Source organism: Heloderma suspectum, chromosome 3 (assembly GCF_057233095.1).
Source record: "Heloderma suspectum isolate Gila_16-S chromosome 3, 16-S_ref, whole genome shotgun sequence".
Classification (NCBI taxonomy): Eukaryota; Metazoa; Chordata; class Lepidosauria; order Squamata; family Helodermatidae; genus Heloderma; species Heloderma suspectum.
The window spans coordinates 322,558,820-322,630,758 of NC_139460.1; the positions used below are offsets into that span (position 1 = coordinate 322,558,820).

General features: G+C 46.6%; 1 protein-coding gene across 1 annotated transcript; it reads left to right on the plus strand.

Annotated features, from left to right (window-relative positions):
- Nucleotides 1-12,680: 12,680 nt before the first annotated feature.
- Nucleotides 12,681-50,332, plus strand: LOC146351726 (cytochrome P450 2J4-like). Its single transcript, XM_084847691.1, has 9 exons — nt 12,681-12,884; nt 18,919-19,081; nt 26,333-26,482; nt 26,716-26,876; nt 30,248-30,424; nt 32,797-32,938; nt 39,606-39,793; nt 46,085-46,226; nt 50,127-50,332. Exons 1-9 carry the CDS (start codon nt 12,714-12,716, stop codon nt 50,330-50,332), a joined length of 1,500 nt encoding a protein of 499 aa, XP_084703817.1. The 5' UTR covers nt 12,681-12,713.
- Nucleotides 50,333-71,939: the final 21,607 nt, after the last annotated feature.

The window sequence follows — 71,939 nt, forward strand, 5'->3', positions numbered from 1 at the left end:
AGCCTATCACGGCTGAGTAAAAAAAACAAAAAAACCCCGTGCGTACGCAAATGGCGGCGCTCATGGGCGCTGCTATTTGCGTTCATTATTTTGGCACGTGTAGTCTATGTAAACATTTACATAGACTACGGCGAAAATAAGGGGAACGCAAATAGCGCGTTATTTTGTTTTTTGTTTTACTCAGCCATGATAGGCTACGTAAACATTTACGTAGCCTATCATGGTATTTTTTTAAAATCTAGCCATGATAGGCTACGTAAATCTTTACGTAGCCTATCACTTTTTTTGTTTTTTGTTTTTTTTTACTGGAAATGGCGGCGGCGGCAGCCGGTTGGAAGACCGGCCGCCACAGCCGCCGCTGCCAAACCGCTGCCGAACCGCCGCCGGAGCCACCGCCGCCAGGAGGATTCACCCAAGGTAAGTCCTGTCCCGGGGGGGCGGGGAGGGCAGAACGTTTCGCCACCGATTTCAGGGGGCCGAATGCACTGGCATTCGGCCTCCCCGAGATTCGTGGTGAAATTCTCTGACATCCCTATCAGTTGCTGGGGCGCACGCAGTCAGGATGATGAAGGCACTGAGGATGGGAGCGGGGCGGGCAGGAGCAGATTTGACAGGTGCGAGGCAAGAATCGCCTGCCACTTGCAACTTCTGCCTCCGCTCAAGTCTTGCTGAGGAAGGACTTTCCTCCATTCCCAGGTATCTGCCATGTAAATGCTTGAGCACATTTCTCAGTTGGAGGGAGAAGAGGGTAAAATGCCTCCCTGCAACGAAGGGAGACACATCTGATCCCCCAGCCCACCATGCTCAGAAGCGACGTCCTCTGTTGATTCAGAGCACCCCATTAAGTTCAATGGGGCTTACTCCCAAGTAAGTGTGCTGGGGGTTGCAGACTTACGGCATAATCTTAGATTTTATGTCTACTCAGAAGTCAGTCAGAGGTTTCCTGGGGGCTGCAAGAAAAGAGTACAGCAGAAGTTAAGCTACAAAAACAAGCACCACCACCACCACCTAGGGATGGACGAAAGGGACTTACCTTGTCCCCCAGCTTGCTTCGCGGTGGGGGGGAGGCGCTTCGGTTCTCCCCCCGAAATTCAGGTAAGGGGGGGAGGCGCCCCGCGTCGCCCAGCCGAAATTCAGGCCGGGGAGGAGCGCCCCGTCTCCCCAGCCGCGAAAAAATAAGTACAGTAAAAAAAAACAAAAAACACCCATGATAGGCTACATGACAATTTACGTAGCCTATCACGGCTAGATTTCCAAAGTCAGCCATGATAGGCTACGTAAATCATCATGTAGCCTATCACGGGTGACTTTGAAGGAAAAAAAAAAAGCACGTATGCAAATGGCAGCGCCCATGGGGCACCACCATTTGCGTTCCTTATTTTGGCACGTCCAGTCTATGTAAAGATTTACGTAGACTACGGCGAAAATAAGGGCAACGCAAACAGCGTAGCGTCTACGCTATTTGCGTTCCCCTTATTTTCGCCGTAGTCTACGTAAATGTTTACATAGACTAGACGTGCCAAAATAAGAAACGCAAATGGCAGCGCCCATGGGAGCTGCCATTTGCGTACGTGTGGTTTTTGTTTTTGTTTTTCACTCAGCCGTGATAGGCTACGTAAACATTTACGTAGCCTATCACGGTTTTTTGTTGTTGTTTTTTTTTACTGGAAATGGTGGTGGTGGCAGCCGGTCGGAAGACCGGCCGCTGCAGCCGCCACCGCCGAACCGCCACTGAACTGCCGCCCGAGCCGCCACCACCAGGAGGATTCGCCCAAGGTAAGTCCCGTCCCAGGGCGGGCGGGAGGGGCAGACCATTTTGCCACCAATTTCAGGGGCCCGAATGCGCTGGCATTCGGCCTCCCCGAGATTCGTGGAGAAATTCTCTGACATCCCTAGTCACAAGAAGGCTTGAGAACATGGTCCATCACCCAATTCCTTTGGATTAGTTTAGAATTATGCCTAACATAGAATTTACCTTTTTCACAGCAGCCACGCACTGAGTCATCCAGCTGTCCACATCAACCACAAGTCAAAACTAGATAGAAATAAATAACATACTTACATGCACACCACGTACCCTGTGGAAAAACAGGAAAAGAGAGACTTCTGGTTCGGAGCCATGATGTCCTGGCAGCGTTCTGTAGAGGCTCCGCGGGATGCTATCTCAAACAGCTTTTAAAAGGTTGAAAAACCTTTTCATCTTCCCCTAGAATTAAAAGGGGAAGCAAGAGCAGCATCTGGATGAAATCTTGGAAGAGCAGCTTATTTTGCAAAGCAGCAGAAGGGTTGAACTCCAAGGTAGTCTGCAGAGCTTAGACACCGGTCAAAGTTGTTTTGAAACTCCTATCTTATTAGGAGAACACAGGGCTGATGAGTTCCAAATGTTGTTATTAGTGTTTACAGTTTAAGGAATACCAACAATATTTGAGGACCTGCAAGATCTGTTTGAAGAGAAAGATGGCAACGTCAAGGAGGAAAAAAGGAGCAGGATCTCTGCTGACCCCCCCTATACCTCCCGTGACAAAGGCTAAGAGAAGCAATGAAATACAGGGGAGTTGCTTGCTGTGATAAAAACTTTGTCTTCACAAATTCCTGAACAGGCTAAGAGGCTGGATACAATTCAAAATTCCATCACCGCCCTGCAAGAGGCTGTGGATTTAGTTAACACTTCTTGGCAAAAGATGGAGGCGAAGGTTAACGAGCTGCAAGATCAGGTGGCAGCGCAGGAGATTGCGTCACGAGCTTTTTACAACAATTTGTCTGTCAGAATCTCCCAACTTGAGGCTTTCACCCGCAGGGCAAATGTACATATTATTGGTATCAAAGATCCACCTACTGATGTAACTTTGTCTACTTTTGTAGATAAGCTTCTGCATGAGATACTCCCTGTGTCATCTGATTATTTACTTGATATTGAGCAGGCATTCCATGTGCCAAATGCCAAAGGGACTGATTATACAATTATAGTCCAATTTGCAAGAATCTCCACAAAAAATTGTATCCTGCGTTTGGCAAGAGGGGTGGAAATCTTTTTTTGGGATCAAAACAAGATAGAGTTATGTTATTTCCGGATTACACCAAAGACATTGCTGATAAAAGAAGACAATTTACCAAGGTGAGGAACCTGGCAAAACAAATGAACTTACAATATCATTTAAAATATCCTGCTACATTTCGCATTTTTTCTGAAGGTCAGATGAAGAAGTTTCTAAATCACGAAATGGTGGAGGAGTGGCTAATTGGAAAAACACGCAAAGCTTCTGTTCCAGCCCCATGAACTGGAATTTATAAACATGTTTTGTCAACTGGCTATGTTTAGTCTGTAAGATCCAGGCTAGGCCAGAGATAATTGGTCATATATATAGGGATGTCAGATAAATCTTCCACGGACCACAATGAGGCCAGATTCTATTGAATCTGCCCCCCTGCCCCCAAAGACTGTGGAGGATCGGATCACCTACCTCCGCCTCCCTCGCGAAGTCCTCTGAAGCCCGAGCGATATGGCCACCATTGCCGTATCGCTGGCTGTACTGACGAACTGCAGACGCAAATGGCGTCCAGCGTAGTGGATGCCATTTCGTCCCTGCTCTTTGACGTGATAGGCTATGTAAATCTTTACGTAGCCTTTCACGCAAAGGAGCAGGGACTCAAATACGCCATTTGCATCCCTGTTCCTTCGCACGATAGGCTATGTAAAGATTTACATAGCCTATCACGTCAAAGATCAGGGACGAAATGGCGTCAGCTACATCGGACACCATTTGCGTCCACAGTTCATCAGTCCAGCCAGAGATACGGCAATGGCGGCCATATCGCTGGGGCTTTGGAGCCGGCCAGCAGCTCCACAGAATCGCTGTGGAGCAGAGCTGGCCAGTGAGGATTCCAGGGGGGAGGAACGGATCGCCCCCCGATGGCGGACCCCCGCAGATGGTGAGGTAACGGATTCGTATATCCCTACATACTGTATATATCCATCTTTTTTCTCTCATTTTTTTCTTTTAAATCCTTTCTCTTTAAAATGGATATGATATACTGTACTTACATCTACTGTCTGAGGGTGTATAGAAATGTGCACACTCATTTATATATTTGGAAAGGATACTATCTAAAATATAGATAGTACAAAATACATTAGTGATCGTTGTGTTTTTTTCCCTTCTTTTTTATCCTTTATAATTCTTTTCTTTTTAATTATTAGTATTAATATTATCAATATTATGATACTACAATTAGTAATATTTTTGGCTTGTTGATTTTAAGCTCTATTATTATATAACAGCATAACATTTATTAGTGATTTGTTATTATTATTACTTATCCTTTTTAATTTCCTTCCTTTTTTATAGGGATGGCAGAGAATTCCGCCACGGATTCCAGTGAGGCCGGATTCTTTAGAATCTGGCCCCCCGGAATCTGTGGCGAAACGGCCTCCTGCCCACCCGCCCCCCATGGAATCCCCCCGGGACGGCACTTACCTGGGGTGGATGCGGCGGCTTTGGCAGCGGCGGTTCTGGTGGTGGCGGCTGGTCTCCTGGCCTGCCGCGGCCGGGCTGCTTCCGCCGCCATTGCTGTCCTTGCAGCCGTAATAGGCTATGTAAGAATTTACGTAGCCTATCATGGCTAACCCCCCCCCCCAAACCAGCATACACAAATGGCAGCAGCTACAGCGGCCGCCATTTGCGTTCCCTATTTTTTGCCGTTCTAGCCTACGTAAATATTTATGTAGGCTATTACGATGAAAAAAAGGGGAAATTGGAGCAAATTATGGGGCAATCCAAAAGGCAAGGCAACAAAGCAGGCAAATGGTCATGCACAAAACTTCCAGTCCAGTGTGGGATCAGGCAAAGGCAGGAGTGGTCCAGATACAAGCAAAGGTCAAAGACCAGTTTAGCAGTAAGTTACCATACACAGTCCAGTCAAACTTGGAGTCAAACAGGAGTCCAAGGGCCAGTAGCACAGAAGGTCACTCACAAGGCAAGGTCTCCTTTTTTAGGACCTCCCATCCCTCTTGAACTCCTCTTCCTGTTACGTTTTCTTGCCATGGAATCCTACTTATGGATTCCTATGCATCATTGCTTTGAGTTTATTAAAATCCCCTAATTAAACAGGGAGAGCAAACAGGGGTTTGGCAAGGGAGTTGCAGTGGAAGAAGAGACAAAGGCAAAGCAGTGGCTGAGCTGGAGTAAGCCCAGGGACTTTCCATTTTGAGTCGCCATGTGCTCACCATGTGTTCCTGAAAGCTCCAACTGAATTGAAGGGGTGTGGCTTGAGGATTCCCAGCAGCTGTGTTAGTGGGGAGTTTCAGTCTCTTTCCTGTCCTCTAGCTGAGCAGAGCAGAGGAAGCTGCTCCAGCTGGTCTAGGGGCTATACAAGCAAGCAAGCTCCCAGAGAGCATGCAAACAGGGAGAGCAAACAGGAGTTTGGCAGGGGAGGTCAAGGGGGAGGTCCCTAACAATTTCTTTGAATTTCTTTTTCTTGTAAAACACACTTCCATACCACTGGGACTCTGTTGTTAACCTCCAGTGAATAGAGGACAAAGCACAGGCCATCCCAGTACAATCAGAAAGCTAGAAACATAAAGGGAATAGAGACTGTGTAAGGAAAAACCTCTTCAGTGGTGGTGACCTGCAAGGTCTGTACTATCTTTGTTTTCTTGCCTGAGATCAATACGGCCTACATGTGCAACAAGTGCAAGTTGATCACGCTGTTGGAAGAAAACGTAAGAGGACTGGGGTGGCGAGTGGTGACCCTCCAGGGAATAAGAGAAGATGAAGAGTTCTTAGACAGAACAGTGGAACTACAGCAGCGAAGCCAAGTACAGAAGCTAGAAGAGCAACAGCAAGTTGAAGCAGAAGAGGAAAATGCTGAGACGAGGAAAAATGAAGTACAGAATACCGCTTGAAAAAGGGTGACAGTTAGGAGCAGAAGAACTAGAAGCCACTCTTCACCAGTAGACGCAATGGAACTATGGAACCATTTCCAGGTACTTGAGGATGAGACTGGAGGACAGCCTGCAGAGGAAGAATTACAGGGGAAACTGCATGAGAATGAGCAAGAGGCTGAAGGTCAGTCAAGCAGAGGCGATGAAACCCAGGCCTAGAACATCAAGAAGAGAAGAGGAGTAGTAGTGGGAGACTCCTTGCTGCGTGGGATCGAAACCCAAGTATGTCACAAAGACCCATGGACTCGCCAGGTATGCTGTCTCCCAGGAGAATGAATTAGAGACATGACTAAAGGGTTGCCTATCCTCATAAAGCCCACTGATAGGTATTCCTTGATCAGGGGACAGGAAACAAAGCCCTATGAGGTAGGGATGGCAGAGAATTCCGCCACGGATCACGGTGAGGCCGAATGCCAGTGCATTCGGCCCCCGAAATCTGTAGCGGAATGGCCTGCCACCCCCCCGCCACCCCGCGGATCCCCCCTGGAACGAGACTTACCTGGGGCAGATTTTCCGGGCAGCAGCAGCTCCAGCAGCGGCTCCGGAGGCGGCGGCGGCGGCTCCAGCAGCTGGTCTTCTGACCATTTCCAGTCTTGGTAAATAAAATATATAAAAAACGCGTGATAGGCTACGTAAATCTTTACGTAGCCTATCATGGCTGGGTGGGTTTAAAAAACAAACAAACCAGTGTACGCAAATGGTGGCGGCTACAGCCGCCACCAGTTGCGTTCCTTCTTTTTGGCCGTCTTAGTCTAAATAAATGTTTACGTAGACTATGACAGCGAAAATAAAGGGGAACGCAAATAACGTAGCGGGCGCTATTTGCAATCCTCTTTTGATTCGCCGTTTTAGCCTATGTAAATATTTACGTAGGCTAAAACGGTGAATCAAAAAGGGACGCAAATAGCGCCCGATACGCTATTTGCGTTCCCCTTTATTTTTGCCGTCATAGTCTACGTAAACATTTACGTAGATTAAGACGGCCAAAAAGAAGGAACGCAAATGGCGGCAGCCGTAGCCGCCATTTGCGTACGTGTTGTTGTTGTTTTTTTACCGAGAGCCCTCCGCGGCTGGAAATCCGGCTGCGGACGGCTCTGGCCTGGCTGGGCCTGGCCGGCTGCTCCGCAGAGCTGCCGCGGAGCACAGCCGGCCATTCGAGGATTCTGGGGGGAGAAACAGAGTGCCTCCCCCCCGGCGAGGATTCCAGGGGGAGGGACGGAATGCCTCCCTCCCCACCATAAACATAATCCACGAACAGGTAAGTCACTTTTGTACATCCCTACTATGAGGAGAGACTGAAAGAACTAGGCATGTTTAGCCTTGTGTTTTAATGTTGTAAAGCTGCCTTGCGTCCCCGTATTGGGGAAAAGGCGGGAGAAGAAGAAGAAGAAGAAGAGGAAGACTGAGGGGAGATAGAATAGTGCTCTTCAAGTACTTGAAATGTTGTCCCAGAGAGGAAGGCCAGGATCTCTTCTGGATCATCCCAGAGTGCAGGACACGGAATAATGGGCTCAAGTTACAGGAAGCCAGATTCCGGCTGAACATCAGGAAAAATGTCTGGACTGATAGAACAGTACGATAATGGAACCAATTACCTAGGGAGGTGGTGAGCTGTCCCACACTGGAGGCATTCAAGACGAGGCTGGACAGCCACCTGTCAGGGATGCTCGACTTGGATCCCTGCATTGAGCAGGGGGTTGGACTCGGTGGTCTTGTAGGCCCCTTCCAACCCTACTGTTCTATGATTCTGTGATACCCCTATCTGCAGCAGCGCCTGGGAACCTAGAGTACCTGGGTCGTTGCTGCCTATACTATGGGAGCTCATGGAGTGGTCCGGCTCTGTGGCACCCCTGTGTGTTGGGTGGGAGGGGAACTGTTCCTGGGGAGGTGTCCCCACTGGGGTTGGTGCATTAGCTCCCTTGGCTCTGAGTGGCATGCCGACATCGCCACCACAACGCCCCTTGATAGCCAGGCGCTGGCAGTGTTGTCAGGGAGGCGAAGGTGTCTGGCTGTTGTTTGTGCACTGTTGTGTGCTTTTGGAATTAATTTCAATTAATAATTTCCCCCTCCTGTTCTGGGCCAGGTGAGTGTAAATTTATTTATTTATTTAATTTCTATACCGCCCAATAGCCGAAGCTCTCTGGGCGGTTCACAAAAAATAAAACAAAACAGCACACAATAAAACAATTTAAAATATATAGAACATTAAAACCACAATATAACAATACAACCACATTAAAACCTAGCAGCAGTGCAGGAGTTTAAAATACAGATTTAAAACAGCAAAGCTAAAAGTTTAGAAAGCTAAAGTGCTAAAATGCCTGGGAAAATAAAAAGGTCTTCACCTGGCGCCGAAAGTAATACAATGTAGGTGCCAGGCGAACCTCACTAGGGAGCTCATTCCAGAGCCGGGGTGCAACAGCAGAAAAGCCCTCCTCCTAGTAGCCACCCGCCTCACTTCCTTTGGCAGGGGCTCATGGAGAAGGGCCACTGATGATGATCTTAAGGTCCGGGCAGGCACATATGGGAGGAGGCGATCCTTCAGGTAACCTGGCCCCAAGCCATTAAGGGCTTTCAATGTTAATACCAGCACTTTGAATTGGGCCCGGAAATGGACTGGCAGCCAGTGCAGCTGAAAAAGTACTGGCATAATATGAGCTCGCAGGCCAGTCCCTGTTAACAATCTTGCTGCCCTATTTTGGACCAGCTGAAGTTTCTGGACCGTTTTCAAAGGCAGCCCAACGTATAACTAGGGATGTACGAAAGTCACTTACCTTCTCACGAAATTGATTCAAGGTGGGGAGGAGGCACTCCATCCCTCCCCCTGAAATTCTGGCCGGGGAGGGAGGCGCTCCGTCCCTCCCCCCCGAATCCTGGCCGGCCGGGTGAGCAAATGGCGGCGGCCGTAGCTGCCTCCGTTTGCGTCCCTGCAGTCAGCTGTGATAGGCTATGTAAATGTTTACGTAGCCTATCACAGCTGATTTAAAAGAGGAAAAAAACGTGCGTATGCAAATGGCGGCGCCCATGGGCACCGCCATTTGCGTTCCTTATTTTGACACGTCTTAGTCTATGTAAACATTTACGTAGACTACGGCGAAAATAAGGGGAGCGCAAATAGCGTAGCGTCTATGCTATTTGCGTTCCCCTTATTTTCGCTGTCTTATCTACGTAAATGTTTACGTAGACTAAGACGTGTCAAAATAAGGAACGCAAATGGTGGCGCCTATGGGCGCCGCCATTTGCTTACACGCGTTTTGTTTTTTTTCCCTTTAAATCGGCCGTGATAGGCTACGTAAATCTTTACGTAGCCTATCACGTTTTTTTTTTCCTGGAAATGACGGTGGTGGCAGCTGGTCAGAAGACTGGCCGCTGCCGCCGCCGCCACCAGGAGGATTCGCCCAAGGTAAGTCTCGTCCCGGGGGGGGCGGGGGGGGCATTCGGCCTCCCTGAGATTTGTGGCGAAATTCTCTGACATCCCTACATATAACGCATTGCTGTAATCCCGACAAGAAGTTATCAGAGCATGGATAACTGTAGCTAGGCTATCTCTGTCCAGATAAGGGCGTAGTTGGTATTCCAGCCTAAGCTGTTAAAAAGTGCTCCGTGCCACTGAGCACACCTGTGCCTCAAGTGACAGTTCTGGATCCAAAGGCACCCCCAAACTACGAACGTGATCCTTTAGGGGGAGTGCAACCCCCTCCAGAATAGGTTGAATATCACCAAGCCGGGCAGACGAACCACCCACCAACAGTACCTCCATCTTGTCTGGATTGAGTCTCAGTTTATTGGCCCTCATCCAGTCCATTACCGTGCCCAGGCACTGATTCAGAACAGCCACTGCCTCACCTGGTTTTGATGAGAAAGAGAGGCAGAGCTGGGTGTCATCCGCATATTGATGGCACCTCAGCCCACACCTCCGGATAACCTCCCCCGGCGGTTTCATGTAGATGTTAAACAGCATGGGGGATAAAATAGAGCCTTGTGGAACACCATGGCACAATTGCCATGGCACAGAGCAATAATCCCCCAGCACCACCTTCTGGAATCGGCCCTCCAAGTAGGAGCGGAACCACTGCAGTGCAGTGCCTCCAACTCCCAACCCAGACAACCTATCCAGAAGGATACCATGGTTGACGGTATCGAAAGCCACTGAGAGGTCCAGGAGAATCAACAGGGTCGTACTCCCCCTGTCCCTCTCCCAGCAGAGGTCATCCCACAGGGTGACCAAGGCAGTTTCCATTCCAAAACCAGGCCTGAAGCCCGATTGAAATGGATCTAGATAATCCATTTCATTCAACAGTGCCTGGAGCTGTCCTTCAACTACCTGCTCAAGCACCTTGCCCAGGAAGGGGATGTTGGCTACTGGCCTATAATTGTTAACATCCTCTGGGTCCAGGTTAGGCTTTTTCAGGAGTGGTCAAATTACCACCTCTTTTAAAGTGGCAGGCACCACTCCCTCTCTCAAGGAGGAATTTACAGCCTCCTGGACCCAGCCAGACATCCCCTCTTTGTTTGATTTAATAAGCCATTAAGGGCAAAGGTCAAGCACACAAGTGGTCAATCGGACTTGGCCAAGCACCTTGTCCGCATCCTCAGGCCTCAGTAACTGAAACTCATCCAATAAAACTGGACCAGACGGTGCTTTGAACGCCTCTACCAATGGAACTGCATTAATCATGGTGTCCAATTCATGATGAATCTGAGTGACTTTATCTTCAAAGTGCCTTGCAAACTTATCACAGCGTGCCACCGAGGGTTCCACTGTCTCTCTCCCTGGCCCAGAATGTAACAGGCCGCGAACCACTCGGAAAATCTCCACTGGACGACACTGAGAAGATGAAATGCTTGTGGAAAAGCCACTTTCACCGCCACAGAGTAGGCTTGATAGTGGGCTCTTACCTGTGTTCGGTCAGACTCAGCACGAGTTTTCCTCCACCTGCATTCTAGCCATCTCCCCTCATTGCCCTCAGCTCAGATGTATACCAAGGAGCTGGCCAGGCTCTGCTCAGAGGGAGAGGGCGCTTGGGTGCGATCGTGTCAACCGCCCGAGTCATCTCTGCATTCCACAGAGCAACCTGGGCTTCGACAGGAGCACCAGCCATACCAGCAGGAAAATCCCCCAGAGCCCTCTGAAATCCATCGGAATCCATTAATCTCCGGGGGCGGACCATTTTAATAGGTTCCCCCACCCTTGCATAGGGGGAAGGCTGCCAGGAGTCTAAACCTCAGCAGGAAGTGATCTGACCATGACAAAGGGACAGATGTTAATTCCTCCACTTTCAGATCACCATCCTCCTGCCCAGTCGAGAAAACTAGATCAAGCGTGTGTCCTTTTATATGTGTTGGGCCGATGACATGTTGGGACAGCCCCATGGTTGTCATGGCGGCCATGAAGTCCTGAGCCGCCCCAGATACAGCGGCCTCAGCATGGAAGTTGAGATCCCCCAGGACCATTATCCTAGGGGTCCTCAACACCAAATCCGAGACCACCTCCATCAGCTCAGGCAGGGAGTCTGATGGGCAGCGGGGTGGGCGGTACACTAACAGAATCCCTAGTCTGTCCCGGGTACCCAACACAAGGAACAAACACTCAAGATCTGCACTTGAATGAGCAGGAAGCCTGGAGAGGGAGAATGAATTCCTATAGACCATGGCAACCCCCCCTACCCGACCCTCAAGCCGGTGTTGGTGCTGCACCGAGTACCCAGGAGGGCACAACTGGGAGAGAGTGACCCCTCCCAGTTCCCTCACCCAGGTCTCAGTAATACATACCTGGTCAGCCCCCCCCCCATCCAAAATCAAATAATGGATGAGGGAGATTTTATTTTGGGCCGACCTGGCATTCAGCAGCAGCACCGCTAGACTGCCAGGAACATCAGGTTGGGGGAAGAACCAGAAGAGGGGACAGCTGTAAGGTGTCTAGCCCCTCTTCTCCTCAGCTGGCCTGTTAATCCCCCAACGCCATACCTCCCCCTGCCCGTGACCACAGTTATAGTGGCACCTCCCCGACCCCCTGAGTTGCTCAATAGTCCTCCCAGGAAATGGGAGGAACTATTGATATATTTAACATTTGAATTGATATATCCTAACATTTAAATATTAAAATGTTAGGATATAAAATGCACAACAGTTTAAAATAATATAAAAGATAAAAGAGAACAGCAGCTAAGAAGGAGCAGATAAAGTCCACGTTTGCCCCTTTCCCCTTGTCTTTAAAGCTGCTGCCCCCTGCTGCTGCTATTTGCTGCTGGTATCTGTGGCTGCTGATGTCTCTGGAGAGGCAGGTGGGTGGGTCTTCAGGTGCTGTTCTGTGCGACGCCAAGTGCGACGCTAAGTGCCTCTGGCAGCCCCGCCTTAAGTACCTGTTTGGTGGGGGCAGAAGCAGGCTCAGGATCCACCTGGTACAGCTGGCTGGTCCTCCTTCCCACAGTCTCCTTCCCCATAAAATTTGGCGCTTCCTCCCCTCCCCTCGAGTAATTTGTATGTAGAATTACGTGGCCAAGCAATCTTCCTTTTTTACTGACACATATCCAGTGTAACTATATAATGAGACATGGTAACATTCATGCAAGCAGAGACACGTTCCTAAGTGTATGTAGCGCAAGCAATCCTGTTTTTTACATCTTGAATGTGGAGCATATAAAAGGCAGCTAGTGAACAAACAGAGGCAAGTTGCTGTGTCTCTGAGGAAGGCAAAAACCCACTGGAGAATCAGTAAAGCCACTCAGATGACCTAGAAATATACAAAGACGGAGAAAGAAAGGGCAGGAGAATGACGGGGATCTGGCAATTGTCATTTGTTCTGCTGGTGGGTCTCCTGATTCTTCAGTTCTTGAGGCAGCGCTGGTCACGCCGACACTTTCCTCCTGGGCCTCTTTCACTCCCGCTCATTGGAAGCGTGTGGCAGAGTGGGATGGGGTTTTATGAAGATACTTTCGCCAAGGTACATCTTTCTAAATAAGTAATCAGCTGAGTAAGACGCCTATTGAAGAGGACTGTGAATTGTTTTCTTTCTGTGGTAACGGTGGGTGAAAGTGTGCAAACGGCAGCAGGTAGGTGCTCCGTTTCACGCGCCTTTCGCGAGGTGGGGGGCCGGGGGCTTCGTTCCGCCACGGATTTCGGGGGGCCGAATGCACTAGCATTCGGCCTCACTGAGACCCGTGGCGGAATTCGCTGACATCCCTAGTGAATTGACCCACCATGGCTGGTCATTACATATGAACTGGGTCACTAGCTCTCACTTCCCCAGGCCTAGCCTGTAAAAACAGGAAGCACCACAGGACACATGAAGGCCACTTGCTAAATAAATAGGACTATTATCTTTGTCTGAGAAGGAAACAAGAAAGAATCTCTTTAAATAAGTAAGTGACAGCAATGGCCAGGAATGCTTTTTCCAGTTGCAACTGAAACCCCTCCTAGGGGCAATCTACATTACAACTTTAAACTGGTTTCAAACCTGTTTTTAGCTATTACGGCTACCAAATACAGGAATTCTGGGAATTGTAGCTTTAGGAAGAGGTGCCGCTTGGGCAGGGGACAGGGATCTCTGGCAAAGAATTCTCAGTACCCTCATGAAACTGCAGGATCCCTTTAGATAAACCAGTTTGAAACCAGTTTAAAGTTGTAATGTGGATTGCCCCCTAGAAAGCCAAGATCACATTATGTTACACATGCCTTTGCCATCTCATGGAAATTGAAAATCATTCGAAAGCATTAGGCAATGCTGCGGCTTCTCTTTTCATGGGTGTGAACTGACCTACTTACATTCCAGTTTAGTGTGGGGGACTTGAACCTTTTGTTCTCTTCACTGCCCCATTCAATGTGTTGTTTTCAGCACTTCCATTCTCTTCACTGCCAGGGACTTATATGTCTTAGGTAGTGCAACTTCTCTCTGTATCAGCTCACCTGCCTGTTGAGATCACCTTCAAGAGCCCTATCTCATGTCTGCATAGGAAGCCAGATCACTGAAACAAGCAACAGGGCTTTTCCAGTGCTGGCCCCGGGTTTGGGGAATGACCTCCTGTAGGGGATGTAATGGTGTCTCTTGCTTCTAGCCATTAGAGAGTTATGCAAAGCCCTGCTGTTCAATAGGGTGCTGACTTTAGTAGATTGGCGGCTTCCTGGAAGAGTTTTGAGTAGTATCGTTCTTTTTGACTTTATAGAAATCGATTTTGTGTTAAATTACTTTTTTCAAGTCAGTTCATTGGAAGCTGCCCTGAGCTTTGTGAAGGCAGAGGAGAAGTGTCATTGGCAGATGTCAATCAGTATCTCAGATAGTGGTGGATGTTACTCTGATCCATGAATGGGAATTACCTGTGAGAGCCAGGATGGTGCAGTGGTTAGAGCATAGGACTAGGTCTGGGGACACCCAGGTTCAAATCCCCACTTGGCCATGAAGCTCCCTGGGTGACTTTGATCCAGTCACTGACTCTCAGCTTAACCTACCTCACAGGGCTATTGTGAGGATAATATCTGGGGAGGAGTATGACCACTGCCTTGAGCTCCGTGGAGGACAGGCAGGGTATAAATGAAATACATAGATAGATACATACCTGGCTCACGGATTACTGGTCCTTGCGTTGGCTGCAGGACGACACCTTGCTCCACCTAATCAGTGTCCCCACTTTACAGCCCCCTTATTTCTCCCACAGAGGCCCAGCTGGAACCTGCTGACCCCAGTGCATGGGGCAGGTGCTGGAGGATAGTTTAGCTGCCTCTCCATTTGCAGTCCCATTATCTTCTCCCACTGAGGTCACTGGGAAGACACTCACCCCCAGTCTGATCCCCACAGACGTCCAAGGTGATGGCAACCCTGTGTCCTCCAAACGAGGACCTGTGTACCCTCAGTCTGTACTGTCACTTGACCCATTACTAGATTATTATTCCAACTCCCCCTGCCCCCGGCATCTCCTCTGTTTTTTCAAAATACCTAGGAATGAATTTATCTGGTTTAGTGTGCAGTCCTGTGGGGCTGGCCGTAAGCCTCTGAACCCAGAGGCTTACGGCCACCCGTTGCAGAGCAGGAGGAGAGGCAGAGGTGACCTAGGCTGCTGTGCTTCCCCTGCTCTACATTTTAGCCAGAGGCGTCAGGAAGGGGGAGGGAGGGGGACGGGGAAGGCTCATATCCCCACTGCCCCGGTCTCCTCCCCTCCCTGCCCACAGGAATGCCCCTTTACTTTCCCTAAAGGGTCACTTTTGCAACCTCAGGGAGGCAGCTGGCGGGGGCAGGGGGGAGCTCAGACTCCTGGGTCCTAGTTGGAGCACTGTCTCCTTCCTCGGATCCAGGAATCCAAACTATCACGTGGTGCCCCAGACGTTGTCTAGAGGCCATAGGACTGCTCTCTTAGGGCACAATCCTATTCAGATAGGCGGCCGCCTCCAAACTCGGAGGCTACCGCCTATCCAATGCAGGGCAGGAGAAGCACGGAGGGGATCATTCCCTCCACACTTCTCCTGCCTGCATTTTCGGCTAGACAGCTGATTGCAGCTGTCTAGCCGCGGGAGGGCTGAGCAGGGGAGGAGGCTGCTGTACAACATATTGGATGTGTCGTACCGGCATTTCCTTCCTCCCCACTCCAGAACGCCATCTGGGAATGCCTCTTTTCAGCCACTCCGCGCTCCTCTTGCGAGTGCGGAGGATGGGGCTGTTCCGCGCTGCCTCTGAGGCAACGCGGAAGTGGGGGGAGTTCATTTCTCCAGGAACCAACCTTGGAGTGCGGGCTCCGAGGTCGGTTTCCGGAAAACCAGATATCCTATGGCCGTCTAGTCGCTGTCTAGCGGCAATACGATTGCTCCTTTAATAACTTTTGTCCAATGCTGTTTTTCTTATCTGAAACATTATTCTGATCCTTCCTTCAGGAACCATTTCTTTATTTTCTGAAAAGTAAAATATACCCTTGTATTTATGAATGCTCTTCAGAGTTTTAATCAAATCAAATATGTCTATATTCCATTCACCTGGTTGTTTTCTGACTGAAATTTCATTTCTGCCTCCATTAACTTCTTCGAGCTCTCTGAAGATAAGAGTGGCATTGTATCTTCACTATCATTGTTAACACCCTGCATGGACGGAGATGTTGGAGCTCCAGAGAAATGTTATGATATTTTAGGGAAGGGTCCTAGGCTTCCTGGAAGGGTAGCTCGGGGACCATAGGATATGATGCCCCCTCCCCTCTCAGCGGGCAGAGAGAGATCAGTCTATGGGCAGAGGCCTTTCCAGTGCAGCAGCAGAAAGTTCTACCATTGTTGCTGCTCTGATGCCACCGGGGCCAGGGGCGGAATGTTCCGGGGGCATGTTGGTGGAAGCCATGCCTGTGCCAGGAAGGTGGACAGCCAGGAACCCAGGCAGCCAGTCTGGATGGCTCTAAAAAGGGATTGGAGAAAATACTACCCATGCCTACTGGTCATGGTAGCTTTATGTTACATCCTGTATCAGAGGCGGTGTTCTTCTGAATATCAGTTGCTGGGGGATATGAGCAGGAGGGTGCTGTTGGACTCATATCCTGCTTGTGGGCTTCCCATCAGAATCTGGTTGGACCAGACAGCCCTTTGATCTGATCCAGCAGGGCTTGTGCCCTGGAGCCGTAGTAGTTAATATCCCACCTGCTGGTGTCAGTGGGAGAGATATGAGGGAAAAGCTTCCATGGAGTGGAAATTTATTCTCGGTCTCTCTCTCAATCTCTCTCTCTCAGTGTGTCAAAACAGAGATGGCAAAACTTAAACGTGATTCTCAATAACTTCCAGCAAGGTTGCCTAATATTCTAAGTCAGCTTACATCAGCTGTAAATCCATGTAAGATGTTGTCAACATTTACACAAGTTGCTGCATGAATTTCATATTTATTACAGTGATTACCGAGCTGTCTAGCAGATGACTCCAAAGTCTCTTGGTTTCTATTCACTCTGACTGTAGCTCTTATCAGTCAAAGCATCTCCCACGTGCCTCACAACGCGCTGGTTCATAGACACAATTCAGGCCTGCCTGCGCCAACAGTTTTTGGCGCTAGGCCCTCTGCTCCCGGGCATGTAAGGGCGTATGACGGGGCACCTTCGTCAGCTGGCTTGATCAAGTCTGCCATTGAAATTGTTTATTGAAAATGTTTTTAGCTTTTTAAATTTTGTACATTAAATATTGTAGAGTATATTTTATTATTGTTGTTGTTCAGTCGCTAAGTCGTGTCCAACTCTTCGAGACCCCATGGACCATAGCACGCCAGGCCTTCCTGTCCTCCGCTCTCTCCTGGAGCGTGCTCAAGTCCATATTCATTGCATCGGTGATGCTATCTAGCCATCTCATCCTCTGCCGTCCCCTTCTCCTTTTGCCTTCAGTCTTTCTCAGCATCAGGGTCTTTTCCAGAGAGTTTTCTCTTCGCATTAGGTGGCCAAAATATTTGAGCTTCAGCTTCAGTATCTGTCCTTCCAATGAGCACTCAGGGTTGATTTCCTTTAGGATGGACTGATTTGCCCTCCTTGCAGTCCAGGGGACTCGTAAGAGTCTTCTCCAGCACCACAGTTCGAAAGCATCGATTCTTCAGCACTCAGCCTTCCTTATAGTCCAGCTCTCACAGCCATACGTTGCTACTGGGAAAATATTTTATTATAATGTTGTATTATTTAATATTGCATAATGCTGTAGTTGTATTTTTTTAAATGGCCCAGAGAGCCTCAGCTACTGGGAAGTGTAGAAATGAGATAATAATAGTAATAATAGTAATACCAATAATAAGTGTCTTGAATAAAAGAAGCAGTACAGGTTTTTCTGCACCCCCCCCCCCGCTCAACTAATGCATGGTGCACTATTGCCCAGGTCCAAGATACCATCATGGGCGTTGCCAGGTGAGTACCTCCAGGCCCATGCACCTGTTTTCATGCATCTGTTTTCGAAGCTCTGGGGCTGGGTTGTGTCCTGGGATGGGAAAGAATTTTGTTTTGTTCAGGTTTTGATAAGAACGTAACAATTTCACACTTTCTCAATCAATATGTGAATTTGAATGCAGTTATTCCATCTCAACAATAAGGAAGACATCCTGGTCCATGAATGACAACCAGTTATTTATTATTTATTATTTATTATTTATTATTAAATTTATTAATTGCCCATCTGGCTGGTCACCCAGCCACTCTGGGCGATGTACAACATACAATAAAACAGTTTAAAACAATAAAATTCTACAATAAAAACATTTTCTAAAATACCCTAACCCACCCCAAATGCCTGCCTGAACAACCATGTTTTTGATGCACAACGGAAGCTCATTAAAGAGGGGGCATGACGGAGTTCCCTAGGGAGGGAGTTCCACAGAGTGGGGGCCACCACAGAAAAGGCCCTCTCCCTCGTCCCCACCAGTCTAGCTGTCCTGGCTGATGGGACAGAGAGGAGGCCATCCGAGGCTGATCTTGTTAAGCGGCCTGTCTGGTGCTGCTGGAGGCGCTCCTTAAGATAGGCTGGGCCGGAACCATATAGGGTTTTAAAGGTCAAAACCAACACCTTGAATTTGGCCCGGAAAACAACTGGTAACCAGTGCAACTCCTTCAGCACTGGAGTTACCTGATTCAGGCGATTGGGTGCAGCACAACGCGTTGCTACCATCCCAGCACTGTCCCACTTTGCCTGCATTTAGTTGTGTTGTGCTGCGCTGGGTGCAGGGGGACGCTTTTGCTTCTGTTTTTTGGTTTGGTTTTGCTTTGCTTTGAAATTTTACTTTTATTCTCATGTCTTTTAGTATCCTTCTGAGCTGCCTTGAAAGGACAGTGTACCCTGAACGGCATGCTAAAAATCTAAATAAATAAATAAATAAATAAATAAAGGGCAGGGACTTGAGATGGAAAGGAAAAGCAGGAGGGAGACTGAGAAGGGAGGGGAACTACACATGGCCAGGTGCTGCAGAGCTGAGGAAGGCCAAAGTTCATATATTAACTTGAAATAGTACACTTAGTTTGAAGTAAAGATTCTTTTCTCTCCTTTGATCCCAATGACAGCTGGCTCGGCAATACGGAAGCATTTACACTATATGGGTAGGACAATATCCTATAGTAATTCTGTCTGGATACCAAACAGTAAAAGAAGGTCTGATCAACCATTCAGAAGAATTATCTGGGCGACCAGTGACGAATTTCTTTAAAATGGCATTTAAAAGAAAGGGTAAGTTTTTGTGAATAGTGAGGGGGTTTACTGTGTGTTTTTTCTGCAAGGGTATAATGCAGGAATGTCAAGCGAAAGGGAATAAAGAAAATCTCTGGTTTATCAGTCATCTGGACGTTTCTCCAACAGATGCATTTCTCCAGCTCTGCATTTGTCAAGGTTTTCTTTAGGCATTGAGAAAACGTCACAAAACGAGCTGTGCTGGGTCAGACCAACGGCACGTATGGTCCAGCATTCTGTTCCCACGGTGGGCAGCCAGGTGCCTTTGGGAAGCCCTCAAGCAGGACAGGAATGCAAGGGCACCCGCCTGCTCATGCTTCCACGCAACTGATATTGAGACACACCCCACCTCGGATACTGGGCTAGCCCTATCCTCCATGAATTTGTCTAATCCCTCTTGAAAGCCACCCATGTTGGTGGCTATCATTACGTCTTGTGGGAGCAAATTCCGTAGCTTTTTAACCATGTGCGGTGTGAAGACATACTTCCCTTTATCAGTCCTGAATCTGCTACCATATGGCTATTTTGGATGACTCCAGATTCTAGTACTATGAGAGAGGGAGAAGAACGTCTCCCTGTCCATTTCCTCTACGGCATGCATAACCTTATTCACTTCTAACATGTCCCCCTTTTACTCACCATTTTTCTAAGCTAAAAACCAGACGTGTAACCTTTGTCCATAGGGCACTTGCTCCAACCCCTTGATCATTTTGTTAGTCCTTTTCTGCACCATTTCCAACACTGCAGTATCCTTTTTGAGGTTTGGGGACAGTATTCCAAGTGTGGTCACATCATAGATTTGTATAAGGGCATTCAAAATATTTTTATTGAGTTTTAAATTACACACTTACAATATAATCAATGAGCATATAGAAAATATTACAACTTTTTCAACCAGCAAAACACAGACATTATATAAGAAATCCAATTAGAGTTAATAGAAATCACAGGAGGTTCAGTATATTAATAACCTTATATTTATCCACAGATAAATATAAGGGGGTTTAGGATTTAGTTGTTATTATCTAAATGTATCTTTCCATATCTGTCCATGACATGGTGGTTTTCTCTGAGAACTTTGTTAATGAAATCAATAAATTTATACTGAATTGTATGGAAGGTATCAAATTATTTTCATTGCCCTTATGCCCTTATCTCTTTAGTTAACTTTCCAGCTAACACAATGTTCCCCAAACAGTTATACCACAGACTGTTGACAGATTTGTAGATAGACTAGGAAAAATTCCCCCAAAGAGCAAATTAGGAGGCATTTTTGGTGAAAAGTTGGTAAACACAACCCTTTTTTCTACCTAATTTCATTTACTATGCCTATTAGTCCCAATACTTTCCTTCTAAATAGTTTGAGAGCAGTAGCCCACTCAGCTTTGAACTCCCTCTCAAGCTCCTGCATTGTCTCGGTTTTTTGGTTAAGAGGTCTGAATTTTTTTCACCATATTTTTTGCCATTTTTTTGTTGATTAGGCACCATTCTGGGGTCAGAGTCTTCATCCAATGAGGAGGTCTTTGAATTTCTGTTTCTTGTGTCCCACTTTACCTCCACTTTGTTGTTGTGTTGAGGGACTCTGTCAGATTTCAGTCAGTGTTGTCAATGTAAGATGCTTTTGATATTGGTAGACTTGAAAGTATCTGCGATGGGGATCAGAGGTTCTGATTATACCACCATTTTTTGCAGTGACAGTGTAGGACAAATAGTTTATGGATAATAAACCTTATTAAACAGACCTCTTGTTATCTTGACAGACTTCTATTTCATGTCTATAACTTAGTCAATACAGATTGGTTTTTCTGATGCTGAGAAAGTCATTGTACACTCAGAACAGTTATTTTATAAATAAATGCACATGGACTATATTTTAAACATTTATTAACATCAAGCAAGTGTATTTAAGACAATTATAGAAAGAAACAGATACCATGATTTTTGTTGACAAAGGTTACAACAGGAAAAGAAAACAAGACAAAGTACAGAGCATATATTACTAATACAGATTTCTGCTAGCAGAGATTACTCCCTGCTGGGAGAAACCCCAAGCAGTATCTTCCCTTTACTTTTATAGTTTTACTCTTGAACATGATATGTGGTGTGATTGCTTATTTTACTATGATTAGCTACTGTACTATTTTAATCACGGTTCTTCATATTTATTCATATTTCATGAAGTTTTTTTTTATTTTTACAGTTCTATACAAATTTCTGTATTTGTCCATTGTGGTTTTGACCTGTCTGGGACATGAGCCTTATTGAGCAAAAATGTTTCTTGTAATGTTCTCTTTTCCCCAGGTCAAGCTTCCTGTCAGTTAGAGGTCAAAAGCGAACTTTGGTTCAGACAGCCATTTTATCTATGCTTCTTTAATATGCCTGAAATGGCCATTGCTTTAAAATTGCCTCCAACAGCAACCCCCACCCCTGTATAAGGGCATTCTGCTATTGTCTTGTTTTCTATTTCTTTCTTAATAATCTGGAACTTTGACTTACAACCCCAGAATACATGAAAGGCGACATGATGTTTTTCTGATAATGTATGGGTTTGGGGGAGGTACTGAAAGGAGGGCGTCTTGCTGGCTTGAAAGGAAGAAGTGACCTTCCATGCATAAAGAGCTGGGTGGCGGAAAGCATGTACATGGATCTGGGAAGGAGTCTAAAGGAGGCAAGAACTGGTGGGTTATGGGGAATATAAGAGAGAACCATCCAGCACTCTCTGCACTCAAGGTCAGTAACCTTAGTTCTAAGATCCTCCATCTCCATTTGGCAATACTGCATACAAGGCTTACAACATGCCAAATTAGCTGCAGTCAGCCCTTTCTGAAACTCCTATATTTGCATCTAAGTTTCTAGCACCCTCTAAAAGTTTACTAAGTTCCCAGATGTAAAACAGTTTGGCTTAAAGACCGAGGAAGAAAGAATTATAGCTACCTCTCCCAAGCAGAAGAGATGAGCTCATGTAGTCTTAGACGGATGTCCCAGGATCCACCTGAGGTATGGGATCCAGTAGAATCCATATAGGAAGTTTGAATAAAATGTTTAAAAATAAAGCAGTGAATTCTAAGGCTCAGCGGGAACTAAAACAACAGGAAAGGAAACACAGGAAGTTCAAGAAAGGAAATTTAGAAAATCTAGATTTATTCATAGTTGTTCATAATCTAAAGGCCTAGTCTGGGGAAATGCTAGCTCTGTGTAATAGTTACACAAACTAGTTCTGATAAGGAAGGAATAAAATCCCCCCAAATAGTAACAAAGAGGTATACTTTGGGCATAGAGCTAAAGGAAGTATTTGTCTTTTCCATACTGGTTATTTTTTTTTGTAGCTTGGCCAAAGCCTGGTCACTACTAGGGATGTTGGAGAATTCCACCACGGACTCCAGTGAGGCCGGATTCTTTAGAATCCGCCCCCCCGGAGTCCATGGCAGAACGGACTACCCCCTGCCACCCCCTGAAATCCCCCCCAGAACGGACCTACTTGGCTCTGGCGGCAGCTCCGGCAGCTCCGGCGGCTCCGGGTTGTTTTCTGGCCGCTGCCAGGCTGCGGCCGCAAATGGCAGCTGCTATGCCGGCCGCCATTTGCATCCCCGCCAAGCCGTGATAGGCTACGTAGATACTTACGTAGCCTATTACAGCAAAGAGCAGGGGTGCAAATGGTGTACCTGCCACCATTTGCGTCCCTGCCTTTTGCTGTGATAGGCTACGTAGATACTTACGTAACCTATCATGGCTTGGCAGGGATGCAAACGGCAGCCGACATAGCGGCCACCATTTGCAACCGCAGCGCGGCAGCAGCCAGAAGTCCGGCTGTGGCGGGCCCTAGATGGCAGCTCTGCGGCCTTGCCGCAGAGCAGAGCCAGCTGGGGAGGATTCCGGGGGGGAGGGACAGATCGCCTCCCTTGCACCGCAGACTGCTGGCTGGAATGGGGTAAGTGTTTCGCACACACCTAGTCACTACAGCAATCACTTATCTGTCCTTGTCCTCATTTCAGACCGTGGAGAAGCCCAGAACCCCGCTCCTCAGATGCCCCATTTGCATCCCATGCAGGGGTGCAGAATGAGTAAGGAAACATACCTATTATCCTGTAGTGAGCTGGCAGCCCCAGTGTGCTCAGAGCTTCCTGTCGGCCGTCATCACCCCCAGCTCCCCCAAGGTCGAGTCCGTCACCTCCAGAATATCATCCATCCATCTTGCCCCTGATCGGTCCCTCTTCCTTTGGCCTTCCACTTTCCCTAGCATCAGCATCTTCTCCAGGCTATCCTGTCTTCTCATTATGTGGCCAAAGTACTTCAGTCTTGCCTTTAAGATCATTCCCTCAAGTGAGCAGTCTGGCTTGATTTCCTGGAGTATGGACTGGTTTGATCTTCTTGCAGTCCAAGGCACTCTCAGAATTTTCCTCCAGCACCACAGTTCAAAAGCATCCATCTTCCTTTGCTCAGCCTTCCTTATGGTCCAGCTCTCGCAGCCATAGGTTACTACAGGGAATACCACTGCTTTAACTATGCGGACCTTTGTTGTCAGTGTGATGTCTCTGCTCTTCACTATTTTATCAAGATTTGTCATTGCTGTCCTCCCAAGAAGTAAACGCCTTCTGATTTCCTGGCTGCAGTCAGCGTCTACAGTAATCTTTGCGCCTGGAAAGACAAAGTCTGTCACTGCCTCCACGTTTTCTCCCTCTATTTGCCAGTTATCAATCAAGCTGGTTGCCATAATCTTGGTTTTTTTGAGGTTTAACTGCAACCCAGCTTTTGCACTTTCTTCTTTCACCTTCGTCATAAGGTTCCTCAGTTCCTCCTCACTTTCAGCCATCAAAGTGCTATCATCTGCATACCTGAGATTGTTAATGCCCTCTCATAGATTGATAAACTGATCAAAGAACAGAAAGCAGAGAGTAGGAATAAATGGAAAATTATTCCTCCGGAGGGTTGTAAACAGTGACGTCCCACAGGGATCTGTATTGGGACCAATACTTCTCAATTTATTCAAAAATGTTCTGGAATTAGGAGTGGTGAGGTGGCCGCATTTACTGATGACACCAAATTGTTTAGGGTGGTTAACTTAAAACAAGAAGGGACTGTGAAGCATTCCAAAAGGATCTCTCCAAACTGGGAGAATGGGCATCAAAATGGGAAATGTGGTTCAAAGTAAGCAGGTGTAAAGTGATCCAGATGGAAGCAAAAAATCTCAACTTCACATATATGCTGTTGGGATCTGAGCTAGCAGTGACTGACCAAGAAAGAGATCTTGGGGTTGTGGTGGACAGCGCAATGAAAATGTTGCCCCAGTGTGTGGCTGCTGTGAAAAAAGGCAAATTCCATATTAGGCATAATTAGGAAAGGAAATGAAAATAAAATAGCCAGTATCATCCTGCCCTTCTACAAATCTATTGGGCGACCACACCTGGAATACTGTATACAGTCCTGGTAACTGCATCTTTTAAAAGGCTATTGTAGAGTTGGAAAAGGTGTAGAAAAGGGCCACTAAAAGGATCAAGGGGCTGGAGTTACAATATCTGGGACTGCTTAGCTTAGAAAAAGGGTCAGGGGAGACATGATGAGGTGGACAACATTATGCATGGTGTGGAGAAAGTGGATAGGGAGACATTCTCCCCCCCCCCCATAATACTAGAACCTGGGGTCATCCCATGAAGCTGATTGATGGGAGATTTAGGACAGAGAAAAGGAAGGGCTTCTTCACGCAGAGCATAGTTAAACTATGGAATTCGCTACCACAGGATGTAGTGATGGCCACCAATTTGGATTCCTTTAAAAGGGGATTAGACAAATTCAAAGAGGATGAGACCATCAATCTCTACTAAGACTGATGGCTACATATTACCTCTAGTATCAGAGGCAAGATGCCTGTGTATCCCAGTTGCTGGGAACGTGTCCAGGAGGGCGCTATTCCACTCACGTCCTGCTTGGGGCTTCCCACAGGACTGGCTGGCCCTTGTGTGAGCAGAATGCTGGACTGGATGGACCCTTGGTCTGATCCAGCATGGCTCTGACGTTCTTAAGAGAATTGGTTTTAATGGGTGGTCCAGCAGTGCTGGGGAACACTGCTTTCAGGCCAAAGACAGAGCAAAGGCTTGACCGAGGCATGTTCTCTGAATGGGAGTCACGCTTTTGCTTCTGACTGAAGAGGAGTGAGTTGCTTTCTGTTCTCCTGCACGATAACTGAGAATAGCTCCACACTATATCATTCATGTAGGAAACAGCAGTGTAAATAATCTAATGTGTGTACATCACACATAAGGTGTGCCGTCATGTCTTCAGAATGACAGTGTGCATCTGACTGGGAAACAGCACCGTCAGGGTTCTGAGACAGGTATATTCTGGTGTTTAATGATCTGGGAATACTTGTGTATTTGTGATGCCTGCACATTTAGGTCACCAGACAGCTTCTAGACGGCCATGGGATTTTTTGTTTTCTGGAAACTGACGTCGGATCCAGTGCTCTGAGGTCCGTTCCCAGAAAACCAGCTCCCCGCCCCCTCCCCTGCCGGCTTGTGGGCGTGGTTTGTCCCTGGCTCCGTGCTCGGAAGAGCAGTGTGGAGCAGCCAAAAAGGGGGCATCCCTGGGGGCGGGGAGGGGGCAGTGGAAGCGCAGTTGTGACCCTTCTTGTGCACTGTCTGGCCTCCCCCCCCCCCATTGCTCTGAGGCACCCTAGCTAGACAGCTGAAATCAGCCACCTAGCCACAAACGCAGGGCAGATGTAGCACAGAGGAGAGGATCCCTTCCACGCTCCACCCACCCTGCATTAGGTAGCCTGTAGCCTCTGAGTTCGGAAGCAGCCAACTATCCCCCTAGGATTATGCCCTTAGTCGTCGTTGCAGGAATTGCTAGTGTAACATGATACCAGTTTCCCCACAGCGCTCATAATCCGTAGTGCTATCTGGCGAGGCACTTTTGTGTCACACTGTACGTTGCAGCATGGTGGAGGGGAAATGTGTTGCATGAAACTGCCCCAAATGTTTCAGTGCTAAAAGGTGAAAGTGAATGAGAGCCTCGTAGACAGTTTCTAAGAAATACAGTGCTTGGCAGTTTCAGAGAAATAACACCATACTAGTAGCCAGTCTTCCAAAAGCCTTCCAGTAGTTAGGGTTTGGGGGTGCGGGGGAAAAGGGCAGCTCTTGGACGCACAGGCAAGAATGGCTCCAGATTTGGCATTTTCTATGCTGGAAACCTAAACAGTTGTTAACTTTGTTTTCTTTTTTCTTTTGCTTTCTCGCTGATTCCTTACGGCCTCAGGTCTTGTACTTTCAAACGGTCACACCTGGAAACAGCAGAGACGGTTTGGTGTCGTTACTATGCGAAAGCTGGGACTGGGGAAGGAAGGCATGGAGCGCCAAATCGCAGAGGAAGCCCATCAGCTTGTGGAGACTTTTGCACGTGCAAAGGGTATGTCAGATTAGGAGATGATGCAGGCATGTATCCCATTGTGCAAAAATGTTTATGTACATTTTGAAATAGAATTTCCTGCATTTTTAGTTTGACTTGAATTCTAATCTAAAAATAGATTGTGGTCCATCCCAACATTTCCCCCCCCCCAACTCCAGCATGAAATCCCACTCTTGGTATTCACGGGCGAAGCAGAATAGTACTAATATGGCTGTGAATCACTTCATTTGCAGGAGAGCCACTTGATCCTCTGTTGCCCATCATGAATGCAGTCTCCAGGGTGATATGTGTGTTGTCTTTTGGATACCGATTTTCTCTTGAAGACGAAACGTTCCAGAAAATCATAGAAGCCGTTGACTGTACTCTAAAATATGGAAGCACTTTCATTCACGCTGTGAGTTGTCTATTCTTTCCTACAGGGTCAAATAGTGGCCCTAGCCTGAAATCAGCATTCACAGAACCATTACGGTAGTTAGAATGCTGGATGTAGTCAAGGGAGTTGTTGTTCAGTCGTTCAGTCGTGTCCGACTCTTCGTGACCCCATGAACCATAGCACGCCAGGCCTTCCTGTCCTGCGCTGTCTCCCAGAGCGTGCTCAAGTCCATATTCATTGCATCGGTGATGCTATCTAGCTGTCTCATCCTCTGCCGTCCCCTTCTCCTTTTGCCTTCAGTCTTTCCCAGCATCAGGGTCTTTTCCAGAGAGTTTTCTCTTCGCATTAGGTGGCCAAAATATTTGAGCTTCAGCTTCAGTATCTGTCCTTCCAAGGAGCAGTCAGGGTTGATTTCCTTTAGGATTGACTGATTGGACCTCCTTGCAGTCCAGGGGACTCGTAAGAGTCTTCTCCAGCACCACAGTTCGAAAGCATCAATTCTTCGGCGCTCAGCCTTCCTTATAGTCCCGCTCTCACAGCCATACATTACTACTGGGAAAACCATAGCTTTGATTAGATGGACCTTTGTCGGCAAGGTGATGTCTCTGCTTCCTACTATGCTGTCTAGGTTTGCCATAGCTTTCCTCCCAAGGAGCAAGCATCTTTTAATTTCATGGCTACAGTCACTGTCTGCGGTGATCTTGGAGCCCGAGAAAATAAAATCTGTCACTGCTTCCATTTCTTCCCCTTCCATATGCCAGGAAGTGATGGGGCCAGATGCCATGATCTTAGTTTTTTTAATGTTGAGTTTCAAACCAGCTTTTGCACTCTCCACTTTCACCCTCAACAAGAGGCTCTTTAGATCCTCTTCGTTTTCTGCCATTAGGGTGGTATTGTCTGCATATCGGAGGTTGTTGATAATTCTCCCGGCAATCTTAATTCCGACCTGTGATTCATCCAACCCGGCGTTTCTCATGATGTACTCTGCATATAAATTAAATAAGCAGGGTGACAATATGCAGCCTTGTCGTACTCCTTTCCCAATCCTTGCTCCTCTCTGTCCACGAAACAAAGGAGGGGAAGACAGACCATTTTCCATCCCCCAAACTCTAAAGCAGGGCTGAGGGACCTGTGGCCCACTAGATCTTGTGGGACTCTATCAGCTGCAGCCAGCATGGTCACCGGCCAGAGCTACTGAGACTTGTAGACCAACTGTTGGATAACAGGAACAACTCCACAAGCTTACTTACCCTCACACTCAGCTTTACGGGGTGCTTGTAGTTGACCAGTGCTAGATAGCCTCCTTTGGCGATGTGTATAAAAGCACTAACGTACGTTGATGTGAACTTCTTCTAGATTGGCCCTGGCCTACGTTTATTCCCTCCAACAATAAATGTGGTGTTACCATGCTTTCTTTGTATATAGTAACTCTGCTGTAAGTCACACCAGGCTCTCCAACTATCTGGATGGCCACATGTCCACGCGCCCTGCTCTGAAGGCTGCCCTTGCACAAAACCCCCTGAACTAAAATTTGGCAGGCTTCATTGTCTCAGAATAGGCAGTACTGCTTCCAAATGTCATCCAATTTTGCTAAAAGATAACAAAGTTACAGGCAATTTACTAGAGCTGTGCACCACTTCTGTTCCGGTTCCAGGTACGAATTCCGAACCGAAGCGATGTGATTCAGACCGAATTGGACTGGATCTGAATTTGATCCGGATCGGTCCAAAGCGGTTTGAAGCGGGTCAGATCGATCCGAATTGCTTTGGCCTGATCCAGATGATTCTGAAGGACAGACAGCCTGTCTGGGAAATGTAACAATTTGTTTAAGATTAGGGAGGGGGAGAGGAGGAATTTGGAGGGGGGAACTGAGCCTTGGCAAGCGACATCTGTAGCTGCCAATAGGGCTGAACTTGTAACCCAGCAGTCTCCAATCACAGCGGTGGAGGCGGGGTTGTAGTATATAACAGGAGATTCTGCTTTTGTTTCCCAGAGAGAGAAAGAGTTGGTAGGAGGAGGAGAGTTCTTTATTATTGGATTGTTGTAGTGCAGCGGTTCCCGGTACCTACCCAGCCCTTCTCAATCAATTTCTTAGCCTTCTCTTCCCCTTAAATCCTTCTTCTAAATTATTTCTATCTACCTACCTAATCTACACACACACACACACACACACACATTTCCCCCCAAATTTCTCTCTTGTTAAGCTCCAGTTTGTTTCCTTGCTTGCCCCCCTTCGCAATTGCTCTTCCTTCCCTTCCCATTTTTCAACTCTTCATCTATATTCTTATAAAAAAAACAAAAAACTTGAATCTTCTGTTGGGTTGAGGTAGCTAGTGTTGGCATTATCCCCCCACTTGTGTAGGTAGCTTTTCCTTTCTGTATCTGCTTTCCTTCTGGCGGTGTGTGCGTGTGTGTGTGCGCACGCACACTGTGTGAGTGCAGCATGCACATTATTGTGCACAAGCAAACAGTGTGTGGCCAAAGCAGTACATACACAGCCCAGTATATGCTTTGGGGCAAAGCACGACATACCATCCTGGACCATCTTCTAATGCAGTCCCATGTAGCATCAGTCACAGCAACCTAACATGGATTAGATGTCTAAGGCATGAATGACGGAGCCTAGGTCTGGCTGCTCTAGAAAAGGACTGCAACAGGCAAACCAATGGAGTACAGAAGAACTACTCCTGGTCACAGCTGCCACCTGGCATCTGAACCCAGGAGCACCCAGAGCTGTGTAGCCGCAGCCTCAAGAACAGTCCAGACCATTGTATCAAAGTGCTAACAAGATCACATTATGCCAGTCCTTTTCCAGCTGCACTGGCTGCCAGTCCATGTCCGGTCCTGATTCAAAATGCTGGCATTAACATTCAAAGCCCTAAATGGCTTGGGGCCAGGTTACCCGAAGGATTGCCTCCCGCTATATCTACCTGCTCAGACCCTAAGATCATCCTCAGGGGTCCTTCTCCGGGAGCCCCTGCCAAAGGAAGTGTGGCGGGCGGCTACCAGGGAGAAGGCCTTTTCTGCCGTGGCCCCCCGGCTGTGAAATGAGCTCCTTAGAGCGGTTCGCCTGGGACCTACATTGTACTCCTTTCAGCGCCAGGTGAAAACCTTTTATTTCCCCATCATTTTAGCATTCTAGTCTTTTGGCTCTGCTGTTTTGAATCTGAATTTTAAATGTCTGCATTGCTGCTAGGATTTATTCTGGTTGTACTTTTACACTGTAGCTTTAAGCTTTCATGTTGTTTTATGCTGTACCCTGTGGTTTTAATTTTTGTGAACTGCCCAGAGAGTATAGAATGAAATAAATAATCCAAAGGAGTGGGCTGATGGGCTGTGTTATCAGGCTTACGCACGACAGTGACAGGATGTTGCTTTCACCTTCCCCGTAGCTTGGTGAACTGCTCCCATGGTTGATTATGCGTCTCCCCGGGCCTCAGCAGAAGGCCTTGTCCTCTGCACAACTGGTGCTTTCGTTTGCCAGGAAGGAGATAGAGAAGCATAAGGAATATCAGACGCTACGTGAGCCGCAGGATTTCATTGATTTCTATCTACTTCAAATAGAGAAAGTGAGTATTTAGTGCTACCTCAGGACACTTACCTGAGCAGAGGGCTGGGGGAGATGTGGTCTTCCAGATGTTATTGGACTGCAACTCCCATCAGCTTTAGCTTGCATAGCCAATAGTGAGGGATGATAGGAGTTGCAGTCCAACAAGATGTGGAAGGCCACAAACATGGCCCCATCCCTGCTTCAAACAGTCTTGCTGCACCATTCAGACAACAGACTTCTCCCTTCTTATGTTCCCCCCCCTCCACTCCCCAGCTTCATGGTGCCACTTGAAGAAGTTTGCTTCATCCAGCTGCAGGGCAGGGCCGGTCATAAAGCTTAGCAGCAAAAAATTAAGAGGAAGATTCAAAAGGGAAATAGATTCTCCTCTAAGGAGGAAAACCTCCCCAAAGCACCAAGAAGAAAAGTTGCAGTGGAAAGAGAAGAAGAAAATCTAAATGAAATTCCCTGTCTCTGTTGTGTATTTTCTTTGTTTAAAGCAAAGATACAGCAAACTCTTCTGCTTCTGGTAACAACCCAGAAATGTCACCATGTCCTGATTGGCTGTTGCTCACTATCTGAATCTAGGATTTTCACTCCAGTGATAACTGGCTCTATATTGATTGATTTCTGAATCAAAAGCCTTGGGAACTTCTGTATTCTTTCCTTTCCAATTGCAGCCGGCTCTCCCCTGCATGTCCTTATCAGAAAACAGCAGTCATACATATTTTCACCCTGATACGAAGTGAAGACACATCCCTTATCGGCCACCTTACATCTGTCTTAAGGCTCCTCTGGTTCAAGCGGAATATTTGTTCTACCTATGCTGCCATCAGTGTGCTAGAGAGGGGAGGGGAAGCAGGAGCAAATGGGGAAGGAAAATAGGATTGTTCCAGTGACGGGGGCTTGGGTTTAATTTCAGCAGGGAATGGGTATTGGGGATTTGAGGCAAAAGGTGGGATTTGGAGGCGCGGGATTCCAGGGATATGGGGCAGTAAGGGAGAAATGGCAGTCTTGTGTGAGACAGGCAACTCTTAGATCGTGAAGGACAGTGGAGGTGGAAAAGGGAAGCTGACTCGCAAGGCTCTTCTTTGGGGCTCTGGCACCCGGAGGTGAGTGCAAATTTCTAGGGAGTGATAGAAGCTGTCACTGCACCCCACCCAGCCAAGATCTTAAGGAGCGCCTCCAGCAACACCAGACAGGTCACTGAACAAGATCAGCCTTGGATGGCCTTCTCTCTGTCCCATCAGCCAGGACAGCTAGACTGGTGGGGACGAGGGAGAGGGCGTTTTCTGTGGTGGCCCCCACTCTGTGGAACTCCCTCCCTAGGGAACTCCGCCATGCCCCCTCTTTAATGAGCTTCCGTCATGCATTAAAAACGTGTTTGTTCACGCAGGCATTTGGGGTGGGTTAGGGTATTTTAAAAAAAATTTATGGTAGAATTTTATTGTTTTAAATTGTTTTATGGTATGTTGTACATCGCCCAGAGTGGCTGGGCGACCAGCCAGATGGGCGATTAATAAATTTAATAATAATAAATAAATAAATAAAAGATCTGGATGGGTTAAATATGATAGGATTGTTTAGTATTGCCCACTGTTAAAGCAGCAGTTGGCAGAGCAAAACAAAAAGGCAAAACACAATGAGCGTTTACCAGTCCCACATGCACACAAGGGCTATCTCAGAACAAAAGGAGACCACTCCTTTCTTTAGTGAAGGAAAGAAAACAGCTTTACTCATAAGTATTCTTGCATATAAATGCAGGTACAGCATAAGGGCTCAAAAGGAGTTTGTCCAGTCCATTTTGTGTTCCGTTACACTGGCAGGAGAGAGAGACCAAACATGTGTGATTCCAGTAATGGGGGGCGGGAGGGGGAGGGGGAGGGGGAGGGGGAGGGAAGCAGCAGGAAACCACACTGTAGGCTATAGAGATCCTAAGGCTAGCTATGCCCAAATTCCCATGAACTAATTGCAACACTGCCCCCTTCCTGTACCTAGCAGACAACGTTGCAATATTCCTAACAAAATATCCATGGCAGGGTAATCTCACCAACCCACACTGGATTTGTGTAGGTGACTGCATTGTGTTTGCATCCTCCTCCTAAAGTGGTTTGGGAAGGAGCTGGCTCAGAAAGCATTTTTTATGATGTCTTATTGTGCATAGTTTTAGGAGGATATCAGAGGGATCCTTTTAAGGTCCTGCCCTTTAATGCCTATTTTAGATTCCTTCTTCAGGCCATGGCTCTTTACAAAGACCTCTCTGCATGCTCACCTGTGAAACAAAGAATTTGGTACTGTGATAGGAGTCCCCATCCCACAAAGCCCAGTAAACATTCAAATGTGACCTGTATTTGGTTTTAAACAACATTTCTCCTTTTCTATTATCAACAACAGAACAAGGATGACCCCACTTCTACTTATAACGAAGAGAACCTATCTGAGTGTATTTTTGACCTCTTTGTCGCAGGAACAGAGTCAACCGCTATTACTCTACAATGGGGACTTCTCCTCATGTTGGCTTATCCAGATATCCAAGGTAAGAAAGACTTCTGCAATGGAAGTAAGATCTGCCCTTGATTCCTGTAGGGAAGAATTTGGTTTTAGCTAGTGGTTTGTACCCCTTCATGGATCACTGCCTTGTTGTGGTGAAGGGGCTTGTGTAACTCAGTGAAGCCATAAGCTATGCCGTGCAGGGCCACCCAAGACGGACAGGTCATGGCAGAGAGTTCTGACAAAATGTGGTCCACTGGAGAAGGAAATGGCAACCCACTCCAGTATTCTTGCCAAGAAAACCCCATGGAACGTATCACAAGGCAAAAAGAGATGACGCCGGAAGATGAGCCCCTCAGGTCGGAAGGTGTCCAATATGCTACTGGGGAAGAGCAGAGGGTATTTCCAAGTAGCGCCAGAAAGAGTGAAGCGGCTGGGCCAAACCCGAAAGGACACTCAGCTGTGGATGTGTCTGGTGGTGAAAAGAAAATCCGATGCTGTAAAGAACAATATTGTTTAGGAACCTGGAATGTCAGATCAATGAATCAAGGTAAGCTGGAGGTGGTCAAACATGAGATGGCAAGATTGAACATCGACATCTTGGGAATCAGCGAACTAAAATGGACAGGCATGGGCGAATTTAATTCAGGTGACTATCATATCTACTATTGTGGGCAAGAATCCCTTAGAAGAAATGGAGTAGCACTCATAGTCAACAAAAGGGTGGGAAAAGCAGTACTGGGGTACAATCTTAAAAATGATAGAATGATCTCAGTACGAATCCAAGGCAAACCATTCAACATCACAGTAATTCAAGTCTATGCCCCAACCACTGAGGCCGAAGAAGCTGAGGTTGATCGGTTCTATGAAGACCTACAACACCTTCTAGAACTAACACCAAAAAAAGATGTCCTCTTCATCATCGGGGATTGGAATGCTAAAGTAGGAAGTCAAGAAATCACCAGGATAACAGGCAGGCATGGCCTTGGTGTACAAAATGAAGCAGGACAAAAGCTAATAGAGTTTTGCCAAGAGAACATGCTGATCATAGCAAACACTCTTTTCCAACAGCACAAGAGGCGACTCTACACATGGACATCACCAGATGGTCAATATCGAAATCAGATTGATTATGTCCTTTGCAGCCAAAGATGGAGAAGCTCCATACAGTCAGTAAAAACAAGACCTGGAGCTGACTGTGGCTCAGATCATGAGCTGCTTCTTGCAAAATTTCGGCTTAAATTGAAGAACGTCGGGAAAACCACTAAACCGTTCAGGTATGACCTAAATCATATCCCTGATGAATATACAGTGGAGGTGAGGAATAGATTTCAGGGATTAGACCTGATAGACAGAGTGCCTGAGGAACTATGGACGGAGGTCTGTAACATTGTTAAGGAGGCAGCAACGAAATCCATCCCAAAGAAAAAGAAATGCAAGAAAGCAAAGTGGCTGTCTGATGAGGCTTTACAAGTAGCTGAGGAAAGAAGGGAAGCGAAAAGCAAGGGAGAAAGGGGAAGATATACCCAACTGAATGCAGAGTTCCAGAGAATAGCAAGGAGAGACAAGAAGGCCTTCTTAAATGAACAGTGCAAAGAAATCGAGGAAAACAGTAGAATGGGAAAGACTAGAGATCTCTTCAAGAAAATTGGAGATCTCAAGGGAACGTTTTGTGCAAAGACGGGCATGATAAAGGACAAAGAAGGCAGGGACCTAACAGAAGCAGATGAGATTAAGAAGAGGTGGCAAGAATACACAGAAGAACTATACAGGAAAGATCTGAATGTCCCTGATAGCCATGATAGTGCGGTCACTGAACTTGAACCGGACATCCTAGAGAGTGAAGTCAAGTGGGCCTTAGGAAGCATTAGTAACAACAAAGCTAGCGGAGATGACAGTATTCCAGCCGAGCTATTTAAAATCCTAAAAGATGATGCTGTTAAAGTGCTGCATTCAATATGCCAACAAATCTGGAACACTCAACAGTGGCCACAAGACTGGAAAAGGTCAGTTTACATTCCAATTCCAAAGAAGGGCAACGCCAAAGAGTGTTCAAACTACCGCACAATTGCGCTCATTTCACATGCCAGCAAGGTGATGCTCAAAATCCTACAAGCTAGGCTTCAGCAGTATGCGAACCGAGAACTACCGGAAGTACAAGCTGGGTTTCGAAGAGGCAGAGGAACTAGAGATCAAATCGCCAACATTCGCTGCATCATGGAGAAAGCAAGAGAATTCCAGAAAAACGTCTATTTCTGCTTCATTGACTACGCTAAAGCCTTTGATTGTGTGGATCACAACAAACTGTGGCAAATTCTGAAAGTGATGGGAGTACCAGACCACCTTACCTGTCTCCTGAGAAACCTGTACGAGGGTCAAGAAGCAACAGTAAGAACCAGATATGGAACAACCGATTGGTTCAAAATTGGGAAAGGAGTACGACAAGGCTGCATATTGTCACCCTGCTTATTTAACTTATATGCAGAGTACATCATGAGAAATGCCGGGTTGGATGAATCAGAGGTCGGAATTAAGATTGCTGGGAGAATTATCAACAACCTCCGATATGCAGACGATACCACCCTAATGGCAGAAAGCGAAGAGGATCTAAAGAGCCTCTTGTTGAGGGTGAAAGAGGAGAGTGCAAAAGCTGGTTTGAAACTCAACATTAAAAAAACGAAGATCATGGCATCTGGCCCCATCACTTCCTGGCATATAGAAGGGGAAGAAATGGAAGCAGTGACAGATTTTACTTTCTTGGGCTCCAAGATCACCGCAGACGGTGACTGTAGCCATGAAATTAAAAGACGCTTGCTCCTTGGGAGGAAAGCTATGGCCAACCTAGACAGCATAGTAAGAAGCAGAGACATCACCTTGCCGACAAAGGTCCGTCTAATCAAAGCTATGGTTTTCCCAGTAGTAATGTATGGCTGTGAGAGCTGGACTATAAGGAAGGCTGAGCGCCGAAGAATTGATGCTTTCGAACTGTGGTGCTGGAGAAGACTCTTACGAGTGCCCTGGACTGCAAGGAGGTCAAATCAGTCCATCCTAAAGGAAATCAACCCTGAGTGCTCATTGGAAGGACAGATAATGAAGCTGAAGCTCCAGTATTTTGGCCACCTAATGCGAAGAGAAAACTCCCTGGAAAAGACCCTGATGCTGGGAAAGACTGAAGGCAAAAGGAGAAGGGGACGGCAGAGGATGAGGTGGCTAGATAGCATCACGGATGCAATGAATATGAACTTGAGCATGCTCCGGGAGAGAGCGCAGGACAGGAAGGCCTGGCGTGCTATGGTCCATGGGGTCACGAAGAGTCGGACACGACTGAACGACTGAACAACAACAACAACAACAACAGTGGTTTGTAATTCTTCCAAGATTTCATCTTGGTTGGATGACAAATATGCATTCATATCTAGCAAGCAACTAAAATGAGGACATCCTGAAAATACCACAAATACTCCTAGCCTTAATCAACCATCACAGAGGTTTCATTGAATGAATGGGACTTACTTCAAAGTAAATGAATTTGATTGTGAACTAAAATGAGGGCATTTGATGTACATGTAATATGAATTTTTTTTTCCCCCTGATCGTTTGCCTACATTCCTAAATCAGGCCTCATCAAGATCAGCAGCTTTGTTAAGCGGGAGAGTATGCAATTAAATTAGTGAACATTATAAAATGGAATAGGATTTTAGTGGGTCATGATTCAGGCATTCATGCCCGAACCAGCCGCTGAGTATATAGTTAGAACCCTAACTAATGTTGCTATATTTGCCAGTGTTTTCAGTGAGGCTGTGAATCCATTATGGGCTTCAGTCAGAACCAGCCAGAACTCTAATGGAGCTATCCGATCTGCTGAACCCTATCTGTAAAATAGGTTCAGCCCCTTGGATAGGTCCTTTGGATTTCTGGCTGGTTCTGACTGAAATCCAGACTGGATGCCAAGCCCCACCGAAACTGGAGCCACCAGCCTCCAGTGAGTGATTGGCTTGTGCATTATGGTAAAATCTTTGGGGCTCTGTCTTTAGTTCTTAGACCAAGTCTCTGTCTGGGTGCTGCAAACTTGCCTCCTTGGTCTCCAGTTGCCATACCTGAGATTAAGGGCGCAATCCTGTGCATGTTTAGGCTGCATCTGGGAGTTTTAGGATTTATTTTTGTCTAAACATAACTAGGATTGTGCCCTAAGGGTATTATTGATGGACATTATTTGGTATTACTGCCTTTTGGTAGAAAGGCAGTTAGGAGAGGAAAAATAAAAAGGTAAAGCAGAATGAGCATTTACCAGTCCCACATACACACCAAAGGCTGAAATAAGAAGGCCACACCATTCTGTAGTGAGAGACAGCACGCCATGGGCTCCCAACAATGGAGGAAGGCAAAGAACGAGAAAAGAAAGGAAGCGGAGGAGCAGGAATCCACACGATGGTATAGAGGTCCTAAGGCTAGCCATGCCCCAAATTCCCACGCATTAACTTGCTAACTTTCTGTAACTTGCAGATGAGGTCGCAATATTCCCATCAATTATTGCATCTCTTTCAGCCAGAAAACACCAGGGGAGGACATGGTGCCCCAGAAATATTGAAACAACTGTCTGGTTGATGGGTCCCAATATTGGCTAAACTGTTTATCCAGATCAGTAGGACTGGTGTGTTGCCAGCTGGCTGGAAACAGAGTATGGTAGTTCTAGTCTTTAAAAGGGGTGATGAGTAGGATCCAGGAGTTTATCATCCAATACATCTTTTAAATGTTCCCTTCCAACTGTATGGTAAATAACGTGAATAAACTGGAAGAACCGGAGGAAATAAATCATATCATTCTTCCTGAACAAGCTGGCTTCAGGAAAAGCTCAAAATGCAATTGATCATTGTATGACTCTTCGTTATCTTGTCCAACAAAGCGTTAAGGGATTAAACATCTTTCTGTGGGTTTTGTTGACTTGGCCGCAGCACGTGATTCGGTTGATGGAAATAGGTTATGGTGCAAGCTAATTGCATATAGACAAATGTCTTTTATAATTGCCTCAGGAGTTGCACACTAATACCTCTGCTGGAATTGAATCTGAGTGGGATTTTCAGTTTCTTGACTGATGAAATTCCAGTAAATCATGGAGTTAAGCAAAGGTATATTTTTGCTCCCTTAATTGATCTTTTTCTTAATTATGTCATTCTGACATTTTCTAGCCCAGAATTCTTTCCACCTTCAATTGGTCCTCGTAAGATTTCCATTCATTTATATACTGATGACATGATTCTTCTATCTCTACAATTTGTATGTTTAAAAAGACAGTGGTCAAGGCTTGGCAAATATAGTAAAGAAGAAAATGGAAATACTAGTTATTAAAAAAAGAAACCCAATATTATGTTCTTTGAAAAGATACATCAGAAATTCTGATGGTCAATAGACAAGGAACATTTAGACCCATGTCAGGAATTCAAATATCTAGGAATTCATTGTAAAGATACATTGTAGAGATTGTAAGGATAGATAGACCCATACAGATATAAAAAGCTGTCAGCCTCTAGAACATTGGGAGCTACATCAAAAACTGATCTCTCAAAAGGTGGGTTTCTGATTGACCCTGCTTTAAAACTGTTCTGAAAGAAGGTGTTAGCCCAGATTTTCTATGGGGCAGAAGTAAAGGGCTAGGATGATTCTCAAATTGTGAAGCTGGAATCTTTCCAGAATAGGGTGGTTGTTCTAAAATGGTTAGAACTGCCCCCTGGTACTTCATTGGCTCTGATTTGTACAGAAGTTGGACTTTCTTCAACTGTGGCTTGAGTCCATAATACCATAATTAACGAATGTAAAAAAAATAAAAAATTCGTGTTTTGGTGGTATAAAAAGGATCACTGGGGCACAATCCCATTGGGTTGCTGCCTGCTACGTGGAAGCCTCCGATCTTGGGGGCCTCCGAGTATCCGTGCCCTGCCAGACTGCGGCCAGCGGGAGGAGTGACGGAGGTGATTTTCACCTCTCCACCCCCCTTTTAATTTCTTCCCATTAGACAGGCCTCTGAGCCCCTCCAGTGTAGCTGTGCTGGTGGGGGTGGCACCGTGTCTGGAGAGGTCACAGGAGAGGAAGTATCCTGGCCTCTCCTCCTTCCTCCCCTCCCTGCCTCCTGGCATGCCCTCCCCTTCCCCCTTGACCTCCGAGATCATGACACCAACCTCATGAAGGAGGAAATGCTGTGGCACCTACTGTGGTGGTGGGGGGGGGATCCGAGCAGGGATTTTCACCCTCAAGATCATAGCTCTGTCTATGGCCTTGGAGGTGAGAATCCACAGTATCCTATGGACAGTGTCTTGAGGCCATAGGATTGCACCCTTATAGAGCCTTTTGTTTGGTTAATCTCACTTTTCCTAAGCTTAGCCAAGCCTTCATGACAATTCCTTTTCAGACAATGCCTTCTGCCATGATCAGCGTCCAATGTCACAGGACCCTTTAGCTCAGTTCACAAGTCTTTGTGGAAGAGCTTCTATCTCAAGAGATTCCACTCCCCCCCCCTTTTTTTATTAGGGACACCATTTTGCATTGCTAGGCACTATTAAATGTGATTACATTGAAACCTCGGTGGTTTTTCAGGTTTCTTTAATTGTAACTACATGGAATAATTTCATGTGGAATAAATGTCCTTCGGTGACTGCCTAATTATCTCAGATAAAGAACAGTAGCCAGAGTAAACCATCCTTTCCCATCCTTTCCCTCAGATAAAGTCTACAAAGAGATGGAAGATGTTTTGGGCTCCTCTCATTCAATCTGCTATCAAGATCGGAAGAGACTGCCCTTCACCAATGCTGTGATTCATGAGATCCTGCGCGCAAAATATGCCTTGCCAATTGGGATCCCCAGACGATGTATAAAAGATATGAACATGTATGGTTTTATCATTCCCAAGGTATAGAAAAGTGATGCAGCTGCACTCCTGTATCCCAAGAACATCCAGGGGTGGCACTTTAAGAAATGTCCATTCATTCATTCATTTTATTACATTTCAATACTGCCCAAAAGCTGAAGCTCTCTGGGCGGTTCACAACAAATGCATCATAAAATGCAATATAAAATGTAAACATTTAAAACTACAGTATAGAAGTACAAATCTAAATAAAACCTAACGGCAATGCACAGATTTAAAATACAATAACAGATTTAAAACAACAGAGCTAAAAGACTAACATGCCTGGGAAAATAAACAGGTCTTCACCTGGCACTGAAAAGAGCACAACATAGGCACCAGGTGAGCCTCTCTGCCTCTCTGGGAAGTTCATTCCACAGCCACGGTGCCACAACAGAAAAGGCCCTCTTCCTGGTAGCCACTGGCCTCATTTCCTCTGGCAGGGGCTCCTGGAGAAGGCCCCTGAGGATGATCTTAGGGTCCAGGCAGGCACATATGGGAGGAGACAATCCTTCAGATAACCTGGCCACAGGCCGTTCAGGGCTTTGAATATTACTATCAGCACTTTGAATTGGGCCCAGAAATGGACTGGCACCAGTGCAGCTGGAAAAGGACTGACAGAATATGATCATATCGGGCAGCCCCTGTTAACAGTTCCACCACTCTGTTTTGGCACAGCTGAAGTGTCTGGCTGGGCCATTTTCAAAGGCAGCCCCACCCCACGTCTAATGCACAGCAACAACCCAGATGAGAGGTTACCAGAGCGCTGTAGCCAGGCTGTCTTTGACCAGATAAGGCCATAGGTGGTGTATCAGCCTGGGCTGATAAAAGGTGCTCCGTGGCACCGAGTCCACCTGTGCCTCAAGTGACCGTTCTGGATCCAGTGTGGTGTAGTGGCAAGAGTGTTGGACTAGGAGCTGGGAGATCCGGGCTCTAGTCCCCTCTCGGCCATGGAAGCTCACTGGGTGACTTTGGGCCAGTCACACACTCTCAGCCCAACCCACCTCACAGGGTTGTTGTTGTGAGGATAAAATGGAGAGGAGGAGGATAATGTAAGCCGCCTTGGGTTCCTTGCAAGAGGAAAAAAGGCGGGGTATAAATGCAATAAATAAATAAATAAATCCAAGACCACCTCGAAGCCCAAAATGGATCCTTTAGGGGGAGCGCCCCCCCCCCCCGAACAAGCTGAACATCCCTGAGCCGGGCAGACAAACCACCCGCTAACACTACCTCCATCTTGTCCAGATTGTGTCTCAGCTTATTGGCCCTCATCTAGTCTGTTATTGTGTCCAGGTACTAATTCAGCCACTGCCTCAAAAGGAGAGAAAGAGCTGGGTGTTATCTGCATATCAATGACATCTCATTTCATACCTCCGGATAAGCTTCCCCAGCAGTTTCATGTTGAACAGCATGAGGGATAGAATAGTGCCCTGTGGCACCCCACCTTAGGGTGTTGGACTCAATGGACTTGTAGGCCCCTTCCAACTAGGGATGTCAGAGAATTTCGCCATGAATCTCGGGGAGGCCGAATGCCAGCGCATTCGGCCCCCTGAAATCGGTGGCGAAACGGTCTGCCCCCTGCCCCCCCTGGGATGGGACTTACCTTGGGCGAATGTCCCTGGTGGCGGCGGCTCTGGCGGCGGTTCGGCAGTGGGGCGGCGGCGGGGCGGCGGTGGCCGGTCTTCCGACCAGCTGCCACCGCTGCCATTTCCAGTAAAAAAAAAAAAAACCTTTACGTAGGCTAGACGTGCCAAAATAAGGAACGCAAATGGCGGCGCCCATGGGGCGCCACCATTTGCGTATGCGCTTTTTTTTTTTTTCCCAAAGTCACCCGTGCTAGGCTACATGACGATTTACGTAGCCTATCATGGCTGACTTTGGAAATCTAGCCGTGATAGGCTACGTTAATTGTTACGTAGCCTATCACGGGTTTTCCCCCCACACACTTTTTCTTTCGCAGCCGGGGAGACGGGGCACTTCTCCGCGGCCTGAATTTCGGCCAGGCAAGGCGGGGCGCCTCCCTCCCGGCCTGAATTTCGGCCAGGCGAGGCGGGGCGCCTCCCCCCCCCCGGCCTGAACTTCGGGGGGAGAAGTGAAGCGCCTCCCCCCCACCGTGAAGCAAGCTGCGGGACAAGGTAAGTCCCTTTCGTCCATCCCTACCTCCCTCAAGGAGGAATTTACAACCTCCTGGACCCCACCAGATATCCCCTCCTTATTCATTGTAATAAGCCATAAAGGGCAAGGGTCAAGTGCACAGGTGGTCAACCGGACTTGGTCAAGGACCTTGTCTGCATCCCCGGGCCTCAATAACTGAAACTCAGCCAGTAAAACTGGACCAGACGGTGCTCTAGACGCCTCTACTAATGGGAATGCATTAATTGTGGTGTCCAATTGATGACGGATTTGAGCGACTTTATTTTCAAAATGCTGCACCAACTTCACTTGTTACAGCGTGCTACCGAGGGTTCCATCATTTCTCTCTCTTGCTCAGATTGTAGCAGGCCACAAGCCACTCCAAAATGCTCCACTGGATGGCACCGAGAAGATGCAATGGTTGTGGAAAATAAATCTGTCTTTGCGACCCTCGTTGCCACAGAGTAGGCTTGATAATGAGCTCTAACCGGTGTTTGCTCAGACTTGTCACAGTTTTCCTCCACCTGGCTTCTCTTCCCTCTTGCTTCATTGTCCTCAGCCCAGGTGTATGCCAAGCAGCTGGCTGGGCTCAGCTCAGAAGGAGGGAGCGCTTGTGTCAACCGCCTGAGTCATCTCTGCATTCCATATGTCTACATGGGAATGTCTTGGGTAGTGCAACCCCAGCCCCCATAAAAATCTGAAGGTCAAGAATGGCCCGCTTGTGTATTGATCTGGAATGAGCTTGAAACTCAAGCACCTAAAATTTAAACAACTTCGTAATGATAAGTAACTTCCTTTCAACATATGACAGCTTCAGAATCCTGTACCAATGCAATGTGCGGCCACTATAGTTATATATAGTTCTCTATATTAATTGAGTCCTGCTCAGTGCAACGACAGGAAGCATGATGATATGATGCTCTTCTAATCATAGAATCATTGAATCATAGAATAGTAGGGTTGGAAGGGGCCTACAAGGCCATCCAGTCCAACCCCCTGCTGAATGCAGGAATCCAAGTCAGAGCATCCCTGACAGATGGCTGTCCAGCCTCGTCTTGAAGGCCTCTAGTGTGGGAGAGCCCACCACCTCCCTAGGGAATTGGTTCCATTGTCGTATTGTTCTAACAGTCAGGAAGTTTTTCCTGATGTTCAGCCGGAATCTGGCTTCCTGTAACTTGAGCCCATTATTCTGTGTCCTGCACTCTGGGATGATCCAGAAGAGATCCTGGCCTTCCTCTCTGGGACAACCTTTCAAGTACTTGAAGAGCACTATTATATCTCCCCTCAGTCTTCTCTTCTCAAGGCTAAACATGCCCAATTCTTTCAGTCTCTCTTCATAGGGCTTTGTTTCCAGTCCCCTGATCAGCTTTGTTGCCCTCCTCTGAACCCTCTCCAGTTTGTCTGCATCCTTCTTAAAGTGTGGTGCCCAGAACTGGACACAGGACTCCAGATGAGGCCTAACTAGTGCTGAGTAGAGGGGAGCTAGTACTTCCCGGGAGTTGGAAGCTATGCTTCTATTAATGCAGCCCCAAATAGCATTTGCCTTTTTTGCAGCCATATCACATTGTTGGCTCATATTCAGCTTGTGATCGACAACAATTCCAAGATCCTTCTCGCTTGTACTGTTGTTGAGCCATGTATCCCCATCTTGTAACTGTGCATTTGGTTTCTTTTTCCTAGGTGAAGAACTGGGCATTTATCCCTATTAAATGTCATTCTGTTGTTTTCTGCCCAGTGCTCCAGTCTATCCAGATCACTTTGAATTTTGTTTCTGTCTTCCAAAGTATTAGCTATCCCGCCCAATTTTGTGTCATCTGCAAATTTGATCAGCATTCCCTGCACCTCCTCCTCCAACTCATTCATAAAAATGTCGAAGAGCACCGGGCCCAGGACTGAGCCCTGCGGTACCCCACTCGTTACCTCTCCCCAGTTTGAGAAGGTCCCATTGATAAGCACTCTTTGAGTCCGATTCTGTAGCCAACTGTGGATCCACCGGATCGTTGTTTCATCTAGCCCACTTTGAGCTAGTTTGCTCATCAGGAGATCATGGGGCACTTTGTCGAAAGCTTTGCTGAAGTCGAGGTATATGATGTGTACAGCATTCCCACAGTCCACAAGGGAGGTTACTTCATCCAAAAATGAGATCAGATTCATCTGGTAGGACTTGTTTTTGACAAATCCATGTTGGCTTTGAGTAATCACTGCATTGTTTTCAAGGGGCTTCCAGATGGATTGCTTTATCATCTGCTCCATTTGATCAATCAGTCATCCAGACTGATGTCAGTCTGACTGGTCTGTAGTTCCCAGGTTCCCCCTTGCTTAGGAATGATGCTTAGGAATGTACAGATTGCCTTAGCTGGGGTCTGTGTGGGGGGGTCCGCAGGTGGAGAGAGGCGATCTGGCCCTCCCCCCGGAATCCTCCCCGGCCGGCTCCGCTCTGCGGGGAGTCTACAGAGCCGCCGGCTGACTCCAGCCGCAGCTGGACTTCCGGCCATGGCCGGTCTGCGGACGGAAATGGCGGCCGGTGTAGGGGACGCCATTTGCGTCCCTGCCTTTGGCCATGATTGGCTACGTAAATATTCATGTAGCCTATCACGGCCAATGGCAGGAACGCAAATGGCGTCCGCTACACCGGACGCCATTTTGTTCCGCAGTCCAGCAGCGGATGGCTGTGGAACGAAGACAGTGATGCAGATCAGCTGCCGCCAGGGAGGTTCTGTCTCGGGGGGATTTTGGAGGGTGGCGGAGGGGTAGTCCATTCTGCCACAGACTCCAGGGGGCCAGTTTCCAAAGAATCCGGCCTCATTGGAGTCCATGGCGGATTTCTCCTTCTCCAGTTTAACTTTACTCTCTCCATTCAGAGTGTAACTGCTATGCTCCTTTCCCACAACACTCCAACCTCCCTGGCAATGGTTGCCTGATGTTATGTGCACTCTCCTGACACTTCTCTGCCTTCACTCTATCCAGGTGAACATTCCTGCAATGGCAGTACTAGCAACCCCCCCCACACACACACACACATACACACATGCACACACTCTTGCTGAATTAGACCAATGACCCACCTAGTCCAGCATTCTCTCCCCACAGTGGCCGACCAGATGGCTCTGGGAAGCCCACAAGGTGGACATGAATGCAATAGCGCTTTCCCACTGATATATCAGCAACTCTTACTGAGAAAGCATGCTGTCTCCGATTCTGGAGGTAGTATATCGCCATAACGACGAGTAGCCATTGATAACCTCCTCCATGAATTTGTAATCCCCTTTTAAAGCCATCCAAGTTGGTGGCCATCACAACGTCTTGTGGAAGCAAATTAAATAGTTTAACTACGCACAGAGTGAAGAAGTACTTTCTGGAAATCTCCCACCATTCATCTTCACTGGATGATCCCCGGGGTCTAGTATTATGGGATAGGGGGCAAAAATGTATCTCTGCTTTCTCCATAGCATGCAGAATTTCATACACCCCTAAAATGTATCGTGGTGCTGAGGGCTTGAGTGACTGCACTGTGTGTGTTGACCTGTTTATGTGCCTTATTGTGTGGCTTATGGTGATTGGATGTACTTAAAACAGAACATTCAACACATTTTCTGAACCAGTCTTCCAATAACAAAGCAGAGACATCACATGACAAATAGCCACTTACACCGATCTCTCATATTCTGGTTTCATGAATACCTATAGGTTATATACCAGAGTCAAGCACATGGATTTGAATTAAGTGTGTAATGGGTTTTTGGTTTTCTCTCTTGAAGAAGGAATTATTGTCATAGCAACGTTGCAGGAGTACAGAAATCATTCTTATTGTTTTACATAAATAAACAAATGTTTAGTCTGCCTTTAAGAATAGAACCCTCTTGAGATGGCATTCAAGATAAAAATGATACAAAAATATGCACATGACAAATAGCCCCTTGTCTACCCTTGTCGCAATCTCTCTCCCTACAACACACAACCCCACTGGTACCTCACCTGGAGTTTCTTTTTCTTTTTTGCAAACTGTTCATATGTGTACATGAGTGTGCAGGTGTTAGGTATGTGTACATATACACAGATGTGCATGTGTGTGAGAGGGAGGGAAGGGGTGAAGTTAGATGACCGGGATAGTGGTGTGTGCTGCTGCAGATGTATTCTGAGTCAACTTTTTCTTCCTTGTAGAAAACCATGGTTATTGCAGATCTGCGCTCTGTACTTCTTGATCCCAAGCGATGGGAAAAACCCAAAGAGTTCAACCCCCAACATTTTTTGGACAAGGATGGAAATTTCTTGGCTAGAGAGGAATTTCTGCCATTTGGAGCAGGTAAATGTGGAAATAACATCTAGTCATGTTTAATGGCTTGTTTCAAAGGGACTCAAGGTCAAAGTAGATTTAAGGGTGGGAGATCCATGATAGGATCTCCTGTGGTTTTTAAATAATTAAAGAATGTCCTAGTGCTAAGGAAGAGGGTTTAACCTATTCCTCCATATCGTTCCTCCAATCCAAATTCTCCCTCCCCTCCTGAGATGCTTTCTATAATTAAAGGAAACAGCATTTCAGCATGAGGCAGTGTGTTCCCTTGGATCCCTGAGTAACTAGATGGAGTAAAAAATAATGAAAACAACGGTGAGGAAGGAAAACTGGGGGAGCTGGGGGGGGAGCAACACTGACTTAAGAGGAGGCTGCCAACCAGCAAACTTTTTGCTAACTGTTTTAAGGCCTTGGCTTTCTGAAGGAGGGAGTTTCCGAGGAGAAAGAGAGAGGGGGTGGGGAATGGGTGGGGGTTAGTTTTCCCACGGTGGAAGGAGGTCTTGTGCAACTGTGGGGTGTGCAAAGGATGTGAAGGTGTAAAAGAAGCTTCATGTGCACTGCTTGGGTGGAGGCTCTTAACCTGGGTGGATGCTAACAGGTGATAATGTGTTTGTTGGCAGTAAGGCAATGTTTAGGCACGGAGCTTTCCCTCACTAAGCCAATTAAAAGGGGTGTGTCTTGGGTGACTGGCTTGCATGGGAAAACTGCCAAGAGCTTGGTTTTTGCATATTTCTGGAGGTCTCGTGATAGGCACTTCCCCAAACCAGAAAATCCAAGTTGATCAGGCAGAGAGTTCTGGGACCTTATGGAGGCGGAGATAAGAAACACACCAAGTTGAAAGAAGTCTAGTATTATGGCATAGGGGCAGTCATTTGTCAGGGATGCTCTGACTTGGATTCCTGCATTGAGCAGGGGGTTGGACTCGATGGCCTTGTAGGCCCCTTCCAACCTTACTATTCTATGATTCTATGATAAGTTTAAGGTTTTATTGAAAGACTTACATAATGAACTCACGTTCCTGACAGACAGTGGATACCAATGGCTATGCAACCCCAATTCCCAAAGTAAGCCGTGAAAAGCAATAGACACTCTACCCTGGAAGCTGTCCACCCATTCCGACTTACACACAGCCAATGCTGGCCAAGCAATTGGCATAATGTGGAGATGGACCGGGTGGGGATGGGCACATGTCGGATCCAAAGTTCTGTTGTCTCTCCACTTAGTCTCCAAGACTTCAGTGGCTTTTATTCCCTTTTTGAGAGGTGGTAGATCTTAGGTCAAGGGACTTCACGTTGCAATTATTTATAATTCATCATGTCCAGTTCTCAGAAGGAATTGTTTCTCTTGCAGTTTGCAACAGCCATCTGGCACCTTATCGAAATCTCTCAAGGACTTTCGCAGCTGCCATGAAACACTTTCTTTATTGCAATGTCTTCTGCCCTTATGTTAATATCCACCCTATATTTTAAGTTGAAACCTTGATGGCAGTCTTAACTTATTTCTCCCGTCCTTTATTTCTCCTTCCCTGATCCATCACTTTCCCTGTAAATAAAGCCATTCATTCTCATTCAGACCTCTCTATCTCTTCCTTAATACCAGATTACATGGGCAAGGGAATCAAAACATATGATTCTTTATAGAGCATCTCTACACTGAATGTGTTCACCTTGTTACATTGAGTCATTTAGGGTGCAATCCTATGTAGGTTTAGACAGAAAAAAAGTCCTACAACTCCCAGCATTCCCCAGCCAGCCTGGGGAATGCTGGGAGTTGTAGAACTTTTTTTTCTGTCTTAACCTGCTTAGGATTGCACCCTAAGTTGTCTTTTCTTAGTTACAAATTACAATGCTTTGATAGAGGGTGGTAGGATCACACAGAGTTCCAAAGGCGTCTTTCAGTCTACAAGGTTAAGGGTTTTTTATCTAACCCTAAAGAGAGGAAGAGTTCGATATTATCTACATCTTCAGGAAGATTAATTAAAAAAATGAAGTTAGTAATGAAAATGGAGATGCAAGAGGGGAAACTAATAAGGGAGGAATAATAAGGCAGGAAATAAACTTTATTGGTAGGAATAAAGCATATAATGTAATAGAAAGGAGAGGTATGGATAGGAGTCAGGAGTCATGTAAAATCACATCGTCACCTGGTGCCTCTGTGCACAACGAGGGCGAGCCGCTCCTCTGATGCATGCTAAAGGTGGATAGCTGGTGTGCACTCTTCTTGTGCTGTGTGCCTAAGATCTTGCTTTTCATACTTCCCCATAAAAGTTGGATACTTTGGAGTCAGGTATATAGGGGCATCCTCAAAATAGCAGTGAGGCCGAGCGCTTCAGTAATATTGCGGCTGCTTCCAACTCCCCTTGGGAGCTCACCACAGTATCACAAAGTAGCTGAGGATATAAAAAAGTGCCACCTCCAAGCCCCAAATAGATCAAAATGAGGAGAACTTACTGCAGCAGTCATGCAGACAAATGGGACGGAACACCAACCAGACAGTGTCCCCAGCCTCTTCTCCTTTCTTTTCCATCTCTCTCTCCATTTCTTCCTTTGGGGGCTTCTGTTATCCTCACCATTGATGGGCTCGATGAGCTACCAGTACTGTCCATGGTGGGTCTGCCTTAGAGTTCCTTCACACTTTTTTTGGGGGGGCAATTGTCATTCTTCATTCATGGCATTTCCCACATGCAATACACAACGTTGTTGTCTTGCGGCAGCTGTCCCACACCTTCCCCCTGCTTTTCCCGTGATATTTCTGTATGTGGAAAATGCGGTATTATTTGCAGCTGCGCAACAGATCTGCCATGACCCGCCCATATACTGCTATGACACACTTTGTGTAGGTGGTTGTTGGACAGTGCAGTGTTGATGTCACCCTCCCGCACCTCCCTTGACCTCCAGCCCCTTCACCATTCCACTCCTGAGAACAATGCTGGGAACTTTGGAGGTGCAACATACCGGCATTTCACTAGAACAGCATGGCAGAGACTGCTGTTGCTCCAAACACCCGCAATGTTGCAACCCCTTTCCACTCAATCCCCTCTCCCAGTGTATACTCAAACGAGAAAAGTGTTACTGCTGCTTTTACAGGGACAATCCTCACTTGTGCACATGAAGGGTGAGGAGCAGACTTCTGAAGTTGCAAATGTACTTTGGATTGTATAAAGAAGTTGCTGATGTAGGGATTGGAGGCAGCAGAAGTGAAAGGGGAGGCAAAGAAATTGAAATGAAGGGGGAGAGGCTACCCCAGAGGGGGTGAACAATGGGTGTGTAATGCTGCTGACATCCAATAACATCCCACCAGGCTCTACCCATCAGTGTAAATGGCAGGTAATGTTATGCAGTAAAATAAAAACCAGCTGTGTAAAGAACCAATTTAAATCCTGCAAAGAATCCAGAAGCCCCGGTAAGTGGCGGGATGAAAAGCCTGGTGTGGTGAAGCCCTTAGAAAGCAATGAGATGTTGGTGCTTCACGGGCAGGGAACGTGGAGTGGAAAGCAGCTCTGATTATTCCCCTCTTCTCAGCCCTTCCGGCAGCTGGACCTGCCTTCTCAAAGCACGATGCATATTCTTCCTAGACTAGTGATCAAAGGGAAAACCAATGTGCTGCATGCCCTATAGTTAGACCCATGCTGCTCTGCTCAGTTGTCAGTACAGCCTTCCTTCGGACACCCTCAGGAAAAGGAAAGCCAGGCCCCTGAGGGTGCAAACCCAGAGGATCAAAAGGAGCTACAGAAAAAGCGATGATTATAATACTGGGATATGAGGTGGGCCACTTTGGGTGGCGGTGCCTTGGTTTACCAATCCAATGTTTTTCCTCAAGGTCAAAACTAGTTGCTGACCAAATGAGAAACACTGGCGCTTTGGTGGAACAGGTTCTGACCCACTTTCTGCTTTCCCCTCTGTTCCTCTGCAGGGCATCGGGTGTGTCTCGGGGAGCAGATGGCAAAGATGGAGCTCTTCTTTTTCTTCACCGAACTGCTGAGGGCGTTCAGGCTCCAGCTGCCAGAAGGCGCGAAAGAACCCAGTGAAGACCCTATAGTGGGGTTGACATTCCATCCCCATCCTTTCAAACTCTGTGCTGTTCCCCGCTGCGGTTCAGCAGAAAGCACGGAAAAATAATGACAGTGCCTTTATTTATTACCGTAACTTCCTCTGCCATTCCTTTCCCTTTTTGTCTGAGATCCTGCCTTGACTTGCTCATGCTCAGACTCACTCTGCCCTAGAACATCTCCAGTCAATCACTTCAGGAAGATCTATCAGGAAACTGAGCCATTGTCACCTAGGGCGGAGCTGACACCCGCCCCCCCATTTGCCACCTCATCAGCAGGTGTGAATTTAGGAGAGGCAGTTTGATTTTGGGGTGGGAGCCAAAATGGTTTAATGGACCATTTCTGCTTTTCTTCTTACCATTTCAGAAGCACTCTTTATTCTTGCAGCTGCATCTCTTCCTTCACTTGTCTTTTACTTTTGGAGAGCTGCCAAAAAGTGTTGGCAGCAGATGCAGCCAGGCAGAGCTCTGGCCTCAGCCATGTTTCCCCCCCTTGAATTATGCTAGCATCACACCCCTGACATGGTTCCAAGGGAGTGGGGTTGGGGAGCACATGGTAGTGGTTAGGCATCTGCTCTTATCACCTCTGCTGCTGACACATGGGGTGGATTTTAAAAAGTAAAAAACAAGGAAGAAAGAGCTGCACCAGTGCTCGTGCAGGTGCTGCTTTTTAAACAGTAAAATGAAAAAGACGAAGCACGATCTGCCAAAGTAAGTGCACCAAACCCATTTGGGCCATTTTGCTCCCTCTCCATGGGTGCTGTTTCAACAAGACACACCAAGGCATGTGCCCTGAATCTTCTGAGCTGTGCCCCAAATTCTTTGTCCCATGACATCATCTGCCGTAATACAAGCCTACCTCTTTCATCTGAGCTCAGTAGTCCTGCAGTGGCCAGGAGATCTTAGGACTCACTCCCTTAGCACAACAATAGGGGGTACAGAATGAAGGCAGCAGCCTTTAACCTACAACAGACACTAACACCTTTCCTTCCTGCTCATTGGTTCCCCCCCACACACTCTCCCGGACTTTCCACTCTTACATGCCCACTGCTGACAGCTTGCTTGCAATGAAAGTTTGAAGAGAGTGGGGGAAGGGTAGGAAGAGCTCCCTGTGAAATACTGGTATTTTGCAGGGCATCTGATTTTGCTGTCCTAAACTGGAACTTTTGCTTTTGGCAAAAGCTCAGTGGCTTCAGCACAGCAAAGGATTTAATTAGCCTCCAAAAGCTAATTAGCCTCCACCATTAAGTTCTCCCACATAGCTCCCGGTAGCAGATTAACCAAACGTTGGGCTACGGGTATGCAAGGTTATGCTCCAGGAAGTGCTGAGGAGGCTGTCTGCAGACAGCGCTCTGATCTTGGACCCGGGAATCTGAGCTCCCCATCCCACTCAGAGACAGCATGGAGAGAACCACCCTGGCTGCCTCTCCGAGCTCGCAAAAGTGATCTTGGAGAGGATGGAAAGGGGGTGGTTCTGTGGGCGAGCAGGGCTGGAGAAGTGGGGATATGAGCTATCTCCAGCCTTCCCCAGCCTCCTTCCCTCCCCCTCTGCAGAGCCCTAGCTAGATGGGCAAAAGCTGTCTAGCAAAAATGCAGCATAGGAGAAGCACGGAAGTGATGATCGCCTCCACTGTCCTTCCACTCTGCAAAGCCTCTGAGTTCGGAGGCTGACGCACATCCAGATAGGATTCTACCTTTAAGGTATGCACAACCCTTCCATACCCTTCACGCCCTTCTGTAATTCCTTTGAAGTGCTACCCCTCGGAAAGGAGCCCATTTGCTTAGCAAATTCCCCCCCCTCCATTTCCAATCACCATTCTTCTTTTCCTCTTCCTCCCTCCCTTATCTTGGGCTCCTTTCCTCTTCTTTATTCCATCCAGAGCAAGGGGAATTCTCAAGTGGGGAGGGTGGTGGGTAAGAGAAGTTCTGACCTATATTTGACTTTATACAAACAGAAAAAGAAAACGTGGATTTGCTTCTCCTCTTCACCTGACTCTTTGAGAAAAGTGGTTTCACATGGTTGCAGAGGAAGAAATCTTTGGCTATTTTGTTTTCCAGTTGCCATTATCCAGCAGTTGAATGACAAGCTTTAATAAAACCAGGAGTTAGGTGTTTTGTTTTTGTGGTGGGAGCAGGGAAAGAGGAACTTAGTGTAGTGTAGTGTAGTGGTGAGAGTGACGGACTGGGAGCCGGGAGATCCGGGTTCTAGTCCCCACTCGGCCATGGAAGCTCACTGGGTGACTTTGGGCCAGTCACAGACTCTCAGCCCAACCTACCTCACAGGGTTGTTGTTGTGAGGATACAATGGTGAGGAGGAGGATAATGTAAGCCGCCTTGAGTTCCTTGCGAGAGGGAGAAAGGCGGGGTATAAATGCAATAAATAAAATAAATAAATAAACTTATACAATCCTAGGTATGTCTACTCAGAAGTCAGTCCTATTGTGTAATGGGGCTTACTCCCCAGAAAGTGTACATAGGATTACAGCCCATGTTACTTTTGCAGGGAGGTCTGCAGCCTCAGCCTGGTCCTTTGCATGTTTACTCAGAAATAGGTTTGGAGTGTGAGCATGGTACTGCAGGCTTAATAAACTGCCCAACCCATTCCCCTCCATAGACCTAGCCACCCTTTCAGCCTATGCATGTTTTGTCATTTGGCTTTTTATTTTATTTTTTGCATGGGGCTGGGTCCATATTTATGCTGAATCAACTACGTTGGTGGAAACGGAGTTTCCTGCCCCCTTCTTCCTATAGCAGCCTTCTGAAAATGCTACACAGAGAGACAGAAGCCCCTCGTGATGTGAGCTGGTGTTTGCTGTGGTGTGGAGGTGGGTGTGGCGGAGGCGATCTCCAAAAAGTGGGCGGAGAGACTTTCTGGGAGCAGAGCCCATCCTCTCATGCAACTGCAAGACAGACTCTGAATCCAGCTAACAGACTCTAACTTCAGTGGTGAGGGAAAGGCAATTGGTACATGGTCAGAGGCACTTTCTCCATAACATAGCCCTAACATTGAGAGCAGACGCCTTGGCTGAATTTTTGGCACAAATTAAGTTATGGGGAGGAGGAGACAACAAGAGTTTGCACATAATGTGGAGCTAAAAGAAAGCTGAAAAACAAAAAAACAAATACACCTTTTTTTTATGAAGAGTGGCTGGAGGATGGAAAAATGAGGGCTGATTGTGTGGAATGGTATGGAATATATGTGTTCCAGGTGTAGTTTTCTTGCAACAGGTGTGCTTAGTGCTTAATCTCTAAAAGGGAAATGTTGAGGCTTTAATCTGTGTGGGATAAATTCCATCACTTTTAAGTATGTGGGGAGGGATGTGTGTAATTGCTCAGTGGTGAGAGAAAAGCATTCTGCATGTGTTCAGAAGCACTCTTTATTTCACTGTTATTTTTGCTAACATGGGTAAAATACAAATAAATTCTAATAAATTTCCATGCATATATTAGCATATTCAAAGTTGTGTGATGGGCCTGTGTCCCAGATCTTTTAAATACCTAGCAGTGTCCCAGCCCATCCCCCCAAAATAGTACCCCATTTTAGGAGTCCATAATACCCCCTGAATCAGTAGAACCCCCAGAATAGGAGAAACTAGCCCAGTCCCATTATCACCCGGCAAGCAGAAGTATTTCTCATTGGCTGTTCATGCACACGTACTCAGGACTGAATTCTGCTACTGAAACAAGATGTCTCTGGGCATCTCTACATGAGGCATTTACTGTGCACTCGTGATTGCTCACTCTTGGTAGTTTGCAGGTCCTTTACATGATGTCATCATCCTCCAGAGTCTCTCCCATGCTTTGCAACATTTATCCTGTTTTTTTGTTGTTGTTCAGTCGTTCAGTTGTGTCCGACTCTTTGTGACCCCATGGACCATAGCATGCCAGGCCTTCCTGTCCTGCACTCTCTCCCGGAGTGTGCTCAAGTCCATATTCATCACATCGGTGATGCTATCTACCCATCTCATCCTCTGCTGTCCCCTTTTCCTTCTGCCTTCCATCTTTCCCAGCATCAGGGTCTTTTCCAGGGAGTTTTCTCTTTGCATTAGGTGGCCAAAATATTTGAGCTTCACCTTCAGTATCTGTCCTTCCAATGAGCAGTCAGGGTTGATTTCCTTTAGGATGGACTGATTGGACCTCCTTGCAGTCCAGGGGACCCATAAGAGTCTTCTCCAGCACCACAGCTCAAAAGCGTCAATTCTTCGGCGCTCAGCCTTCCTTATAGTCCAGCTCTCACAGCCATATGTTGCTACTGGGAAAACCATAGCTTTGATTAAACGGACCTTTGTTGGCAAGGTGATATCTCTGCTTCTTACTATGCTGTCTAGGTTTGCCATAGCTTTCCTCCCAAGGAGCAAGCGTCTTTTAATTTCATGGCTACAGTCACTGTCTGCGGTGACCTTGGAGCCCAAGAAAATAAAATCTGTCACTGCTTCCATTTCTTCCCCTTCCATATGCCAGGAAGTGATGGGGCCAGATGCCATGATCTTAGTTTTTTTAATGTTGAGTTTCAAACCAGCTTTTGCACTCTCCACTTTCACCCTCAACAAGAGGCTCTTTAGATCCTCTTCGCTTTCTGCCATTAGGATGGTATCGTCTGCGTATCTGAGGTTGATGATAATTCTCCCAGCAATCTTAATTCCAACCTGTGATTCATCCAACCCGGCATTTCTGATGATGTACTCTGCATATAAGTTAAATAAGCAGGGCGACAATATACAGCCTTGTCATACTCCTTTCCCAGTTTCGAACCAATCAGTTGTTCCATGTCCGGTTCTTACTGCTGCTTCTTGACCCTCATACAGGTTTCCCCGGAGACAGGTAAAGTGGTCTGGTACTCCCATCTCTTTAAGAATTTGCCACAGTTTGTTGTGATCCACACAATCAAAGGCTTTAGCGTAGTCCATGAAGCAGAAATAGACGTTTTTCTGGAATTCTCTTGCTTTCTCCATGATCCAGTGAATGTTGGCGATTTGATCTCTAGTTCCTCTAGAGATTTTCCTGTTTTTTTAAGCTCCAGGAAAATCCAGCAATTTCTGAATGCAGCTATAAAAAGAGTGCGCATTTCTGTAATTCTGCTATGCCGCAGCCCCATCTAGTGGCTGTATAATGAAACATATAGAACAGCAGAGAAAGAAAATCCCCTGAAAAAAACATGTGTAAAGGAGCCAATCTTAACCACACAAAGAATCCGGAAGCAGAATCCCCATTGTGGGGATGTGGGATAAAAGCCTCTTGTAGAAATGCTCTCTGACTCTGCAGCTTTCTGTTTACTTTCCCACCTTCCAGTGTATTGCCTGTTGTCTGTTGGCAAAGCCTTGTGAAGGTAAGGGGAAGGACGAGAATCCGTGGCACAGGAATCACCACTTCCTGAGCCCTAGCTGGCTGCACCGGCCAGAGCAGAAGATGGCGAGTAGCTTTTTACCTTCCCCCTTTTTCTTCACCATTTACACCCCCTCCCTTTGGTTCTAATAGGAGGGGAAATGACTACACATCTCCAGAGCTGGCACTGCGTCTCCCCTGCCCCCATTCTTTGGGTGTATCCAGGAAACAATGGGGCCTGGGATCCATCCAGCACACGCCAAAGCTCCCCAGATCTGCTCCTGACATGCCCCAGCATCCCTTATCACTCACAAAGCATCGCTGGCAGGACAGCTATGGCAGCTGAGCTTTTTGGAACCTGTCAAGTACCTCCCTCTCCACCCACAGAGGGGCGGTCTGCAGTAACGTACAGCCCCATGGATGCCCCCACCCTGGACCATAGGTGGTGGATTGGATGGTTGAAAGGGGGAGATTTATATGCTGAGAGGAAATCTGTAGTGGAGTCACTTATGGATCGGTTTAGAATCAGGATGAACAGAGTTGGCGAAGGAAGTAGCAGAATGCAGATTAAATCTGCATATGGTGCCAGATTAGGAGGATTATGCTTGAGTAATTGGGCCATTTTCACATTTCGGGCTTGAACTACCTTTGAGCCTTACTAGTGTTATTGATAGTTCATTGCCCATTTGGAAGAGAAAGAGATGGGAGGCATTGATCATGTGAATGTGCATTCTGGCCAATCTAGGTTTTATATTTAGGATCCAAACTTAAACTAAGTAATATTTGCTTTAAATATTTTTTTTTAAAGAGGCTTAAATGTTTATTGACTACGCTAAAGCCTTTGATTGTGTGGATCACAACAAACTGTGGCAAATTCTGAAAGTGATGGGAGTACCAGACCACCTTACCTGTCTCCTGAGAAACCTGTACGAGGGTCAAGAAGCAACAGTAAGAACCAGACATGGAACAACCGATTGGTTCAAAATTGGGAAAGGAGTACGACAAGGCTGCATATTGTCACCCTGCTTATTTAACTTATATGCAGAGTACATCATGAGAAATGCCGGGTTGGATGAATCAGAGGTTGGAATTAAGATTGCTGGGAGAATTATCAACAACCTCCGATATGCAGACGATACCACCCTAATGGCAGAAAGCGAAGAGGATCTCAAGAGCCTCTTGTTGAGGGTGAAAGAGGAGAGTGCAAAAGCTGGTTTGAAACTCAACATTAAAAAAACGAAGATCATGGCATCTGGCCCCATCACTTCCTGGCATATGGAAGGGGAAGAAATGGCAGCAGTGACAGATTTTACTTTCTTGGGCTCCAAGATCACCGCAGACGGTGACTGTAGCCATGAAATTAAAAGACGCTTGCTCCTTGGGAGGAAAGCTATGGCCAACCTAGACAGCATAGTAAGAAGCAGAGACATCACCTTGCCGACAAAGGTCCGTCTAATCAAAGCTATGGTTTTCCCAGTAGTAATGTATGGCTGTGAGAGCTGGACTATAAGGAAGGCTGAGCGCCGAAGAATTGATGCTTTCGAACTGTGGTGCTGGAGAAGACTCTTACGAGTCCCCTGGACTGCAAGGAGGTCAAATCAGTCCATCCTAAAGGAAATCAACCCTGAGTGCTCCTTGGAAGGACAGATCCTGAAGCTGAAGCTCCAATATTTTGGCCACCTAATGCGAAGAGAAAACTCCCTGGAAAAGACCCTGATGCTGGGAAAGACTGAAGGCAAAAGGAGAAGGGGACGGCAGAGGATGAGATGGCTAGAAAGCATCACCGAAGCAATGAATATGAACTTGAGCACGCTCCGGGAGAGAGCGCAGGACAGGAAGGCCTGGCGTGCTATGGTCCATGGGGTCACGAAGAGTCGGACACGACTGAACGACTGAACAACAACAACAAAAATGTTTATTGAAAATAACAGAAATGTACAAATGCCTTTAGAACATGTTCAAGCAGATATACAAAAAAGGGAACAGATTTCTACTCACTGTGTTTTGTCTATCATTCCAAAACCATTTAAAATATTCACATTTTCCTCAAAGTTATTCATCTTACATGTTATTTGGTTAACCCAGATAGCCCAACTTCATTTTTTGTTTATCATTTCAGCCAAATCCTACATCTTCATATATCAAGCCTTAATCTTAGGGATCGGTCTCATCTTCCTGTACTTAATGCATATTATTTTTGCTGTGACTATCATATGTAATAATACTGAGTTTGGGTTCTTAGGTACTGTACTATTTGGGGGTCTAAGGCAGTGAAGGGAGAGAGGGGTTGCCCAAACTTCCTGCAGTGTAGGCAAGGACAAACAATTACCAGCAGGCTCCCACCATCCCATCCATCCACCACAGCCTGTAGCAGGGGACTCTCAGTCCTTTCCAGACACATTGAATCATGATCTTAATATAATTTCCCCTTAGAGTTGAAGCCATCGTATTCCACATGTGCTACCAGCATCCTCATGGAAGCTAATCTTGCAAATATGTTGTCCACATGAGAATATACTCTGAATTACATACCGTAGTGTGCAGTAAAATTTGATAAATTCGAGCTCACAAATGTTTAGTTCTATTGATGAATAGTTACTCAAGCAAGAGGTCTGAGTTTGCTTCCATCAATCCCCTGAAGAATATAAGAAGAGCCCTGCTGGATTAGACCAAACTCTGTTCCAGCATTCTGTTCCCATGTTGGCCATCAAGATGCCTATGGGAAGCCCATAAACAGGATGCCACATTTTTAACTGAAGTCTGCTTTTAACAGAGTCAGAGGTGGATCAGCAAGGACACTGTCTGGGTCCTGTTGTTATGGATACTTTTCAGCTTGGGCAACCTGAGGATGTGGACAAGCTTCTTGGTCAACAGAGGCCTACCACCTGTATCCTAGGTCCTTGCCCATCTTGGCTTTTCGTTACTGTCAGGACAGGGTTGGGCGTCTGGATCTCAGAAGTAATAAGTGCTTCTTTGAGGGAGGGAATGTTGCCAACTGTCTCAAGGAGGCAGTGATTAGGTCCCTTCTGAGGAAAACAATCAAATATATACCCCTCAACCAGTGATAACCATCACCCTGTGTCTAGCCTTCCATGTTTGAGCAAGGTTCTGGAGCAGGTGATAGTCTTTGATTATTTGGATCCATTCCATTCTGGGTTCAGGCCTGGTTTGGGATCAGAAACAGCTTTGGTTGCACTGATGAATGTAACTTATGCCAGGGAATAGAAAGCAGGAGGGTGACCCTATTAGTTTTCCTTGATCTCTCAGTGAGTTTTGATAGCATCAACCATGGCATCCCTCTGGATTGCCTGGCTGGGTTGGGTTTGCTGCAACCGTATCTTGGGAAAGTAGATCTGGTATCAGTTATGTGTGTCATAGTTACATCCAGACTGGAATAATGTAATGAGGGACAGCCCTAGAAGACAACTGGAAACTTCAGCTGGTACAGAATGCAGCTCCTCAAGCCCTCATTGGGGCTAGATGAACAGATCATGTTACAGCAGTCCTGTACCAGCTACACTAATTGTCAGTGTATTTCTGGGCCCAATTCAAAATGCTGGCTTTGATATTTAAAGCCCTAAGCAGTTGGCGTTATTTGAAGGAGCGCCTACATCTGTATGAACTAGCCCATGTTTTAAGATCACCTTTGGAGGCCCTACTCATTGGCCTGCAAGGTTGGTGGGCACCGGAGAGAGAGCCTTCTCAGAGATAGCTGCCACCCTACATAATTCCCTCCCAAGATACAGATGGCTAGCCGTATCTGTGGCTGCTTTTAAGAGAGTTTAAAAAAACAAAACAAAACTATGTATTCTACCTGGCTTTTAACTGAAAGTTTTAATGGTATTTTAAAATGGTAATTTATTTGAACTAATTTTATTTAAAATTCTTTGTATTTAATATGGTTTCACTATTTTTTATATTTTTATTCTGTAAGCTACCTTGGGAAGTCTATGGTTTGAAAAGATGACTAAGAAATTGATTAAACAGATCAATAAATAAAGCAGACATGGGGACAACAACACTCTCCCTCTCGTGTTCCTGAGCAACTGGTATTTAGAGGCATACTGCTGCCGATATTGGAGTCCATATACAACCCTCGTGTCTGGTAGTGGTTGATAGCCTAATCCTCAATGGATTTGTCTAATCCCCTTCACAAGCTGTCCAAGTTGTTGGTCATCACTACATCTTGTGGTAGCAAATTCCATGGTTTAGCTATGTGCTGTGTGAAGAAGGACTTCCTCGTGTCTGTCCTGGATCTCCCATCAATCAATTTATAGTTAAACCAGGGGGATATTAGCTATTAATTATAGGCCAACACTTCAATCAAAGAACATATGTTTTATTACAAAATGTATGGGATTACCCAAATATGTGCCTCTGAGATGGAATGGGGATGTTGTCTAGATCAATCTAGACAATCTAGATTGGCAGCTAGGTATAAGCAAGTAGCGGACAGAGAAAGCTAGAGATGGGGAAATTACAACTGCCAAATAAGGGCACTATGGAATTTTTCACAAATTTAGTAATAGAAAAATGTGCAAAATAAAGGAACACCAGCCAAAACGGCATAGTTCCCCCATAGGCCAGAGCATGAAAATGCACATCGGGGGCAGGGGGGCATTTGCATGCTTTGGGTGGATTTGTAAATTTGTGCAAGTGTGGATTTGCACAAATTCAGAAAATTGGGGGGGGGGAATCCAATTCCATCAATGAGCAGGAGACAGAACGAAGGGCACCCGACAATCCGCAAAATGCAGATGGAATGGAATGTACAAAATCCATACATCCATGCACGTTAATTCACATTCTCTTGCCCTCAGACTCAGTAAACTTGGTCCTAAGAGCCTCCAGCTCTACTTGGTAAGACTGCAAGTTGGCATCTGCAATGCGACTTCTGTCCTTGATTATCAGACACCTGGGTCCCAAACTACCTCCAGCCTAGTATTTGCCTTCTCCAGAGAGACCCACAAATATTGCTCAGGCCACATCTCTGAGAAGCACATGGATATTGTAGTGTTAGACCCACCTGACTGGCTCTCTCTCTTATCCTTCTCACAGCCCACCTGCTCTTGCCTCCTTTAGACTTTCACCCAGACCCACCCACATGCCTTCTGCCACCCAGCTTCTTATGTATGGAAGCCTTTCAAGCCAGAAAGGCCTCCTTCTTTCAGTACCTCTCCTGAAAAACCCATGTCTTCTATAAAGACTTTTATCAAAATAAGCACACGTCACCTTTGTTGTTTTCTGGGTTTCCTTTAGAAGCCCATGTAATGGATCACATCACAATCTTGGTGCCTATTGACATGACAACTTCCAGAACTCACTTGCAGGAGAAACCTGCAGGTACGACTTTTCCTAGGGATGCACAAGCATTTCGTTTTAGTTGGCAGATCATCTGAAATTGCCCCATTTGCAATCCCAAATGGGTATGGGAATATATTTTTTCTGAAAACATTTGCAAATTTCCAAAGTTGCAATCACATTTTAAAAATGCCAGTATTCTAAATACACACCGTCACACTTTAGTCAATGGGGGAGGGGGGAAGCACACAAAAATGTTCACCTTTACCATTCAAAATATGTAATGAAAAGAAAAACAGGTCACAAATAAGAACAGGCTTGAGTCGAACCGAGTTATGGAGTTCACAGAATCTCTGCAAACTTGGATATCCCTGGTTCACTCATCCCTAAACCTAACCTTTTCTTTTATTAGATCTTTAATGAAAGGGGCCACTGGTCGCTCAGATAATTCTTCTGAATGGTTGACCAGCCCTTCTTTCACTGCTTGATAACCAGACAGTACTACTACAGGTAGATGCCCTAAGCAGATCTTGTAAACGCTTCCATACTGGTTTGCAAGCTGGGGTTTGGATGAAAACAGGAAAAGGAAATGTTACATTCAAACCAAGCGGAGGATGAAATTGAGAAGCACATGGACAACAGGGGGATATGGCTATACATGGCTACATAGCGGACAGGTGGTCTTCCAGTCTTGCGTACTTGTGCAAGACCCCACTTTTTTTTAAGTTTGCAAATATGTTCCTGTATTCATAAGGGCTCAGAAACTTTGATCCCTTTGGTGATCTGATCTGTGATGGTAGGGAGTTTCCCTCGTGAGCTGGCAACCCCAACAGACCAACTAGAGAAAAGATACTGACGTCGGGAATGAAGAAACAAGGATTTCTGCCACAAAGGCCCCAGAGATACATGCTGGCAGTGTCCAGGAGGACTAAGAGGGACTGAGGGAGAAACAAGCCATGTGAAGCTGCTGAGCAGGCAACAGACAAGCCTTGGTCGCCCTGTGGGATGACCTCTGCCGGGAGAGGGACAGGGGGAGTACAACCATGTTGATTCTCCTGGACCTCTCAGCGGCTTTCGATACCATCGACCATGGTATCCTTCTGGATAGGTTGTCTGGATTGGGAGTTGGAGGCACTGCACTGCAGTGGTTCCGCTCCTACTTGGAGGGCAGACTCCAGAAGGTGGTGCTGGGGGATTATTGCTCTGTGCCATGGCAATTGTGCCATGGGGTTCCACAAGGCTCTATTTTATCCCCCATGCTGTTCAACATCTACATGAAACCGCTGGGGGAGGTTATCCGGAGGTGTGGGCTGAGATGCCATCAATATGCAGATGACACCCAGCTCTACCTCTCTTTCTCATCAAACCCAGGTGAGGCAGTGGCGGTTCTGAATCAGCGCCTGGGCACGGTAATGGACTGGATGAGGGCCAATAAACTGAGACTCAATCCAGGCAAGACGGAGGTACTGTTAGTGGGTGGTTCGTCTGCCCGGCTAGGTGATATGCAACCTGTTCTGGAGGGAGTTGCACTCCCCCTAAAGGATCAGGTTCGTAGTTTGGGGGTGCTCTTGGATCCAGAACTGTCACTTGAGGCACAGGTGAACTCAGTGGCACGGAGCACTTTTTATCAGCTTAGGCTGGTATACCAACTACGCCCTTATCTGGACAGAGATAGCCTAGCTACAGTTATCCATGCTCTGATAACTTCTCGTCTGGATTACTGCAATGCGTTATACGTGGGGCTGCCTTGGAAAACGGTCCGGAAACTTCAGCTGGTCCAAAATAGGGCAGCAAGATTGTTAACAGGGACTGGCCTGCGAGCTCCTATTACGCCAGTACTTTTCCAGCTGCACTGGCTGCCAGTCCATTTCCGGGCCCGATTCAAAGTGCTGGTGTTAACATTGAAAGCCCTTAATGGCTTAGGGCCAGGTTACCTGAAGGATCGCCTCCTCCCATATGTGCCTGCTCAGACTTTGAGATCATCCTCAGCGGCCCTTCTCCGTGAGCCCCTGCCAAAGGAAGTGAGGCGGGTGGCTACTAGGAGGAGGGCTTTTTCTGCTGTGGCACCCCGGCTCTGGAATGAGCTCCCTAGTGAGGTTCGCCTGGCACCTACATTGTATTCCTTTCGGCGCCAGGTGAAGACCTTTTTATTTTCCCAGGCATTTTAGCATTTTAGCTTTCTAAACTTTTAGCTTTGCTGTTTTAAATCTGTATTTTAAACTCATGCACTGCTGCTAGGTTTTATTGTGGTTGTATTGTTATATTGGGGTTTTAATGTTCTACATATTTTAAATTGTTTTATTGTGTGTTGTTTGGTTTTAATTTTTGTGAACCGCCCAGAGAGCTTCAGCTATTGGGCGGTATAGAAATAAAATGAATGAATGAATAAATAAATAAATAAAATAAAAGCCACTGACCACCGTGGCTTATTCTCCGGGTGGCTTAATGTGACTTGAAAAATCGTCCAATGTTGGATTAGCCCAATATTTTAACCCCACACACACATAAGACTCCTCCCTCAGAAGAGGCAATGATATCCACACATTTCATCCAGTTCTATGAAGAAACCCCTTCACAGGCAATTTTTATCAATTTCCTGCAAAAAGTAACAATTAAAATAAAGCTATAGCTGTTTTTGATATCCCTATTATAGTCAATCGGGCCATACAAAACTTCAGATTTTCCAAGCCAAGATGAGGCTTCAGATCCAAGCTGAAGTGCATTGTGGCCTAGGAACTTGGTTGTCTGCGCCAAAGTGGCCCGCTTTCCAAGATACTGAAGTGGGATCCAAGTTGAATCACACCCCTGCTAGATACATTGTTGATAATTCCATGAGCAGAAATTGTATTCATTCTCACCCTTGAACTAAGCAGTTGTTTATTATATATTTCTCCTTCTATGAGGTTTATATTACTAATGAGCCAATCCACTGATACTTATCTTTATTATTGTTTTTACTATTGTAACCTGAATCTCACCCCTTAACCCCAGGCAGACAACCTTACTCACACTCCCAGACAAGGGCAGATCAGTTAACAAAGGATTTATTAATGCATACTAGACAAATACCACATTCCCAACAAAACATCAAAGCCCATCCCAATAAGCCCTTAGCAGAAGGGCAAAATGCAACCGTGAAGCATAGCCCAAGTCTTCATATTTCTGTAGGCAGATTAATCCTAATGTCACAACCCAGAGTCTCGTAGTAGTCCTACAGGGTAGCTACGCACACAGTCACTCTTTGTCCTGGCTCCAGAGGAAAACAGACAGTCCTCTAGACTCCAAAGCTGTTATAGCCACCAGGCCCCAGTTTGCAACAACTGAGTTCTCATTTCTTGAAGGAGACACTCTCTTGGCTTCCAGTGCAGACAGCCAATCATCTCAGCAGGAACAGCACATCAATCCTTCTTCTCCCGAAAGTTTACAACAGCAGTCCTAGACTCCTTCTCAAAGCCTCCCCCAGTCTTGCTGGTGAATCTCTTCTTTCAACATCCTTGTTGAACAAGAACTAGCAACAGCCAAAAGCAGGGGGAATGCCTTCTCCCCTTTCTGCCTCAGGACTTTAACTTAGATGCACACGTGGTCAGGATGAGTACACTAATATTAACTCCCAATTAACTCCTGTTAACTCTTGCTAGACTTCTAAAACTCCATCTGTTCCACTATGTTAGAACAACTGTTTGTTTCTGTTAAATGAAAGTGAGAGAGACAAGATGACTAGAACAAACAGTAAAAAGTGATATAGAAATAGTTTTTTAGAACTCCAAAAAGCATTAAGAAACACTAAGCTAAAATGTAGTTTTTAGAAAATAAGACCATACATTAGGGGAGGAAATTACAATGATGTTTCATATTAGAAAAATAAGAGTGGACCAAAAAATCCCTTAACAAAATAAGTTCATTGCTATGTTTTTTGAACAAATGGAGGAGTTCAAAAAAATTACACTTGGAATAATATCTTAATAATGGATAAAGTGATAGTACAGATTGAGGATCAAGAACTCTTTCCCTGTAGGACACTAGGAGAGCAATCCTATGGTCCCTGGGAGGGCATCCCAGGAAGCATAGGATTGCTTGAAAACCCCCTCTGAGGTTGGAGACAGTGCTCCAACCTCAGAAGGGGGAGTCAGAGATCTGACTCCAGCCCCCAGCCCCTCACAGCCAGCGCAGAGAGAACTGCACCATGCACCGCACCGCCAGGTAAAATACATCCAAATAATTTTTTTAAAAAGTTATGAAGGTAGAAAGCCAGCAAGAGCGCAGGGGCTATCTAGTGTATTGCATCGATTGCCATATGTATAATTATCTGCCTGCTGGACAGAGCTCATGGGTGTATGCTCAGTTTAATGAGCTCCTGGCTCTCAAGGAACAAGTTCCTTCCCTTGAAGCCAAGGTTGCAGACCTGGAGAAGCTAAGAGAGGCAGAGAGGTTGGTGGATGAAACCTTCAGGGCCCTAAGAGCGGTGTCCCACTCCATGCATGACAGCTTCTCTGTGGTCATGAAGGATGCGGGTCTTGGGAAAGAAGGGTGTCACTCTGAGGAAGAGTGAAATTTATCTGTATAGAAAGAAAAGAAAATAAACCCAGGAGGGTAGCTTCTGGGTAACCAGATCTGTTTCAGAAAGTGCAGGATCAGAAGACCCACCAGAAGAGTAATCAAATATTCCCAGATCCCTGCCATTCTCCTGCCTTTTCTTTCTCTGTCTTTGTATCCTTTCTAGGATATTTTGCTGGGCTTATCATGACTTCTCCAATGGCTGGTTGCCTTCGTCAGAGTCATTGCTACTGCTGTCTCTGTATTTCCACTAATAGCCTTTTATATAATCCACCTAAAGGTGGGCAAGAAGTCTTGTGGTTTACCACACCCAATTAGTGTAAGGCTGAATCTACACTTTCTGCCTTTTTTCGCTTCCAATGAGGTTTCACCGCCCGCCTTTCACACTACGCAGTAGCCGCCTCGAATTGGAACCGGAATTTCCCACTTCAGTGATCCTGCTTTCAATACCCTACTATCCCGGTATTTGCCCTTAATGTGCTCTGATTTTCCGCCTTCACTACCGTATCCAGTCATAGTCCCCTCCCCCGCCTGTCCGTATGTGGCGGTGTTTGTATTTTCCTTCTGTCCAATCACAGCTCTCAACGGCCCCATGTCTTCTTCTGGCTACAGATCGCATAGCTTCCTCAGCAGCCCCTGTTTCCCCAGCAACAAGCAAAGGGCTGGATGTGCGCGTGCTTTGTCTGATCTCGGAAACTAAGCAGGGTCGGTCCCGATCAGTGATTGGATGAGAGACCGCCTGGGAATCAGGCTTCCTGCATTGAGCAGGGGGTTGTTGTATCCCTTCAAATGAGACTAAGTTTTACCCCCTCCTATCCTTTGCTCTGGATGTTGTTGTTTTTAATTAAGGTGTTATCCTCACAGAATCGGGGCTTCTCCATGATGTTTTTTTTCTAATTGAGGCATGTTCTTCGAAGCTTCAAAGTTGTGAAACTTCACAACTTCGAAGTTTTAAAGATCATGCCTCAATGAGAAAAAAAACATCGCGGAGAAGCCCCGATTCTGCGAGGATAATGCCTTAATTTAAAAAAAAAAAAAATCCAGAGCAGGGAATAGGAGGGGGTAAAACTTAGTCTCATTTGAAGGGATACAACAACCCCCTGCTCAATGCAGGAAGCCTGATTCCCAGGCGGTCGCCCATCCAACTACTGACCGGGGCTGACCCCGCTTAGCATCCGAGATCAGACAAGCGCACAGGAAAACAGCACAGTGCTCGAGTGAACCAAGCTGGCGCATTTGATGAAGCACTGCAACGGGGAAAATGGGTGAGTGTGAATAATCACGTTTTAATGTGAGAGTGTTTAACCCGACGGGACACCGAATTCATTTCGATGGCGGGCTCAATGTAGATCGGCCCCAAGAGTGTGTTCCTTCTTCATCAATTTGTATTGTAATTCAACTCTTTCCATAATCATACAAAACTGCACCACCCACACATGAGAGAGAGAGAGAGAGAGAGAGAGAGATCAGCAGACTTGGGTTAACCCTAAGATTTGCAGAATACCAAAAAATCTGCAGAAGAAAACGTAAGGGGACAAAATTGGCAAAAAAATTAGCTCTGACTTTGAAGGCCTGGAGACTAGAAAAACCTATGAGAAAGCACACAGGTGGTTAAACAAGTGCATGCCAGCCTCTCCTCATGAAATGGATCTTGTTATAAGCAGCTACATCTTTAAAAAGAAACTGGATTTCTCAACAGCAACTTTTGCTGGTATGAACATGATTATCAACCTTATTAAATGGAATCTGTGTAGACCATGACAGCCTCATGTCCTGTTGACTTGCATGCAGATGGGTTGCAATTTGAAATGTTCAAAAACTAACTTAAAAAATAAATATATGTTGCACACGAAGTAAAGCCCAAGTTAAGCACCAACTTAAGAACCAACCCTTATATGGTAGATCCTCAGAGTCAAAATGGCTGAACTCCAAACATCCCACCAGGGGGCTGCACTGCACAGGGTTTCATCTGTTAAGTGATAAATTAAGTGATGGTTAAAAGCGAGAGTTGTATGCTGAGATGAGTCACTAGTGGACTGGTTTAGGATCGTGATGAGTAAAGTTGTAAAAAAGTAGCAGAATCCCAAAGAAAGGTTTTGAGGATACTGTGAGGAGGGAAAAGGAAAGAGAGAGATTGTGGAGGAAGTGCCTCGGGACACTGTGAGGAGAGAAAAGGAGAGATTGTGAAGGAAGGGTCTGAGGACACTGTGAGGACAGAAAAGGAAAGCAAGAGATTATGGAGGAAGTGACTCGGGACACTGTGAGGAGGGAAAAGGAAAGAGAGATTGTGAAGAAAGGCTCTGAGGACACTGTGAGGAGAGAAAAGGAAAGCAAGAGATTATGGAGGAAGTGACTCGGGACACTGTGAGGAGGGAAAAGGAAAGAGAGATTGTGAAGAAAGGCTCTGAGGACACTGTGAGGAGAGAAAAGGAAAGCAAGAGATTAGATTGTGAAGGAAGGGTCTGGGGAAACTGTGAAGAGGAAAAGACAGAAGCGTAAAAGAAAGTTCCTAAGGAAAGACCAGGAAAGAGAGTGGCAGTGGCAGCATCATTCTTCCCTCCCTGTTACTAGTCAGTAGATGCTTGACAACTGTCAGTAACTGAGTCCTACAGTTGCCTCTGAGTCTGCCTGCACAGCTAGAGGCAGGTTTTAAGAAACAGGTTACATATGTGGACTATATAACTATTGGACTCCCTTTCCTCTATGTTATTGTTTAGAGACTTATTTAAAATCATTTATTCATTTGAATTGTTGTTTTGCTTCCTCCCCCCTTTCCCTTTCCCTTGATAAATAAATCTTGTCCTTGTTTTATAAGTTGCTCACTGGTTTTCCCCCACACCACCACTTTTCAGGGAAGAGGGCTTCTAGTGGGGGTTGGAGGCACTGCACGCTACTTGAGGGTCAGCATTTTTCTCCCTCACTCATCCCAGGTCCCACAGGGTTTCTGTTAAGGGGAACTGGGGTTCACAGAGAATATACAATACAGTATACATTGAGAAGAGAAATGTTACCAATGAGATGGTTCAACAATAGGCTCTCTTTTCATCTTTGAAAGCCGTAGAATAAGAGATGTCTCATTTCAGTACTAGAATTCAGTCTTCTATACATGTGCACAACAAGCAAATTAGGAAGACTTTTAGTTGCCATGTGGCGGTAGAACTGGGCATGTGCAGCACTAATTGAATCACTTCAACCAGGCGCCCTCGACCTCTTTTGACCTGTGGGCACATTTGGGAATTTGAGAAACTGCTGTGGGCACCACCATAAAATGGCTTCCATGGAGGATGCTAATCACATAATGACTACCTTGGGGGGCTGGTTAGTCCAAAGAGGAGGAGGTGGTGGTGGTGGTGGTGAGAGAAATAGCGAGGCTAGAGGCTGCGAGGGAGTGGGAAACAGCAAGGCAAGGGAGCTGAGGGGAGAGAAAGAGTGAGGCTAGGAGAGGGGGAAACAGTGAGGTAAAGAGATGGGGTAGGGGGAGAGAAATAGCGAGACTAGAGCCTGGGAATGAAGAGAAACAGCAAGATAAAGGAGTGAGTGGGAGAGAAAGAGCAAGGCTAGTGGCTTGGAAGGCAGAAAAAGATGGCTAGGGCTGAGGAAGGGAGAGGAATAGTGAGGGAAAGGGTTGGGTGGAACACGATTGTCAAGCTTATTAAATAGAATCTGTGTGGGCCATGACTAGGGATGGCGGAGAATTCCGCCACAGATTCCAGTGGGGCCGGATTCTGTAGAATCCGGCCCCCCGGAATCTGTGGCGGAACGGCCTCCTGCCCCCCGTCCCCCCCCCCCGCGGAATCCCCCGGGACGGCACTTACCTGGGGCGGATGCAGCGGCGGCGGCAGCAGCGGTGGCTGCGGTGGCTGGTCTTCCGACTGGCTGCCGCCGCCGCCATTTGCAGTCTTGTCGGGGTTTGGGGTTTTTTTTAACAAGATGTGATAAGCTACGTAAAGACTTACATAGCCTATCACGTCTGGCTTAAAACAACAACAAGAACAACGCGCGTACGCAAATGGCGGCGGCTACGGCCGCCGCCATTTGCATTCCTTATTTTTGGCTGTCTTAGTCTACGTATTTACATAGACTAAGATGGCGAAAATAAGGGGAACGCAAATAGCGTAGCGGACACTATTTGCATTCCCCCTTATTTTCGCCGTCTTAGTCTGCGTAAATATTTACGTAGACGAAGACAGCCAAAAATAAGGAACGCAAATGGCGGCGGCCATAGCCGCCACCATTTGCGTATGCGCGTTGTTGTTGTTGTTGTTTTAAGCCAGACGTGATAGGCTATGTAAGTCTTTACGTAGCCTATCACGGCTGACTACAGGGACGCAAACGGCGGCGGCTACGGCAGCCGCCATTTGCATCCCTGCTAGCCAGCAGCCGGATGTCCAGCTGCTGGCAGAGCCAGCCGGCGGCTCTGCAGAATCCCTGCGGAGCGGAACAGGCTAGTGAGGATTCCGGGGGGAGGGACGGAGTGCCTCCTCCCCCCCAGCGGAACCCGGCGGAGCCAGGTAAGGGGACTTTCGTACATCCCTGGCGAGGACTTTGATGTTCACTTGTTTTTTTCAACCCTCATTCCCAGAAGCACACACACAGCAATACACTGCAGCATTTTGTTGTGAGGCCTTGCTTGTTCATCTTAATAGAGTTATGTTCTCTTCACTTTTCCAAGCAGTGGTAAGTCCTGGGGCAAAGTGCTTATGTAACACTTGCCTTCAGGGTCTCTAAAGGGACTCATAGCAAAGGCTTTGTACAAGGGACAATTAACATATATTTTAATATCGTAATTAAAACAATAATGATGTGCTTGTAATAGTTTTACATGCATAACCATACACTTATCACCAAAACAATGAAACAGAGCACAGCCCTCCCAAAGTTCTGTCTTTTAGCTTGAGTCCACAACAAAAATATAAATAAAACTTCTCTCTGAAGCTTGATTTTTCTGCTGATCAAAGAAGGAAAACAGTGTCTGTTCAGTTCACTCCAGTTCCACAGCAATCTTCTCAAAATTTGATCAGGATCCAGCAACACAGGAACTTTGTTAAACAGCCCTGTCTTAAGGGTTCAGGGTCTTACAGGGAGGAGAAAACAAGCTTCTTCTACACTGCTTTTAGGTAACTGTCTAAAATGGTGGCCACTCCCTATCTCACTCTTTTACTGAGCACGTACAGGAATATTCCTCAGAAATCTTTAAGAAAAATATACCAGTGGGTTACACTTACCCAGGTTTGGTTCCCTTTGGAAGAAGGTGTGATCTGTATGTGTCTATATATGTTTAGGAAGCATGCACATTTTCTTTTCTGGAGGTCTGGGCGGTGCCTCTCTCTTTCCTTTCTTAGTGCAGACCTTGGAGCTGAGCCAGTCTGGTGTGTGTCTCCTCAGGAATTAGTCCTTTCTCATGCATATAAGGAATAAAGAAAGTTGTGAGAGGTCCTAGGTCTGAAGTGGATTGCCTGGAGAGCAGGGCCTAGGAGTGCTCTCATCCCCACATTAACCACACCCAGGGGCCATTACAGAAGGTCACTGGTGGCCCATCTGGAGTTCTGCAATTTCTGTTTCCACTTTGCTTCTCCTGGGAGACAGCCAGCACATCAAGGGAGCAGTCCTACATCCCCTAGACAGCATCTGAGGGACCATAGGAAACGTCAGATTCCCAGATCAGTGCTCCAATCTCAGAGGGGGGAATCTGCGATCCAACCCCCCTCCCACATGCTGGCTGCCTCTCTGAGGTTGGGAAAAGGGGGCGTCTAGGTGGGCAGAGAGGGGAGGGGACTGGCAAGGCCAGAAGATGAGCTATGCTGAGGCCTCTCCCCAGCCTCCTTCTTTCCCCCTTCAAAATGCTTCTGCTAGATGGGTAAAAAAAAAGCCCATCTAGAGAAAAGTGCAAGGGGGGACAATATGGAAGTGAAAATTGCCTATTCTGCTCTTTCTCTCCCAGAGGATAGCAGGGGGAGAAACAGTGTGGTAAAGAAGTGGGGAGGAGAGAAACAGCGAGCCTAGAGGCTGGTTTGTTGTTGTTCAGTTGTTCAGTCGTGTCCGACTCTTCGTGACCCCATGGACCATAGCACGCCAGGCCTTCCTGTCCTGCGCTCTCTCCCGGAGCGTGCTCAAGTTCATATTCATTGCATCGGTGATACTATCTAGCCATCTCATCCTCTGCCATCCCCTTCTCCTTTTGCCTTCAGTCTTTCCCAGCATCAGGGTCTTTTCCAGGGAGTTTTCTCTTCGCATTAGGTGGCCAAAATATTGGAGCTTCAGCTTCAGTATCTGTCCTTCCAATGGACAGATTGGACAGAGGCTGGTAGGGAGGGGGAAATAGCAAGGCAAAAGGATAAAGGGGAGAGGATGATTCAGGCTGCCTTGACATTAAAGAAACCCCCTGCAGTCCTCTCATTCTGGAGCCTTTCCACATTTCTTGTGGGCTCCCAGACAGAGACCACGGGGCAATCTACATCACAACTTTAAAATGGTTTCAAACTTGTTTTTAGTGATCACGGC

Coding starts and splice junctions, on each gene's coding strand:
- LOC146351726 (XM_084847691.1), top strand. CDS start 12,714: ATGACGGGGATCTGGCAATTGTCATTTGTTCTGCTGGTGGGTCTCCTG. Junction 26,483..26,715: donor GACTTTTGCACGTGCAAAGG/GTATGTCAGATT, acceptor CTTCATTTGCAG/GAGAGCCACTTGATCCTCTG. Junction 39,794..46,084: donor ATGGTTTTATCATTCCCAAG/GTATAGAAAAGT, acceptor TCTTCCTTGTAG/AAAACCATGGTTATTGCAGA.